This window comes from Aythya fuligula, chromosome 21, assembly GCF_009819795.1.
Source record: "Aythya fuligula isolate bAytFul2 chromosome 21, bAytFul2.pri, whole genome shotgun sequence".
Taxonomy (NCBI): Eukaryota; Metazoa; Chordata; class Aves; order Anseriformes; family Anatidae; genus Aythya; species Aythya fuligula.
The window spans coordinates 6,849,954-6,920,350 of NC_045579.1; the positions used below are offsets into that span (position 1 = coordinate 6,849,954).

General features: G+C 54.7%; 1 protein-coding gene across 1 annotated transcript; it reads right to left on the reverse strand.

Moving 5' to 3' along the window:
• Positions 1 to 17,063: 17,063 nt before the first annotated feature.
• AJAP1 (adherens junctions associated protein 1) lies at positions 17,064 to 58,812 on the reverse strand. Its single transcript, XM_032201534.1, has 6 exons — positions 58,783 to 58,812; positions 39,177 to 39,778; positions 25,753 to 25,840; positions 23,490 to 23,732; positions 22,130 to 22,260; positions 17,064 to 17,730 (listed from the first exon to the last, which is right to left on the reverse strand). Exons 1-5 carry the CDS (start codon positions 58,809 to 58,811, stop codon positions 22,188 to 22,190), a joined length of 1,035 nt encoding a protein of 344 aa, XP_032057425.1. The 5' UTR covers position 58,812; the 3' UTR covers positions 17,064 to 17,730; positions 22,130 to 22,187.
• Positions 58,813 to 70,397: the final 11,585 nt, after the last annotated feature.

Here is a 70,397-nt window from a genome sequence, read left to right on the forward strand (position 1 = left end):
AGCCTGGCAGCCTAATTCCTCCTTTTTTTTCATTCCAATCCATCACGAGCGGTTACATTCGCATCCCTCTTCCCCATGCCTGTCAGCTATTCTTTAGCTGAGCCTCGCTCCAGACTATTCTCTGATGCCTTGTTGTCCTGAAAAGTGAACATGAATTACTGCCAGCTCAAATTAGTGTCTTTCTGCACAGGGTGAACAGAAATATTACAAGCAGGGAAGGAATCTGGATCTTCAAACCTTTATATTTGGTTTAACTTATGTTAAACACCGTGTTATTGCCAGATTTCTGAGAAAGCATTTGGCAACCCAGCTGCCTTTATCTCCTCTTCAACAGGAACGCCGTTCTTCGAGGAGTAGCCGTGGAGAAAGCCTTTCTGACCGGGGGACCAGAACCACAGCACGAGCGAGGCCCTGAAGGGAGGTAAAACTTTATGCTAAGACAAGAAACAGCAAACAGCAGCCACTACAGCCTGGGTAAAGGCACTGAGCATGGCATTTTGCAGAACTGCGTGCTGCAAGACGCACACGGAGCCCGGCCTGGCCAGGGGATACTAAAGATGATCATAAAACTGGGAACCAAATAAAGAAACCCACTAACCTCCAATAACAAAACGGCCCCGGCAGCACCCTAATGATCAATAAATCGCTGCTATGGGAGCCCTGCTTCGCATCGTACAAGCGCAGTAACTTAGAAGCTGAGATATTTAAGGGAGATAGGAAACCCTATTTCATTTCTTTGCTGGCGTAAATAACTCCAACAAACCGAACTGGAAGGGGAAAACCTTTCCTCGGGGGCATTGATTGATTTTATCAGTTGTGCATTTGATTTCCCAGGCTTAGCAGCTAATTAGCACACATGATATTACTTTGAAATGCATTAGGCTGCAAACTAAGCCAACAGAAGCCAGAAACAAATACAGCCTAATCCGGATACATTTTGCCTAGTTATTTCTGAGTGCCTTCAAACCCTACAGAGGAGCATATGCATTTTATTGACCAGATAGATGTGGCTGTAATCTCTCTGGAAACGCACATTAAAGGAATTTTAAAATCTGGATTATCTCCATAAGTAGTCCTTAATGACTCTTTTGCAGCTGTTACAAAGCTTATGTAAATATTGCAAGTGAATATTTAAGGCTCTATTGGAGAGAAATTTACTGTGCTGTCCATAAAGGAACGTATATCTCCACAAATCCTACTGTATAGGTTGGCTCCCCTAAAATAAATCACTATTGCCACATTGTTAAACTCTGTTTCAGGGGTTCTCACCTTTGCAACCCTTATGCAGTGCCAAGTAAAAATTCTGGAGGCATCCTCGTGGGAGACACAAGTGTCTGAAGGCACCTACACTGAGACGCTATCAACATTCGAATCAAAGTTTAGGAATAACGTCTCAGTAGGAAGAGAAAGAAGTTAAACTAGAAAGATGTAAGAAAATGTGATAGAATTCAATAAAAATTAATATTCCAGGCTAGAAACAATATGCGTGGTATATATGCATGATTGCTATCAGCTCTTTTGTTACGAAGTTAGAGCAGCATGGCAGCAGTAACGTGCTTTCTGAGAACCTCGAACCTGCCAGAAGGAGCTGCAGACACGAGCAGCCTGCAGCAATTTCTCTCATTTCCTAAATAGAAACCCCATTTCACCCGCATTACCCTTCACCTGAAGAGCCACCTCTGCAAGGCCTGGCCACCAGACGGGCAGGGCAGGGGCACCACACACCTTCAGGACACCCCAGAGCATCTCCTCCTGCCTCAGCTCCCTGCTCCGCACCAGCAGGATCCCACTCCTCTCCTCGACCAGTTCCCCACCGCAGGCCAGAGGAATTTAATTTCGGCAGGATGTATAATAGATGGCTGCTTAAGTACTGCCTGGAGGCAGAAACCTCACTGCACTGTGCTCATCCCCCAGCGCTGCCTTCTCTCCCTTCGCATTATCAGAGGCTGTTGACAATCTATTGCAGCTATTTTCTAATAGTCTCCAAGCTCCCGAATCTCAGCAGAACCCCTCGGCACAGCCCTTACCAGCTCCCTGCAGCCAGAGGTGGCTGCTTTAACCCCCCCATGTCACAGGGCACGAGTGTTTCTAATGCTTTAATAATGTATATTATTATGTATGAAAGGAGCCCCTGCCACTTAGGCAATCAGCTGATCTTAAATGGTTAAAGTCCCTTATCTGGCCTCCCTTCATTTTTTTTTTTTATTTATTTATTTACAATGCAACGCTAAATAAACCTGTTATCTCCGCAAAGCAGCCCCACAACACCCGTGGTGAAGCACAGCCTGTTACAAATGGGTTTTTGCTCACACGGGGAGCACCGGGCACTGCTGCCCAGCTCCTGCTCCCCTCAACCTGCACCCCGAGCATCCTGCCTGGTGCTGAGCGAGGGGAGTGGGGCACCCACAGGCACACAGCATCGCAGCTCCCAGCCCTGCAGAGACCTTGGGGACCTGAGAAAGGGGTGTGGAGGGAAGGTGAGCACGGGCAGAGAGCCTGTATGCACCCTCGCCAAGCAGTCCTCCTGCAATGCCTCCAAGCGCAGCAGCAAGACAGCTTTTACCAGCGAACCTGGATAATGAGGCTGCTGAAACACACTTAGGCTTTTTAGAGTGAATTATGAGCCTATCCAGGGGAATTTCAGCTTTTCCAGTAACCCTCTGAAAGAGCGTTACAGTAACCTGAGCAAGAAGCAGTCCAAGCGTGGATGAGCTCCTCTGCATCAGGTGTGGTGGCTCCCCCCAAACAGCATGGTACAACTCTGCCTACACACATCTTCCCCGTGATTTCGGGGGAGTCCAAACCAAATGACACAGCCACAGGCCCGAGACTTCAAACAGAGGAGGAAAACAAAGATCACAACTAGCAGAATTTTATTATTTTCTTTTTTTACCTTTCAAGTTTACAAGGAAATATAGCATCAGGATCCTAGGAAGATTAAACGGAGAAAAAAAAAGTTAGTTTTCCTAAACTAATGAAGTCCTTGAGCTCTCCAGCAACAACTGCTAACAGTGGTTCTGTCTCAACAGAAGAGGCAAAAACAATTCTCCTCAACTGTAATTTTAAATATAGATTTGAGGGTCTTTCCCATAAATCATGAAGTCAGATAGAGACTGTGTGTAATGGTAACTTGTCAAATGACAAATAAAACAGATTTCAAACACCTTAAGAAACACTAATTCAGTTTGCAAGGTTGTAAGCTTCTGAGGAGACTTCAGAATATGCATGAACCTCCAGCCATTTTAAACCTTTGTCTGTGGTAACCATCTCTGTAAATCAGTAGCACCAAATCTGAAAATCACGCAGGGTTGAAGTGTTTAGGTTTTTTGTTGTCCATTTAATATAGAAAACAACAAGAGTTTGTCTGGGCAGGGATCCTCTGCAGGTTCACTCTGAGACAAATGATGTCCCACATGGGCCAGGGAACAGCTACAAGGAGCCGGAGGAGGAAAGAGCAGCGAACACCTGCCAGACAGACAGACAGGGACTGGCTGCTGGCAGGGTGCTTGTTGCAGACCCAGACAGAGCTGGCAGCAGACACAGTGCCTGCCATGCTCCTGTACATCTCAGTACCACCCCTACGTGATGAGCCATGCACACAAGAAGTGTGGGCATCCATCACTTTTATTCCTCCTGCACAGTCCTGAGACGCCTCTCGCACTGCCATAAGCTAGCACAGCACAGAGCTGCTATTGCAAATGTAAATAATAGCCTGTGCTGTTACACTCCTTTACAAAAGGCATTATTTTAATGGTTCCCTCCTTGAATCCCTTTTCCCCAGCGGACCAAAGCACTCCAGGCAGATGTGTTATTGCCACGGAAAGCAGAGCAACACCCACTGCTGCTCCAGCACTGCCAGGCTGGCTGCACCTTCAGAGCCCAGCCAGATCTCACCTGGCTGTGATCACCACTGGATTAGCCTTCGATTAGCCTTCATTTAATGTCCCCTGGAGGTGATGAGGCTCAGCCAGCATCTTGCCACCCAAGAAACCCCAAAACCTGCCTGCACATCCCCAAGGAAACCCAACCCACGCAGCCCGTGCACAGCACCACAGCCTCCTCCCCAGGCTCAGCTGCAGCACGGCCTCTCCATGGGGAGCATCTCAGTTCTCCCAAACAAACGGACAGAAAGACCATTGTCATCTCAAATGCCCTGCTCTTTTCAGTGGTTTTTAAACTTTTTATTCATCTGTAAAATTTCTAATTAACTGAGGTAACTAACCAATGTTGCATGAACTCAAACCGAGAATATTACAGTCAAATACATAATTAAAAATTTCTGCTGCGCTGGTTCCTTCCATCGGTTACGTAAGTTACCGCACAGACTGCAAATGCCACAGCCACAAACCCCATTTCGATGAGTTCCCTTCCAGTAAGTGCTGTGGCCGCCAGGCGAGGCGGCAGCAGTGCTCTGCCCCGCAGTCACTGCTCCCTCACCAGTAGCAGGGGACAAATTTGGGAGGAGAAGAACCCCCAGGTCCCTGTCCTGAGATCCCTCCAGCCCTGGCGCAGCCCCAGTTCCCCCAGTTCTCCCAGCAGGTGCTGTTGGAGGAGCTGTGCCTGGCCCTGCTGGCAGGAGGAGCTGCAGCCGCAGGGGTGCACACACTGGGCTCTCCCCTCCTTGCAATTAACCCTGGGATCATCCTGCATGCAGCCAACAGCTGCTGGAGATCCCTGCACTGGAAGGGCACCGTGAGCACTGGGCACACGGTGCACACTCTTCTGCTCACCTCCCCCTGCCCCCAGCTGCACCAAGCCCCCAGGAGCAGCTCAGGACCCCCAGAGAGCTGAAGTCTTGGGGGGCACCGTGCACCCCCAGGGCAGGGAGCTAGGGCCTGGAGGATTAAAGCCCAGCCAGGCAGTGCTGTGTCCTGCTCTGCTCCCACAGCAGGAGCCCCCCCGGCTGGCACTTATCTGCTGCAGACATGGCTCCAAAGGATGAGCAGCTCCCCAGGACCCAGCAGGGCTGAGCAGGGCAGCCCCAGCCCTTCTTCAGCCCCCAAAGCCCCCCCAGCCCTGCCAGGAGGCTGGTGCGCCCGGGCCAGCCTCCTGCTGCTCCAACCTGGGTGAGGATGGGGGGCAGCTGGGGGCTGCTGGTCCTGAGCCCTGTGAGCGGTGCGGGGATGCTTCAGGCTGCGGAGAGCTGCTGCCCTGGCCGACACGGCCCAGCTGGAATTACATCTGCCTGCTAAAGCGGCGCCGTTTTCCGTGCGGCGATTTTCCTGCTTCGCAGACCAAGCAGTGCTTGGGGCCCTGCTGGCCGTGGAAAAGCCCCTTGGTGCTAACGAGTGTGCCCGCTGCGCTCCCTGCCCAGCCCCAGCTCTGCTTCTGCACCGCCGCGCCTGGCTGCTCCCCCCAGCTCGTGTGTGCCTTGCCCGGCTTTGGCTGCATTACGTGCATTATGGTCACGCTTTTGCTTTGCTTCCCCCAGACACAGATCCTACAGCCATGGGGTACCTGTGGGGCAGTGCCCCCACTCCCGCTGGCGATGCACTTTAAACCACTGGCCGAGCCCTCAAGCAGTGAGTTTGAGCATCTGCTAAGCATGGCTGCGTGTTGGTGACTGCTGGAACTGGAACACCCCCTGCCCAGGGCGGTCGCACCTCCAGGATTAAGCCCTGGTGGGAGAGAGCTGGCTGCCAGCCCTTCCTGGCAGCAGGCGTGAGGGGGGACAGCTGCCTCTGACTCCATGCGAAATCCTCTTTAGATCAAAAGGCGTTTGACTCTGACTAATTTCAAAGCACCTTCTCGCATCCCCAGCCCAATCTCTCGGCTTCCTGGCAGAGCACTAATCCCTGCTGCTGCCGGCGGGTGCGGATCACAGGCCTGTCCCTGTCCCTGTCCCCGTCCCTGTCCCCGTCCCCAGCTGCAGCTGCACTGCAAGAGGGCACTGAGCAGAGAGAGCTTTGGGCACCCAGAGCAGCTCCTGCCACTTGAAACGGGCTGTGGACGTCTCCCCCCTCAGCTCTTGCTGCTGCTTCATCCCAGCTTCTCCCATCCCTTCCTGGTGTCAGGGCTTCACACCACGCATCCACGGCACCACAGCTCCAGGGCGCCGTGCCCGTCACAGCGCTGCGTCGGGCACTTTGCTCACGGGGAGCCTGGATGCAGGCACAGCCTCACAGGGGAGCGTTTTACAGCTCTTCACAACAAATTGTTTGAGGGTACTTTAAACTCTAGTGCTATTACCCATTATCTGTGCCTAATTTTCCGTTCCATCCCCTAACATTTCAATTTCCCCCTTCACTGATCTCCTGCTTTAATAGTTCTTCCAAACTTTGTTTAAGTTGAGAAGTGCCCATTTGGTGCAGTTCCTGCTGCCTCTCCTTCCTTTCTCCACCTCCTTTCCCCTGTCTCACATTTTCTGCTCGCAGACCATCTCTTTTTCCTTGTTTCCCTGGGAATTTCCCCGCTGGCCCTGCTGCGTGTCCCTGCATGGCCCCCTCGCAGGGAGCCCCAGCTGGACTCTGGGAATGGATTTCATGGACCTTGAGATCCGCTTTTTCTTTTCTCTTCTTCATTTTGTAGTCCTGAAACCTAGCCCAAGTTAACAATGCACTTTTCTGTCCCTAGAGTGCCTTGAGTACTGTGCTTGGACAGAAAACTGTTCAAAATCAATTCAGAGGGTTAAAATGTGGTCCAGTGGTCTCCAGAAAGCAGCGCATCCTTCTGGCCTTTTGTCCTGCTGCTTTGTTTCCTCATTAAATGTGCTGAAGACTTTTGGTTCGCTGCCACTGGTGAGTCTGCGGCGCCTGGTTGCTTCCCAGGACCCCAGAGAAAGGATGTTCCCGAGCTCCGGCGCTTGCTGCTCTGCGGGATCGAGCTGTCACCGGGCTTTGATTCCTTCCAGCAGTGTCTCACCAGGACTCGGCTGGCCCCAAAAGGCTCTCTCACGGCTCGCCAGTTTTCCCTGGCACAGTCGCCCTGGAGGCACCTCGCTGTGTCCGGCACGGCGCAGGGAAGGACGGGGCTTGTGCTGCCAGGGAGGTTCCCAAATCTCGTCCCCCTGAGCACAGCCGGCTCCTTCTCACCAGCCTGCGAGGGGATGAAGAGCTCTGCAACAGGCTCAGGAGAAGATTTCCTGGGCCCCTCCTGCCTCATCCCCGATACCCTGCTGATTCACACCTAGGCAGAGATTTTGGGTGGTCACAGCCCTGCCCTCCCCTCTGTTCGAGAAGTGGCATTGAGACTTCGGGGAATCAATTATTTGACACCAGACAGTGTTGAAACCTGCCAGCCTTGAGAGTAAAGGTGTTATTTGCATTTTAAATGTTCGCTGTGCCTCTTGTTTTCCAGCCACACGCTTCACCTGACATGCACAAGGAGTTGGAGGGAAATGGGAGCACAGCTGAGCACGCACGAGCCCAAGGAGCCAGCTCCTGCCCCTGCGGTGCATGGCTGCAGAAGAGCCCCAGTGTCTCCATTTCTCTATCCAGGAGGGCCAGATCTTGAGAAACTGCTTATTTATATACAAAGAAAAGAAGTAAGGTGCACTGCCATGTATGGATTTTTTTTTTAATATATATTTTTAATATATATTTTAAGGAGTATAAGAAAGCCACGTCTTGGTTTGCTGATAAACCATAAAATGAAACAGGTTTCCCGTGTGGGTGTGCTCACTGTGCAGCTGGTGGGACAGACAGGGCTCCTGGTGATCGGGGGCAAGCACTGGGGGATTTCTACCCCGTGTGAGCAGGGCCGGGTGCTGCGTGGGTCCTCCAGCAGGCAGCAGCATGAGCATCGGTACTCACCGACAGAGCCAAGCCGGAGGAAAGCCAACGGTGGCTCACCAGCATCATCCATTCCTGGCCAGATTTGCCTCCTGCTTTTCCAAGCCCCAGGAGAAACCAGTGCAGAAATCACAGAGTAGGCATGAAGGGAGGAGAGGCTTGCTGCGGACTGCAGGATGGTTCCCACCTGACCGGCTCGTGGGTTGATTGAAAGCAAATTGGTCAACGTGGGGCTTTTCTTTATCAGGGACTGTGATCGTGGCTAATTGCTTCAATGTACAGGTTTATGGGCTGTTACACGAATATTGCTCTTCTCATGGCTTCACAAAACCATTTAATAAATGGGTCTGGCCGCGATCCACTGGTGTGTTTATAGCTGTTGGTCTGGATGTCAGCATGGAGTCCGAAGCAAGAGGAAGGAAAATACAACTGAGATATAGATAAGGAAAAAAATAAATAAATGTCAAGCTGTGCTTTTTATAGGCTGAGGGCAAAACGCCGGGTAGCCATTTAAACTCTGAGAAACAGGAGGAGATGTGCTGGGGGGACCCCTGAGCTCGGAGGCGATGGGGGGTTTGGGAGAGGAGGCTTTGTCAGCGAGTGGTTCCCATTTTTAAGGTAAAAAGTGGGATGAGAGTCAGCCCCCGTTACTATCATGGACAGAGCAGTCCTTGGGGCTAACACAGAAATATTCCATGGCTGAACTAACGTCCTTTCACTATTGCTTGTCCCAGGGAGCTACAGCCCTGAGGCCATGGGTGGGCTGTACCCCTCGGTGCTCCCCAGGCAGTGGCACCGAGCGAGACGTTCCTACCACCCCCAGCTGAAGGACAGAGCGGGTCTCTGGCAGAGGAACAAGCTGTTCTCTGATCCCATCTGACAGGACTCAGTTGGTGCAGGAGGAGAGTGCTCAGCCCTGCCTCAGCCCTGTTTCGGGTCAATAAACGCTGCCCCGAGGGGGCACCTCTCACCCCACCCCTGGGCGCGCTTCCCTGCGCCTCTCGGCACGGGGCCAGCCCTGCCATCCCCCCCGAACCTCCCCCATCCCAGCTCCCTGCCAGTCCTCCATCCCGCCCCGTGTCAGCCCACATCCCCTCCTCTTCAAACTCTGCACAGGAAGGATGATAATAACCCCAAAGGAACTCGGGCGGCGTTTGGGTCTGACAAGGAACTAAGATAAATGTGAGTTCTCAGTTAATATCTTGCTTGCAGTGTGAACAGAGCTACAGGAACAGTGAGGATTTCATTCGGGTAAGTTTATTAAAAATATATAGACGTGTCACTCCTGGCAGAAGTGAGCAGGTCCGAGAGTCCCAGGGATCAAATCACATCAGCGTCAATAAACCCCAAGATTAGATCTAACACCAGCCTGGCATTTGAGTCCTGCTAATCATATCAGCTTGGGCTTCCCAAGCCTTCATTTTAATAACCCCGGCTGGGCACGAGCCCTGCCTTCAGACAAGAGCTGCAGCCTCCTCCCCTTCCCACCTCCATTTCTCCCCTCCCCATTTCCCTCTGGGTGAGCAGCTGGGTTTTTGGAGGGACCCCTCATCGACCTTCCCGTCCCAAAGTCCGTGGCTGCTGGTGCCTTCTGTGCCCTTCACCACTGCTATGCCTTCGGGCTCTTCCTTTTCCATGCATTTCTGCCATAATTCAGCTCTCTGCTGAGAGGCTTTGCTGCTCCAAACCGCTTATTACCACAAATTGCCTCGCAGTAATAAAACACTCTCCCCACGCTTGTTATGTTTTGGGCATGCCCGGATGTCTCTGAATGCGAGACCCAGAGCCACAGAGACCCCGGCACCATGCACACGAGCCCCTTGTCCCCTAAAAGGGCTGGGGATGGATTTTGGCTAAGCCTTGTGTGGGCTCGCCAGCCCATGCTGTAGCTGCTGACAGCTCAGGGCATTGCATAGTGCTGGGAGGAGTGGGGGCCACTTGGAGCCACCCCACCTGGGCAGGACACCCCTGCAGCACCCTGTTGCTTGCCCATGGACACCCAGGGACACCCACAGACACCCAGGGACACCCACACACATCCCACCCCTCTCCCCATCCCCTCTGCTCGAGGCAGTGTCCCTGATCCCCAGCGATGCCGTGCCCACAGGGAGGTAATGGCACTTAAAAGCGGTGTGAAACATGGAGATCTTGGCTGTGAGACCCATCAGCTCGCATGATGTACTTAAACTTTTAATAAGAAATAGCACTCAATATAGCACATTTCCAGCATTTATTGAACTGAAGTGCCTTCTACTGCTTCAGTGCTGAGCCCTGAAGCCTGTCCTGGATGATTTAAGAATGATCCATCTGGAAAATGATGCAGACAATTTGTTACATCCAGCCAGAGAGCCATAGAAACCACAATAACAAGCTTAAATGATTTCAGCCTTGCTAAATCACCCAGCCCCAGCCAATCTCCCTCAGAGCCACCGCGAGCGCACCGCAGTGGGGTCACCGCCGCCGCTCACAGCTCCTCTTCCCCAGGCTGATGCTCCTCTTGCAGCCCAGCCTGGAGCCAGCAGCCCGGCTCTGCCGCACGTCTTGCAGGGCACGAGGACAGAGGAGCCCTCTCCACTTTCCCCCCTTCTCCCTATCCTCCCTGCTGCCAAAATAAATAAACAAACAAATAAATAAATAAATCTCTGTTTGCTACTAGGAAACTGCAACCAGATTTTGAAAAGTTGCTTGGTCGGCTCCTCGTTCTGAAGGCAGCATTGTTGCATGTTGATAGTTACTACCTAGCCCTGGATAAATCAGGGATCCATTTTTCAAAATAGCATGTTGATTGATGCTTAAAATATCTCCAGTAATTACTTCGCCCCGGTATAATTATAATAATTAAACTTGGATAATGCTTAGTCCTACTTTTTAACAGAACTGTGCGCTGCGACATCAGCGCGCTTGTGTTTTGTTTTCGGTCTCATTCTGCAGCCTCACCCTGCTGCCGGGCTGAGTCAGCCCGCGGCGGTGGGCGCCGCTCCGGAGGGGGCAGCACCCAGCGGGCCCCAGCCCCGGAGCTCAGCACGGCAGCAGGATGGGTGCCCTTCGGCTGCCACGCAGAAAGCTGAGCCCCGCAGCACTGCTCCTTCATGGGGAGTGGGCATGAAGCATAAAAAGTCCCCAATAACAGCCCAGCGCCGTGCCGGCCGCTCGCTCCTGCGGCCGTATGGGCTGCCCGTGGCCATCGGAGGCTGCAGCCTGTGTGAGTGACACATGAACGTGTGGCAGCGGCTGCTCCAGCCTTTCAGCTCCTCCTTGGGCTCCAGCAGCTCCCAGCTCCCAGGCTGCACAGCTCAGCACAATATTTCTCCTTTGTTCTCTCTCACAGCAGCGAGGCTTGCAACAATTCAAGCTGGTGAGTACTTTTCCGGCTGTGATGAATAGCAGGGAAAGGAGCAAGATCCCGACACTGTATTTCTTTCCCTGAAATCCCACTTGTATTTGGAAACGAACCGAGCGCTCTGCCTGATCTATGCAGCATCAGGGCCATTCGCATTGTGTTAGCTTGTACACATCGTCACCGTGATTTAAGATGGCAATTTGGCCCTCAAATGAAGAGCATCTCGCTTTGTCCCTCCCTATTTTCCTATATATTTTCCCATAGAAGAGAGCTTTTGGGAAGAATTTCGACAGGCTGGGGACAGAAGCATCCCTGGCCCTCGCTGCCGCATGCCATTAGGCTGCTCGTTTGACGCAAAAGCCAGGAAGCTCCGCAGCACTGCGGGAAGGGCTTTGCCACCGCCTGGAACTGCAGCCAGCAGTCAGCTGTGCCGAGCCGTCCCTCTGCCTCCTCGGTTTATCCCTGCTCCAAAGACCCAGGCTGATCCGAGGCTTCTGCCCCTTTCTAGGTCAGATGGCGCTGGAAGGTGCCGTCCTCCTGTCCCTCGGCGCCTGGGGAGCAGGGGCGATGCCAGCAGGAGCGCAGCAGGGCCACCAAAGCTGTCCTGGTGCCTGCGAGCCCCGAAGAGCCCCTCTGTGCAGCTCCCCATCCACAGGCGCACCGCGTCCCGCTGCCGCCTGTCCCGCCAGACTTCTGTCTGTCTGTCTGTCTGTCTTTCTGTCTGTCGTGCCATCAGAGCGCAGCTGCGCGGCCGCGGGGCTGGCCCAGCCTGCAAGCTCGACAGCCCGAGTGTGAATTATCGCCGTCCCTATCAGCCGGGATTTGCATACAATAAATATCGTTTTAATACGCATCTGCTGGCGGCAAAAATCCATCTTTATGTAAAACATGTATCTAGGTTAAGCTATTCCATAATGCCTGCTTACCTTATTGCATAGCTGTTTATTTAAAACATCATTAGTGATGTTTAATTAACTCGCTAACTGTCCTATTAAAGTTAAATGGCTTCCCTCTTTCCAGCACTTTATCCCTTTCCCGGAGCCGCTCTGTGGACCTCCAGTGTCCAACGGGTGCCAGTGGCTCCCCCCGGCAGGGTCACTTCTGCAGGACACGCGTGTCCCCATGAACCCAAGGACCCTGCGTGGCGCTGCCTCTGCTAGGGGGTCTCAGGCCGGTGCTGAGCTGCTGGAGACCCTGAGGCACTCCTGGTGCCTCACCAGAACATTGGGCACGGCTGTACTGACAGCGTGGGGATGGGTCTGGGGTGGGCAATCTGCTGTCAGCCTCCCCAAAAAGGCCACTTGTGCAGCAGGGTGGGGAACAGCAGGTATGAGGCAGGGGCACACCAGCACGAAGCGGTGCCTGTGCAGGATGCAGTCCCGCTGCCGGCCCCATCTGTGCTGTCCATGGGGGGAGCCCCAGACCCCAAAGGCCCGCGTTCCCCCCGGGGCGCAGGGAGCGCGGAGGAACCGAGTCACGAGCCCGCCGCGCTGTTCTCATATCAGCTTTAATAGCAACATCAGAGTACTAAATATACACAGGGAAATCGGTATAGGGTCGCATTTACAGTGCTTCCAAATACACAGCTTCGAAGTACAGAGACAAATTAAAAAAACACTCCGGAGTAAAATAGTTCACCCGTGTGGAACCGCAGCCAGCCGGCGCCCCAACCCCGTGCCCTGCCCGGGCTCACGAACGGAGGAGCAGTGCCACGAGGGTTGGCTCAGGCTGCCCGGACCACGGGAGGCTTCCCAGGCTCAGCATCTGTCCGGGCAGCGTCCGTGTGCGCCAGGATGGGTCCCCGGGGACGTGCCGCCGCACACGGGTGCGTGCCGGTGTCTCGCCTCGCAGAATTTTCCCAGAAAAAAAAAGAAAGAAGTACTCGGTGATGTAAAACCGGTTACAAAGTAAAAGCTGTCTCATGTTAGAAAATGTTTTTTTTTTGTTGTTTTTTTTTTTGGCAAAATAAAAATAAACTGTAAACTTCGCTGTACATGTCCTATCAAACAAAAAAATAAACCCCTCCGAACCTAAAATAGAAGAATCTGGGTCAGGAATCTGTGCCCTTAGTGTACATTTTTTGTGCAACGTATACTTTTTCTCAAAGTAAATATTATCTCCACTCATGACACTGTTAAAAATGTACCTACAAATGCTGAGAATAATCCTTAAAAATGCGTGACAAGCATTATGAGATCTGGAGACCGAACCGGACCCACGGACGTCTGAAATGGTGAGGGATTTCTTGCTGGTTTTGAAAAATCACTTACAGATTTTATAGCTGGTTGAACGAAAATTCCAACCACATTCATCCTGAAATGGGTGGGCTGAGTTATTATATATATATTTTTCTTCTATTTTATTTTTTTTACAAAATATATAATATGTGTAGAATATCTACTATTTAACTACCATTTTAGCTGAATTACCGTCCTTTGTACCAAGCTGCCAATGGAGAAGAGGTAACCTGAAATCCGCCTTTGCAACGCTCTTTTTCATTGTTAAGCCTGTTTCTGCTGTCACTGTTCTACATTTCTGCCTACGCTGGAAACAAATTCGAGTCGCGAGAACCCTGCAGGAGCGCTTCTTCCGAACGGCTTTCCGATTAAATCCGTGATAGGTTGCCCATTTCTCTAGCTGGGAAGACAGAATGAAGGTAAACGATCAGGTCCGGAGAGATGGGCAGCTACCCGGGGCCGTGCACCAACCAGGGCTTGTTCTCCCCTCTCCTGCTCGCTGCGACCCTCGCTCCCCGTCTGCGGTGCCCCCAGCCTGACGCCCCTAAATGCCTGCCAGGGGTGTCCCTAATTCCAAATTGATGGGACCAGCGGTGTCCCCGCAGCCTGCCTGCTGCCAGGGCACAGGAGGGGCTCAGCCAGGGGCTCCCTGCCCCATGCAGAGGCCAGCAGGCGTTCCTGGCCCCTTTGGAGGGCACGCGGGGAGGGGGTTTGTTCCCATTCCCCCTGACGGGGCAGAGCCACAGCAAACCACAAGTACGCCACTGCACGGCTGGGGGGTTTTGCAGCCTTTCGGCAGCTGTGATATGTTTCTTGATAACTGCTAAGGGACTAAGAAACCCATAAAACAAACCAAAAAGAAAAGAAGCTAGCTGGAAGCTTATGGCAGAGCAAGTACCCAAACTCTTTTTCCAAGCTGCCAGACCTTGGATCAGCAAGTGAGCACGATCAGAGGATGCGGAGCACGGCGCCGCATTGGAGGGTGGAACATCTCCTGCTGCCGATGCAATGCAGCTTGGCTGGAAAACTGGCTCAGCTGCTGAATGACAACAGAAAAATCCTTTCTCAAGGCCTCATTCTCCAAATGTACACGAATCCTTCTCGTCCTAGCACAGGAGCCAGCCCCTGCTGCTCAGGCGAGCAGTTCCAGCAAACCCCACGTACCCGGCGGCACGAGCATCTGCAAAACCTCCCCCGTTATTGCTGAGTAAGCTTTGGGCCGGCGCAAGTCAACGAAACCTGGAGCAGTTACCACCAGCTCAGGACGAAGCGTTTTGTGCTGAAAGGGCAGCGGCTGAAGGAGTCCGCTCGGCGCAACAACCTGTTGCTGCAACAGCCAAAAGACCTCGGGGCAAGACGAGGTGGCCGTAAGGTGGCAAAGCTAATGGGTGAACGTGCCTGCAGGTACCATGCCTGCCTGCTTTTTCCCTCGTCTAAAAGATCTGCTCAACAGGTCCATTCCACGGAAATACAGCTCGGTGTTTTCGTTTCGGGATTGGATTTTTTTTTGGCTTTTATCAATAGCAGGGGATGAAATAAACACGGTTCATTTCTAGTTACTACAAAAAAACATCGGGATGCTAGAGTCCTGCCTTGTAAATCTCCACATCTGCAGCTCTGGTCCTTCCTTCTTTCCTTCCTTCCTTCCTTTCTTACTGGCAGTTGTTCCTTTTATTGGTGTGCTTGGCATGCATAGGGATGTGAGGATTTCTCTGATAAAGTGCAAGTGCTGTTGGTCCTTATAAATAAGGGAAGATTGTGCATCTACTTTTGTCTCCTGGTTCACCGCCGAGCAGTCTCTGGGTGGCCAGAACGTGTCCTTCTGCAACTGTGCGGAAAGCTCACGCAAGTCCTGCTGTCGGAAACCTGCCCGAGCCATCTGAGGTTGGAGTTATTTGCCTTCTCTCTCTCCCTGACACACAGACACGCGCACAGACACACAGACACACGCGTCTCCCCCCGCCCCGGGGCTCCCCCATGGGGACCAGCTCAGGGGGGGCCCCGCTCCCCGTCCCTGCCACCCCGCGGCTCCGCCTGGCCGAGCTGCTTCAGACGGCGGCTTCTCCAAATGCAGAAACACATCACGCTGCTTCAGAAGGGCCGGGAACGAGGGAGCCGAGATAGATTTTATGGTGTCAAATCGCTACCAAGATTACACTGGAATACCCACAAGAACTACGCGGTGCAGCCAGCGGATACAAAGAAAGAGAAAGATCAATGGGGAAAGCACAACACGCAACTGCAGAGCTGGAGTGGGCTGATGCCGGAGAAGTGAGACAAAGAAGGAAAATTCAAGCACTGTGATAGCAGGGAGAATTTGCACAGGCTGCACCGTTTACAGCAGTAAAACACGAAAGCCCCAATGCAGGCTGTGGGGAAGGAGTGATGCTGAAACCTCGCTGCCCCCGAGGGGCTGCCCCACTCTGTGGTGCTGGGGTCCCCCAGTGGGGCTGGGGTCTCCGTGGCCACCCGTGCCCACCTCACCCAGCGCTCAGGAGGCACCGCTGCCACAGAAGGGACGGGCTTGGGCACAGCACCAGGTCCATACAGGCAGGATGGAAACCCCATGCCTGGTGTCTGGCTGCTCCTGCCCCACACAGCCACCAGAAGTCGAGGCAGGAGGCTCTGCACCGCGGCAGGGCGGGCTCAGGATGCTCCTCCAGGTTCATCAAAGCCACAGGGAATACTGCCAGCACCTTCAGAGATGTTTGGTTCAAACCCACATGTCTGGCAAGGAAGACTTCTTCCCGGGACAGCTTCCAAAAACGAGGGGAAAACAATCCGGACCGTATAACCCCATCAGAAAAGGACAGAAAACGATACAGAAACAAGAGACTGCACGTGTGGCTATGCGCAATACCAGAAGTTCCTACTTCCTTTTTTTTTGTTTGTTTTTTTTTTTTTTTGAACTGCACACTTACAATAAGGAAATGGAGCTGGGTAATTAGCGGATGAGTAGGGATGCGTAATTGGATAATTCTAAAAAACCGTTAATATTTAGGAAGGGCGGTTTACAAAAAGAACCGGAGGACTTTGGTCTGAACTCTTCTGTCCTTTCCACTCACGTAACTCCGAAGCAGCACAAGGGGAAACCATCTCAGGGCCGGCCACAAGCAGACCACCAAGCAGAGGGCTGCACCCGCACGGACCCAAGCAGCAGGGCTGGTGCACGGCGTGAGCACCCCAGCAGGAACGGGTTTCTAGCGCAGCAGCCTGAATCTGAGCCACAAAACCCAATTTCCCTGGCAGAACGTCGCCTTTGCATCGTCTTCCCTTGGGAACCTCACTGGGGATGCTCGCTCTTGCCCCCTGCACAAAACGTGCAATTCCCTTCGGATGCTCTCAGTGACCTCCTGCCCCTGCAGACCCCGCGAGCAGGGGCCGGGCTCCCCAGCCTCACCGGCCTCCCTCCCATCTCCCTCCCAACAACGGGGCACAGCTTTACGTCACCTTCAATTCAGAAGTCACTCTCCAGGAGACAAATGACCCCTCTGACCCCTGAAATCCGTCTCCTGGGGACGGAGCACAGCACGACAGCACGGGACAGCCGAGCCCCTCGGGTGGTCCCGGGGGGGGACACGCAGCACAAGCTGCCCCCAGTGCTCGCAGCCAGCCCCGGCCCCCGCCGCGCACCCACCGCCACCACAGCCCGTCACCCGCCCGCTGCTGGAAATGTGTTCCCGAAACAAAAAGGAAAAACTCTATATATATGTATACATACATATATATGTTTATACATACACACACACATATATATATGTATATGTCTATCTATATATACACGTATAGGTTTGAAAGGCAAGCTGCCAAAGTAGAAAACATCGGTTTAACTAGGTCATAGTATGCGTGTTAAAGAAATCAGACTTTTAGCCCATGACATTTTCTTTAAAAATGAGTATTTAAGATCTTCAAAAATTGCTACAGTACAAAAAGTGTTTGTGTGTGTATATATATTTTCTCTGTGTATATATCATATGTATGTATGTATATGGACCAGAATTAACGACCCCATCAGAAGAGACGCCCCACCCCTGTCCTCTGTAGCATTTCTGTGTTACTGACTTAGCTTCTGCTTCTCGCGAAGTCTTTTGCATCAGTACATGGCACATAATGGTATTATTGGCACAGGTTCAGAATCGTAGTCCGTATCCCAAGCTCCAGATGCTCAGTCCTGCTCCTTTCAGTTTTTCTCGGTTTCCTCTTCCTTCACGGGATTCTTCGCTCGCACATTTTTTACTCTTCTCCAAAAAAAATGCGCTCTTTGAAAAATGCAGTTACCTATAGGCGTGTTCATTTTTATAAAAATATATTTGGCCCATAGAACGCTGCTCTTTGAGTCTCCTACTGGTAAACAGAAATGGTAGGTACAGGTAACCCATTATTTTTTAATTTTTTTTTTTTTTACAGGTTCACCAATGGAATCCTGTTAAGGATGAAAAGAAAAATAAAGAGTGAGTCAGAACAGGGAAACGCATCCCAACTGGCATCAATTCTTTTATGCTTTTTTACCCATTTTTACCCGTACACAAACCACTGCTATCAACCACAAGCCCTCCCACCCAGCAGTGTCCACCCTCACGCGATGGCCCGGGTGTCCCCTGGCAGGTGACAGTCCCTGGCCCCCCAAACTTCCCCCGGTTCCTGACAATCCTTTGGGACCAGCCTGCTCCTCCTGCCGCCCCGGGGCAGCCCCAGCTTGGCACTGCTCTCCTCTCATCATTTCCAAGGGCAGCCTGCGAATTAGGATGCAGCTTCCTACACGCAGGGGGTACGGAGGAAGCTTCTGGTGAACAGTGGGAGTGACTAAGAGGCTTAGGTGTGCCTTACTGCACACTTTTATCTCCCCAGTGTGTTTTCCAAAGCGTAATTTATTGCTGATAATTCTCAAATTCTGGAGCTTTTCATACTCGGGCTAAGAGCATCGAGTGCTCTGGCAGATGAGAAGGCGATGATGAGCACTAACAAGATTTTCTAAAGTTAAATGCCCTAAAGAAATCAATAGAGAATTGGTTAAGCATCAAAACCAGAAAGCCTATTGAAGTTCCTCTTAAGCTATTTATTTGCCATCTTCTGACAGATCTCTCCCTACGTAATCTTTAAACCTTTATGTGAAGACAATTACTCCCCATCATTAGTGTGGCCATTTGCTTTATGTGTATGTGACTCCACGTATATCGCTGCGCTGCGTTACAGCTGAGCACGATGTGATGGCTACGTGCGAGCTCTACGTGCAGCCCCGTGCACGCTGGAAGCGCTGCCCATAGCATGCTCCCAACATACTGGCCCTCACCAGCACTACGACCTCTGACTAGCTGGCGATAGGCATCCAGAAATGCAATATATTTTCTGTTCAAGGGTTTTTCTTCAACGCTATTTTTAAGCGAAATGCCCAGCGCACACCCTCTCAATGCAAACACTGAACTAATTAGCTAGGCAGATTTTACAGAATCCTTAATCTCTTGTACCAGGGCTGTGCTGGGAATGGTGTTATTTCTCAGAAGACAAGCCTGGATTTTTTATGATGACTCATTATCTGTTAATGTTAATACAAACCATTTGCTGTTGTTAGGCAGAATGGGGACATCGCAGCAGCTGCTTGCCATGTTCAAAGCTCAGAATTACCATACAATACTGTAAATTTGGACTGTTTTCTGAAAAAGCTAGGGTCAGATCAATGTTATAATACCGGTAACATTTCAAAATCTCACAGGACCACTTCTCTAATACTGATGCTGAACATGTACGTAGTGCTGGATGAATACTATTTAATGCATGCATTGCAGGATGTAAAATTTATATTGTATTCCAAATAGCCTCTTTGTGCAAAGTAGGTCAGCGCTTGATCAACCTTACAGATTTTTGTATAATCTCATTCCATGGGGTTTTTCAGTCAAAGAGAGTGGGATTAAGGACAAGAATAATGCGAAATACCAAACTTGATTTCAGAAAGCCCAGGCCAGAGCAAAATCCAACCAAAGCAGCTCCGCTGCTGCGGTTCCTGGCCGAAGCCCCAAGCCTATGTGTGTCCCCAGACCCCACGGCTGGAGGGGGCTTGAGCTGTGCCCCTGGCAAAGGCCAGTGCTGAGCTCCTCAGCAGCCTCTGCCACCTTTTTCCTTTGGGTCTGCAAAACCTTTGCCCTGGATCCCAAGTGCCAGGAGCCACCCCAGGCTGCCCCGAGGGCTGCAGGGACGGCATCGGGCTGTGCTGCTCCTGCCTCATCTCCATTGGCACCTAGCCTGGTGAGGGCACAGGCGTTTCTGCTTCTTCTGCCTCTACGTTCTTAACCCTTCACTCAGCTGCCTGGCACAAATGCTTTAATTGACCACTTCACTGTTCTCAGAAAACAGCCTTGGGCCACGCCACTGCATCTGTTTGCCAGGCTGCCGGGAACGGGCAAAGCCCCCTGCTTTAACTGCAGGAACAGTTGGCGTGCTGCCTTCTGCATAGGTGTGACACTCATCTACGAGAGAGTGCTCCAGAGGGGGTTGATGGCAGGCAGATGAAATCTGCTGGAAAACTCCAGCAGCTGTTCACTGTGCTGGGAACTCTGCTCTTCAGAGGGCCACCGCCAAGGCAGGGACCACTCCGGTGTCACGTAAGCCCTGAGAACATCTCATATTGGCAGGGGATGAACTTGACCTAAGGAAATAAAATCAACATCTGCTTGCGATGTAACCAGATGAGTGTCACCGGGTTTCCTTACAAAATCCCCGTGCTACCTGCAGCTCTCTGAACTGGAGCCCGTTGCACGGTGCCACCCTGCGCACCCTGACCCTGCAGAGACCAAGAGGTGTGCACCTGTAAAGTCTCTGTTAAACTCAAAACAGCCTCCCAGTGCTCATCTATTTAAAATTTCTGCATGTTCTCTCAGCTCCTGCCATCCTGCCATCCTTTTCCCTGGCCACGTAATCTGTCTTGTGCCTCGAGCTCTGAGTCTACACGTTCGGTAGTACTAATTTGCTTATTAGAGAGCTAAGAGCTGTGAAGTGCCATCAATTAATACTTGTAAAGTACTCCGAGCCTTTCCAAGGGAAGACGTTTCCAGCACCAAGGCTGGTGTGGCTTCTAAACCCCATGGACTGCACGGTGCCCTGCTCAGGGGCTGCCTCGTGGCCCTCCTTCCCCTGCAAACACGGCAAGGAATGGGTGGGAAACAAAGCTGGGACCAACCTGCAGCCTTCCACCTCTGCTGAGGTGCGTCTGTCAGTCACCTGCAGGCAGCTTTGCTGGCTTGCTTTGTAAGCCAGCCAGGAAAACGTTCCCACCTCCAGAGGAGATGCAGCCTGAAGCAGCTGAGAGCTGCCAAGCACCTTTTCCAGCACCCTCTGCTCCAGGAACGAGAGCTGTTAAGGCGTCCCCAGCTCTCCCTGCCCGTGCCTGCCTGGTGTCAGCACAGCGAGACCACGACAGGGGACAACCTACACGCTGAGCTTCCTCTCCACCATCAGCTACGCCATCTGCTCTCAGGTTTTACCTTGCACAGTGACTTGGGAAAAAAGAAATTTTGGTCTACGACACGTCCTGGGCAGGAGGTGCAGGCACACGCTGGGACATGGAGCTGTCCTGGTGCATGCACACCTGCACAGGGGTGTGCGCACACAGAGAAGGGTTTTTGGACTAATCTCATTTTGTTAATTATTACTGAAACCAAACAGAACTTTATAAGTAATTGGAGCACTATTACAGAGCTAATGATCCAGGTAAAATTTGGATAGATTTTTCCAGAGCATGTCGATACGTGTTTCATGGATTCCATGAAAACAGGTCAATGAGAATTTCAAGGATTTAATAATGGGCCGGCTTTAGACTATTTAAAGAAATCTATTGAAATGATCGAGGACTCGTTCTTTGGCACAGAATTACACAGGACCTTGAAAACCAGTGGTGGGGATTGCCCGTTTCCTACAGTGGGCGAGTCGCTCTCCTTCAGGCACCTGAGCTGCTGCTGACATTTACGTGTGATTGGGTTGGGTTTTGTTTTGCTTTTTTGTAAAGCAAGGGACAGACTTCACAATCTACAAAGCTTAGGGTGTAAAGGCGTAGTAGGCTACTGCTGTTTGCTTTTTAAGCGTGTGCCTGCACGTGCTGTTGAAGACAGTGCAGAATCTGTCCCCAAAGTGTCCTGCAGCTGATCCTTGCTCACCAGCACAAGCTCTCTGGCCAGGTACCTTCGCACTTTGTCTCCTCCAGACAGTGGCCACACAGAACCAGAGAAATAATGATAGAACACTGATCGATGGGGAGTAAGAGCCTGTCCTAATTGAAGAGGAAAAGCTCTCTGGGCTTCCCCCCAGAAGGCTCCCTCCGTGCCCTGCCCCTGCCTCCTGCCCAGCCAGGTGCGCGCCTCACCTGGGCTGCCCAGACACAGCCACGAGCACAGCAGAGACCATTAACTTTTTATTCCCTTTCATTCTAATCTAATTATCTCTCTGTGTTCAGTAGCCGAGTGTAATGTTAAACAGGCTATTCCGAATAAGCTCCAGCCAGGGAAGACTGGAAATTTCATTTCCACGGAATCTGTGGTTCATTACAGCGGGGACTTGGGACAGACCGCTTAATGGACCCGAGCGCGTGGCTCGAGCTGGCACGGCTGCCCCCAGCCTCATCCCATGGCACACGGTGAAGCCTGATTGCTTTTCCTGCCACTGCTGTCAGCAGCGCCACCTTCACCAGAACAACAAGGAGGTGAAAACAGCCCAAGCTAACTAAAACAACACAAAAAGCAAACAACAAAAAAAGAAAAAAAAAATCTGCTGGAGTGGTTTTTGAGAGCGACTTCTACCGAAGGCACCGCGCAGGGGCTGCTCGGAGTGGTACCTACCAGGAAACAGCCACACGGCGTCTGCCCTGCCCCGGGAAGTAAAACAGGCTTCGGCCAGTCAGCAGGAGATTTCAAACCATTTCTCAGACACAAAGGCCACAGGAATAAGATGCCGATCAGAAGACGAGGGTCTGCAGCGAGCAGAAAAATGGGCTTGCGCGTGCTGGTGCATAACACGAGCAAGCCGCAGAGGCCTGCTGCACAAATCAGCTTTTCAGAGCAAGAACAAACCTCTGGAGCAATGCTTTCGGGGGGGCTTATTGGCCTTGGAAACCGGGGTGGTGCAAAGCAGAGAAAGAAGCAGAAAAGGATGGCCTGCAAAGTCATGTTTCTCCCTGAGAACAAGCACCTTGTAGAGCAGCCAAGCCATGTCCCTATGGGGGCAGCCCCATTTCCCCAGGTGGCCGTGATGCCTGTGCCACTTGCAGGGCTGTGCATCACCTCCACGGGGCTGCAGGGAGCGTGCCCAGGCCAACAAAACCACACAGAAAGCATTGCCTTGAGGCACACAAGCAACGAACCCTCCCCAGCAGCACGCAGACGGGTGGGGAAGCAGAGCACCGTGCCCCCCACCATCCATTCACACACACACGGGTTCAACGAAATGGTTTGAAAATCAGGCACGTTCTCTGCCTTCCAGCATCAGAGGAGACAATACGCACGCAGACCATGGTTAGAAGGGTGCCTGGTAAGTTGCTGCCTTCCAGGCTTGTGTCCCTCATGCAGCTGGACCCCGGCTGTGGGCAGCAGCCCAGCCGCAGAGCACGCAGGACCCGAGCACCTCATCAAGTTGCTCATCTCCTCCTCACAAGCCTCCCACGGCTCCCTCCAGCTTTGCCAGCAGAGATGGGGGCACTGCACGGAGCAGCCAAAGGCACCACTGCAGCAGAGCGAGCCCAGCCCTGGGGAAGGGTCCCCCCGGTCCCCCCTCCTGCAGCGAGGGGCACGCAGAGCCACGGCTCACCGGTCTCGCACCTCGCTGTCAGCTCCCATTATGCCCCCTTGTTAATGTATCATTATTTCGTGCCAGACAAATGGTTCATTCGGTTCTCGCAGCCTGCTCCTTCATTAATCACACCGCTCATTCACAGCCGAGCAGCTCTTTAGGTGCCACTTAGAGGACAGCACAAATTCCGCGAGATGGATCTGAGGAACATTTACTTGCCGGAGGCAGGGAGCTGAGAAGCGTGCGGTGTAAATGCCGTCGGGGCTGGATGAGAGGTGCTCAGGGTAAGGGCAGCTGACACCACAAGGACGGGGCACAGCAGGAGAGCTGAGCAGGACCGGGGCAGCCTTCCCCACCCGAGCACAGGGACCCCAGTGCCGGAGGTGCACGGGAACGCGACGGGCATCCCCTCACCTGTTTCCATTGTACGTCGCTTTGTAATCTCCGGGTGAGTGCAATGCCTCCTCCGTGTACACGGGCACCGGCGTCCTGACACACTCGTGGGAGCACTGCAGCGTTTCGTTGTAGGCTGTGAATATGTCCAGGCTGCTGGGCACGCGGGCGGGGGTGAAGTCGGTCAGGTTCTGGCAGCTCTCCTCCTGCTGATTGATTTTGCGTTGGTGGCTGTTGCGCCGCGTGGTCCCGCTCTGCGCGCAGCTGGGGCGGCGAGGAGAGGAAGAGAAAACACGACACAAAACACGGCGCTGACGCTTGGAAGAAGAACTCGCGTTATCGGCCATTAATTATACATCATTTGATATTAGATTACAATGCAGGCGCTTTGGAAAGATCAGCCGCAATCAAGCAGTCATTTCGCTTTATTTATTTATTTTTTTTTTTAACGAGCAAATTTAAATTTTAAATATAAGCTTTTAACTACCAGAAGAATTACTTAGCGAGTCACACGTTTGTATCTGCGGGAAATGAAAGCCTTATTTTAAAATGAAAAAAAAAAAAAAAAAAAAAGCAGATGAGAACAATTAAGTTAAACCCCTTCTATTTGGGAGGCATCAAAAGGCTTTAATTATTGGGATAAATGACTCCAGAAATGTGTCTGACACCCAGAGCTATTCTTCCCCAGCAGGGCCGGGTGAGCACCCTGGGCACGGCTGGTGGCCAAATGGCTACTGGGGGCCAAAAGCCCGGGGGAGAGCGGGTGGAACCGCTCACACACGAGGGGTTCCTGGTACATTTGCAGCAGGAGCAGCAGCACCCAAAGCACACACCCTGCATTCAGCCGGCACCCACCCGCCCTGCCCAAGGGGGGCACGCAGCACCCCGCGGGAGGTGCAGCCGGCGTCCCACTTGGTGCCAGTGACTGATCTGGGTCAGCCCTGCCAGCTCACAGCGTGCTGCTCCCCAGCCCTCACTGCTCTGCCTCTCACACACGGGGAGCCCAACCTGCACGAGGGAACCAGGCTCGTGCTGGGAAATGCCAGAGCAGAGCTCATGGGGTGCCGGTTTTCTGCCGGTGCCACAGCTGACTGCGGGCTGAGCTTGCCTGCATGCATTCCCCAGCAGGTGCCCAATTCACTCACTGCAAACAAATTCTGCTCGTCACCCACACCAATCAAAATTTTCCCCCTCTCCTTTTTGGCTTCAGCATTCGGCTGCTTGAGCTGTCCCACCAAGCTGTGGCTGGCCAAGCCACGGTACCTGGGCACACAATGACCTCCTTGGGTCTGCCTGGCAGCACCTGTGCCAGCCCTTTTTCCTCCACAGCACTTCAAATAGCTTTGCCTCCCAGTAAGCAAACAGGCTTTTAATCAACCCGTTTTTCTAACTCACTTCCAGGCTCAGGGGCTGATTTCCCGTGGTGCCCACAGGGAGCACCGGGCTCCCGTGGGCAGTGGGGAGCACACCACAGCGGGGCTGGGGGTGGCAGTGGGAGAAACCCAAGGGCAGAGACCCCAGGGCTGCCCGGGCCAGCAGCACCACGCTGCAGCTCTCCTCGTGGTCCCAGAGGTGCAGCAGCACTATTACACCCAGCAAGACTGACCTCAAAGTAGGCCAGTTTCTCTGGGAAAATAGGTAAAGTCACGAGTGCCTGAAGCGAAAAGCTAACCTATTTTACCAGACGCGCAGCCATGTTAAGGGAATAAATGAGAGCAAATTAAGCTAGAGGAGCACACGAACACTCCAGGGGATGGACACACTTAGATCTGGCACCATCCAAGGTGCTGGGATGAAGCATTTCAGCCCTGGAGCCACAGGAGAGGCTGGAGAACAGAAGCGCAGCCTGCGGAGCCATGCGGGCACACTGAGGAGCAGGGCAACTCTCGCCACCTGCTGCCATAGAAGGCAGGGTTTTGACGTCACCAGATGACATCACTGCAGGGATCTGGCACTAGTCAGTCACCGAGCAGTGACACACACATGTCCCTGTGTGAATTCAGGCCCCTTGATCCTCACCACCCACTCATATCAGACCACAGACTTGGAGAAAGAGGTGGGGTGTTCACCCAAAGCCACCCGGGCGCAGGGGGCAGGCAGGGGGTGCTGGGGACCCTTGGGGCAGTTTCCATGTAAAAACCACTTTATCCTGAGACGCCTTTCACAGCCCATCTTGGCTGCTGTGTGCTCCCAGCAGGGAAGGCTCCCGGTGTTGCAGCCCTCGCCCCTGACCACCCCATCCAGCAGCACCACCCCATCCGAGCTCACCACCGAGAGGCCTTACCAGTTTTTTAAGACAAGAGTTGTTATCAGAGCAGCTATGACCATGATGAGGGACACTGTAATAGTGATTATCTGATGGACCGCCAGACCTGCAAAGAAAAAAAAAAAAAAAGAAATATCAGAGAGAGCGAAGATGGGAACCCAAGGGGCTGCAGGGTAACACCGAGCAGAACCCACAGCCTTATGAGATGTGCTCAACCCAGCCCAGTCCCCCCAGCTCCAGCAGGAGGAAAACAAAAGCTCCCACTGTGTGCACACCTCCGAGATACTCCCACGAGCCCCAGGGTGCCCCATCACATCCCCTGCCCTCATCCTCCCAAAGCCCTTCCCCAGCACGGAGCTGGTGAGCAGCCCGCAGGCAGCGCAGCTCCTGCAATTCTCCCTCCCGCATTACATTAAATAATCTTTAAACCAGGCTTCTCCTTTTCTATCCTCTCAAGTATGTTCCTTGTCAGCATGAATTAGGCACGAAGAACGGAAGAAATGTAAAGACGCATACCCTCTGGGATGGAACGGGAAACTTGAGCGCAGCCTTGCAGTGGGTGCAGGATTAACCAGAGATAATAATTACAGTACTAACTGCGGCTCACTTAAGAAGGTCGGATGGGCTCATTTTCTCCTAATTCACCTTACACAGGGTATAATTTTGGCTCGTGTATCATTCCTAATGAGCAGTTTGGAAACAAAAGCATCTCAATGTACAGTATGTTTGTGATTTTGTGCTGCTTTACAGTCACAATTTCGTAATGAAATGATTTTCCTGGCTGCAGCCCAAGGATGTGCTATTTTTCACAAACAGATGTTGCAGCTCCTGATGGATGATGTTTTTTAATAAATAAATAAATGTTAGCATGACAGGAAAATGAGCAGTTTTATATATTTATGTCTATATATAGATACAGATATGTATCCGTACAATACATACGTAGTGTTCCTGGCTCGTGTGGGTGTGCGTGGCAAGGAAATTGCTTCTTCCCATGCAAGAGCATGACAAACCCCAGCTAGCTGCCTGCAGGCAAAGCTGGTGGAGCCAGGGAGAGCCCACAGAGCCACCTTGACGTGCCCAGCCCCACCAACATTGTGCCGGGAGGTGGTGGCACAGTGGCCAGCAGCTCTCCGGAGCCAGCTCAGTGCTGCATCTGCAGCACCAGCAGCCGTATGCACCACATCTGGGTGCTGCTCTGCTGCCTTCTCGCAGAGAATAACAGTTTGGGCTCCCTTCGGATTTGTTATCTTGCCTTCCCCCTGCTCACCCACACACCAGGCGTTTCACATCCCTACTGATAAGACCTGTCAATGCAGAGAAGCCGCTCGAGTCCAGCCCGGCTCCCAGGGCAGAGCTGCCACCCCCCAGGGGCATGCAGGTGCCCAAAGCCTCCTCAGCCCCCACAGCGCTGAAGAACTGCCAATTCCCCAAAGCCCAGGGGCAGTGGACCCCCTCCAGCCCACAGCACAGACACACCAGCCAGGAGCGACACCTTTTCAGGGAGCTGCAGCAAATCAAACACGCAGAGATGTGAGCCTTGACAGTTTAATACAATAAAGCCAAGGTCACCTTTGGCCAGCCTGATTCACCAAGCAGCTGGTGCCAGCAATGGCTCGCGGCAAGGTTCCTGCTTCCCACGGTGCCAGGAGCACATCTGAAGCCGCAGCCCACGGCACAGGCAGAGCGCTCACCTCCCCGGAGAGCCCTGGGGATGGCCCAGCCAGAGCTCCTTGCTCTGAAAGCAAAGTGCTTCAAGGCAACCCCAGATTTCCTCTGAATGCTGCTCGTGAGCAAGGCTCGTCTTTGGCAGGAAACCTATCCACTGCTGCAGCCCAGCATGGAAGAGGCTCCTGGGTCCAGATGGGAGGGAAGCGTTGTCTTCCTGCCCTAGGACTCGTGTTAGTGCATCTAACATGGACTGCAAGCTGCAGCCCTGAGTCCTCCCTCCAGCCTGCAAGCCAGCTGCCAAAGGCCAAACCCAGCACAGGAGCCTCTGGGGCTTCAAATAAGGCCCCCGATCCACCCCAGCTGCCTTCCAGCTGGCCTGAACCCACGCAGGCCCAGCCTGCCCCTCGCTACATTCATACAAGGCACCCGGGCACCCTGCTCCTGCTGCCCCGTAGTCATTCCCCTTTGGCAAGCACAGAGGGGCTTTGTCCCCAGGGGTTCAGGATGCCAGGGATGCACTGGTCCCATGGTCAGGTGCAGTTATTCCAACGCACTGGGCACTCCTCTGTGCTCCCATGACACAGCAATGAAATTATAAGTGGAAAAAAGTCCAGAGGAGGGTGGATCGGCACATTATAAATCAATCCGTGGCTTTTTCCTTGTGATAGCTGTGTTGTTGCAGTTGGCAATGAGGTCAGGTCCTGCAGACAGACGTAACGTGGTGGCTCCTGCACCTTAACCTGTTCTGGCTGCCGTCGTCTGATGATGCTCAATACAAAGTGAGGGTGCGATGGACAGAATCACCCATGCCCCTGACTGGGAGACAGGCCTGAAGGGGGACAGAAGGGCATCCTTCAGACAGAGGGGTTCACCAGCACAGCGATGCCCTGGGCTTCTTGTGCCCATGTCATTTCCCTCACAGCTGTGGCACCAGGGTTTGGGGGGCACCTTTGGCACTCCTCAGGGGTTGGCTCTCCTCCTTGCCTCTGTCTTGTCAGTGGCAGAAACACCAGATGCCAGGATTTTAGTCATGAGCTAAGAGTTGCTAGTGTAAAGAACAGTAAAAACAAGAACAAAACAATAAAAATCCCTCCAAATAAAACAGAAGTGTTTCTGGAAGGAGACGCACGCAGCATCTTCTGGTGCTCACTCTGCTTTGCCAGAGGATGCGACGTGGGGGAGTTTGGGAGAGGAGCCTGAGCAACAAGCAGAAATCCTAGCTGATTCACTCCCCCGAGCAGGCAGAACCCCCGGCAGTGGCTCATCAAAACGCAGGGAGAGGCAGAATATTGGGAAAAACACGTCCTTTGGGGTCTTCCTCTGCCCCCTGCCCCACGAGCTGCTCTGCGCTCCCTCCCTGGGGACGCAGCGGGTGGCTGCCTGCCAGCGTCCCGGCGGAGCCGGAGCAGGAGGGATGAGTCAGGGTTATTTTTCTCCCTCAACTCAAGCACCTATTTTGCAAATGACCCATTTCCTTCATTTACTCCCAATTACACTTCAATTGGTTCAAACAAACTGTGACAAGGTTCCTCTGGAGAACACTTGGCAGCGGCAGCTGCCGAAACAAAAGCGAGGGGCGTGCGGAGCGGAGGGCGCGCACCCACCATGCGGCCAGAGCATCCCGGCTGAGCATCCCGCTGCTCCCCAGATGGGAGAGGTGTCTTGAGGGGCACAGGGCAGCCGTGCCTCCCGCAGCCAGCCTGCCCTGTGCTGTGCCGTGCCAGTGTCCCGCGCGTGCCGAGGTCAGGAGCAGCAGCGAGCCCGGCAGCGGCGGCACAACCGCCAGCCGCACCGCTCGCAGCGGTCTTGGAGCAGCTCCCAGTGGGACACCGCCGGGAAAGATAAAAGGAAAGGCTCTAAAAATAAAGTCAAGCCAGCCCAGTGCCCGATTCCTTTGAAAACAAGCAGCTTCGGAAAGCAGACCTTCGCAGAGACGGGAGCCGAGGAAGAGGCGGCAGGGGCGCGGGAGAGCCCACGATGCAATTAAAGCTCCGCTTACATAACCCGAAACACGCAGGCAGAACAGATTGCAGGTGGCAGAGCTCTGGGAAGGATGGCATCTCTTCTGAGCAGGACACATGGATTTTAAGAAGAGCTGGATAATTTTAGACTCCGGCACATACATAAGTTGCCATATGTACTAGTATGGTTCCTTTGCATTGCATATTAATTCTGCACCCAAGTCTAGGAGGATTTCAAGGGGATGGGAAATGTTTTTCCCAAGAGCGTTAACCACAGCAGAGCTAGAGGCTGGGGACGGGACCTGACAGGTAACTGAGATGATTTCTTGGGAAGCCCTACAGCGATACCCACTAGAATAAGGACTAATTTGTCTCTGTTCTTACTTAGCAAATATATCAAATCCTTTCCTCCGGGCCTTCAAGGAAATATATAGAACTGCACAAAGCAAAATCGATCAGGACTATCCAATCTGCAAGATAAGGTGTTAACGGATGGGGCGTTCTGGGATGCGGGAACATCCCGTAAGGGACAGCACCTGAGGGAGTGCGGCAAGATGACAGAGAGAGAAGGCTACGAAGAGCAGAGCATTATTTTAAATACAGCCGTAGGAACCCGACCCGTCTGGAGGAAAGGGACCTGGAGAATAAAATCGATAGCTCATAAAGCAAAATTACCCTTCCGCCTTCAGCGCAGGCAGCCTGTGATGTGCACAGCCCTGAGTGCATAACTCAGCTCAAGGACTGGGCCCCTAAAGCCCCGAGCTGCCGGGGCAGCGGTGGGACCGAGCTGGAAGCAGCAACACCAGGCGGGGGCAGATTTATTTGCTCCCCCTGTGGCGTGGCTCTGGCTGCTGCTGCTGATCCCACGGGAAGCAGCAGCAAGGCAGAATCCTTCCCCACGTCAGTGAGGATTTGCACAGCCAGGAGCCACGAGCTGCCTCGCTCTCCCCTTGCTCTGCTTTGTCTTCTGGAGGAAAATCATCCTGACTTCTTTACACAGGGACCTTCACTCCCTGGGTCCTTCAGCCAAACCCGTCACTTCGCATCTCTGCGGGCAAAACCCCAGCAGCAGTGGGGGACAGCAGGATGCTGCTGCATGTGCCACCCTTTGCTCCTCATGCACTGCTCTGCTTCCTTCCTCTGAGTGCCTAGAAATGCCCAGGGACATCCCCAACAGGGGCTTTGGGCTTGGAGAGCTTTGTCCAGGGCCGGGCATGTCCCAGGGCCAGCACCCGTGTGCGCAAGGACATGTATCCCACGTCCAGAGCCTGCTGAGGCTGCTTCTTCTCAATGGAAAACTGTCTCCTCCTTCACCATCACACTTCCACACTTTGTTTCAACACAAAATACATTTGCATGCTGATTTGCTCAGATTTTTTATTTTTTTTTAATTTCTTACTAAAAATCCTCCCATTTTTTTAGGGTTTTTCTGTTACTTCCTCCTTTACAACCAATAAAAAATGAGAGAAAAAAACAAATTTTCCTGAGGAAAGCCAGGCAAACCTGCTGCTCCCCCCCTGCTGCTCCCCCCGCAAGGAGGTTTTTCCTAGGGGAGCGTAAACTTTTGGCACATTCACGGAGCATCTGGTGACCGCGGGGTCCCAGCGCACGGAGGTGAGCTTTGGGTGGGTGCTGCCAGCACCCAGCTCAGCCCCGCTGAAGTCCCCTTTTCCTGGCAAAAGTAAGGCTGAAAACATTTTAAACCACACAGGGCTGCCACCACCTCATTACAGAAGCAGGTGGTCATTTAATGCCACGCTGATACCCGGAGCAGCAGCCAGGTTATTGCTGGGTCCCGGCACGGCGTCGCCGCTCGGGTGCAGCCAGCTGCAGCTGCACGGAGCAGAGACCTCCTCCCGGCACGGGGACTGCAAGCACTTCACTGTTACAAGGCTTTTACTAGTAAATTTGACGCAGTGACCATTTAACTCGAGGGTAATTACAGGAGAAGTATTTAATGGAATTGAAAGTGTGTCCAAACCCCCGTGCTTCTGCTAGTGCAGCAGAATTTAATGTGTCGCATGCCAGGAGGGAAAGCTCTTCAAAGGCGCTCTTTGAACCCTTGGAAATGCTGAAATATGGCTGGGATTTTCCATTCGCACACCGTCCTGCTGAGCACTGCTCTCACCTGGGACTGCTCCCCCCATGAAGCACCAGGCTGGCATTTCCAGGTCCCAGCCCAGCCCGCTGCCCGACTCACAGCTAGGGCTGCCCCACCACGGAGCTGCCCCAGCCCCAGATGCTCAGATCTGGCACCAGAGAAATCTCTTCAGGAGACATCTCAGTGTTAGGTTCCTCATTTTGGAGAACAGGACACACAAACTTATGGAAACCCACCTCTGGCACCCACACAGGCAGCAGCCGAGGGACTCGCCTGTTCAGACGCAGGACAGGAGGCATGCATCAAACTGGAAAATGGGATTTTGAGTTCCCAAAATCAAGGGGAAAAAAAAACCAATCTTCTCAAAGCAGGCAAATGCTTGGACACTTTTTGCTGCTAAAGTGTTGCTAGGACATTTTTTTTTTTTTTTTTGTATGTTAAAGACCATATATTTGCTACCAAGATGAAAGTGCTGAATTTTGGCCTTTCTGTCCACCTTTTGAAACAGCTCCTGGACAGCTCTGCATCAACAGAATTAATTCCACGAGAAAATCCATTCGAGACTAATGTGTCGCTACTGCAGGAGTGTGCAATGGCAGCGAACAGGAGATATAAGCTCTTAATTAAAAACAAAGAGAACCTCTATCCCCCAAGGCCTTTATTTCAACAACACTGGTTAGGGAGACCATATTTTTCATTTTCCCAATAAAAACAGCTACGAGCCGCAGCTCTTTGAAGACCCTCATCAAGGCCTCTAAGCTGCATGAAATTAAAAAAAGAGGAAACAGCTTCATTTTGTTTTGCAGCGTATAATCTTGAGTTACCGTTGGCGGCAGAAAAACAACAGCTGCTCCGACTACCTGCTCCATCTCAGCCAGGAGAGCTGCAATTAAGCACCTAAGTGCCTTCCTGCACACACGCCCGCTGATTGCCTCCCCGAACTCCGCCGCTTGCTCCTTCTCCCCCACCCTAACCCTAATTACGACCCTGAGCCCCTGCTCTCCCCCAGCAACTCGTGGGTGACTCTTGGTGAGATGCTGGCTGGGGGCAGGAGCCCTGAGGAGCCCCCGGGCTCTGCCGGCACAGGGGGAGCAAGGGAGGAGCGGGGGGCACCGAGGGGCTGCCGGAGGTGGGCGCAGGGCACGGCGTGAATGGCACAAGGTGAGCTGGGGAGGGAAGAGCTTGATTGCAGCCCGCAATTAGACACACGAGGTCAGGCCCTGCTGCCTCTCATTCATCAATCAGAGCATCACCTCCGGTCAGGGAGAGGCCATCAGAAACAGGCAGCAAAAAGGAACCGGCTCAGGAGAGCAGCCGAAGAACTTAAAAAGAGGGAAACGATGAAAATGCAGTCGGAGTTGGTGCCTGCGGGAATTATTCCCCAGCCAAAATAACCTCCTAAGTCATTTCCACAGCAAGTTACCGTGAAAGCATCAAAACCCGTGCAGAAGCCAGAAAGCCCGTGTCATTGCCCTGCTGCTGCTCTGCCCGCATTCAGCTCGGAGCAGAAGCACATCAGGCAGCCGGTCACGCTGCATCCTCCAGCCTGACCAGCAGCCTGGAACCCGCTGCCTTAAATAACCAAGAAAGCAGAGGATTTCTCGCCGTTGGCCTGGAAACTATCGATGGTGCTTGGCCTGGTTCCTCGCCTGAGTCCTAGCAGGCTGAGTCTGGCCAGAAGCCGGAGCCTGCAGCCACGCCACGGCAGAAGGGAGGCAGCAGGCACGTGGTCCCCGCTCCAGGGTGGCCAAGGTTTGGGCACCAGACCCCTGGGGATAGCAGTGGGCCAGGCAAAACCACTCATCACGTGCCCGGGGTCACCTCCACGCACCCCCCCAGCATCCCTGCCCGCTGTGCGGCCCTGCCTCCAAGTCCCCAGGGCTCCACAACAGCCCAGGTTAACGCCTGGTCCCTTATTCCACTTCTGAGAAACTTTATGGCTCCGCTATCCAGCCCTCGTGACCGTCACGGAGAGTTTGGGGAGAACTGGCTTGGTTTTAGAGGCATGACGGCTCCCCCAGCCCCCTGAAAGCACACACCACAGCGTGCCACGCGGGGATGTGCCCCAGATCAGCCCCGCCGAGCTGCTGGCTTTGTCCTTCTCACCTCAGTGACAGAAGTAATAGGGCTGCAGCATTAATGCTCCCAAGACGCATGCTGCTCCTGATCCCCAGAAGTCTCATCTAGCCTGTAAAAATGCCTTTGGATAGAAAAATTCAATGGGGAGAGTGGCGTGACCGTTCCGTAGCAATGGCAGCCACAAATAGCCTTTTCCCAGGGGGGATCAGCGTGATTTTGCCATAATTCTACCCACGGTGCTGCTTAATAGCTTTTAAGAAAAATAATCTCCAATAAACGAGAGGGCTGACCCGGTGTGCTGGGAAACGTCCTTGGCTCGGCTCCTGCTGACACCTCAGCCTCTCGCAGAGCAGAGCAGAGCCTGGGGATGCTGCGCTGTGCCCCCAGCCCTGCCGGGGAGCCTCCAGGGCCAGGGCTGCAAAGCCACCCCCATCAGCTCCAAAACCCCGCCGAGGGAGCACCAATAATCCCCGAGTTAAAGCGCGGCTCTTCAGCAACCAAAAGCTACAGCTCCTGGAGACCTCCTGGCATTTTGAGTGGGACCGTGGAAAGGAGCAGAACATCCTGCTGCTGCTCGGAAATGCCCGTGCCAAGAAAGAAGATCCTGGAGGCTTACGCTAAAGGCACGGGGACTTATCTGCTCAGGTGTTACAGCCAGTATCACTAAGCAATAAATATTTCTGAGAGCAGGAGAGGAGCATTTCTGGCTCATTTAGCCACACGTGGGGGAAGGCACACAAGCACGCCCAACATCTGCTAATCCCGGGGAAAACAGCAGCCCCTGCTCCCTCGTCAGAGAAGGCTCAGCTTTTTTTTTTTTTCAGGTCCTCCACCCTTAAGGAAAACCATGCTGTTGTGCAGCTGATGCCCGGCCTTAAGAAGCCTCCTTAGGAAACCTCGCAGGACAAGCACCAGCCCCGACTCTTGTGCCTCACCGGTGCCCCTCGGTGCGGCACCGTGGGCCCCCGGCTGTGCCAGCGAGGGGACACAGACCCCAGGCTGGTGGGGACACGGTGGCCCTGCACTCGCTGCTGGGTGGGACACACATTGACCGTGCCTCTGCGGTAACAGGGGAAGAGATGGATTTTCCTCATTTTTCTCTTTCCATGGCACTGCCCGGCCCTGCCGCTGGGCACCGGCCCCAATGAGTCCTCCTGCAGGCGTGGTGGTCGGGCTGCCCGACAAAACGCGCATTGCCTCCAGCTCAATAGAAGCTATTTTAGGTTTAGAGGAGAGATTTCAGTTGAAAGCTTGATAATCCTGCGGAATTGATGGGTTTCCCATCCAGTCCTCAGGACGGGAAGGGAGGAGAAGCCCATCCTTGCCAGTCCCCGGCCCCAAATGCAAGGCCAGGAGAGGGGAAGGGATGCAGCCCCCCCCCAGCACATCCCAGCCTGTGCTGGCTCTGCAGCTCTGTCCTGAGGCCTGTCAGCCCATGCCTGCTCAGCCGTACCTCATTAACTGCACACAGACAAACAGATGGAGCTTGTGGGAGTGCCAGGCGGCACGGGTGGGGGCTGCGCTGAGGTCCCTGCCTTGCCCAACCCGTGCAGCCTGGCCAGAGCCCCCTACCATGGCCGTGAGACAGCTTTGGGAGCGATGCCTCCAAAGAGACCAAGCCCAAACTGATCAATATTCAGCCGTTCTGTGCTGCCTCGGGCTCCTCTTCTGCATGGCGAGATGTGGGGGTCACACAAACAGCCCCCTCTGCCTGTGGGCACCTCTCCGGGCAGGAGCCCACCACCTGGGGTGCCAGTGACACGGTGGGGCAGGGCCAGGACCAGGGGACACCGGCACACCAGCTGCAGGTGCTCGCTCAGCGAACGCCCCCCACCCCAGCCCCTCCATCGCTGCCCCTGCAGGGCCGAGCCCGCGGCGGCTCCCGACGCCTTTGCGGGCGGATCAAAGCAGCAGCTCCCCCCCGGCCGCCCAGGGTTTTCTTTTAAACGCATTTTATCTTTAATTAATTCCTTTGAAGCCTTTCGCACGCGCTATCTTGTCGCATCCAGCGCCCCCTCTCCCGTCCCCTCTGTTTGAAGGCAGGGTCACCTCCCGGCAGGGAGGCACCCGTCTCCGCGCCATCATTTATCCACGCTGCGCTCCCAGCAGCGTGCAGGGAGGGGGTGCTGGGGGCAGATGCCAGCTCAGCACCGCTGCCGGTGCTCTGGATGCCCACGCAGCCCCACGCCACCCCACGACCCCGGCCATGCCCCAGGGGGTGCCCACTGGCACCAACACCAGCTCGGTTAGGAGCACGCCGCGTGCAGCGCACGGTGCCAAATTCACGGCGCACCGGCCATCAAACAGCCATTAAGAGCAGCAGACGGCACATAAAGCCTCCTGCCTTATAAAGCACTTAAAGGTTTAATTAAAGATGGCTTTATTCTAATAATACCGAAAGGAAGGCCTCAGACAACTCCGCGAGCGCAATTCATGCTTAAACTTTGACAGCCCCTGATTCACGCTTTTCCTTTTCTTTTTTTGGCTGAGCCAGTAGGAAGAGCAGATCCTCGCTCCTGCGGAGGCCAGCAGCCCGCAGACAGCACCGCGCTGCCGCGGCGACAAAAGCTCTGTTACAACCTTTGCCTCCCGCAGCACGATGGAATTTTAATTATTTCGCTCCTTACATGCTCCATCGTAAAATGAATATGACAGCCCCCGAAAAAGGAAGCGCATTTTTGAAAACCATAAGCATAAACTACGCATGGGTGAACATATTGAGTCCCCATCTGACTGCCATCAGCACTCTTGCCAGGCGCTGAGCAGACATAGGTGGCACAGGGATAAACACACCTGATTTTCAGTTTACTTGCTACAAAAAAAAGCAAAAAAATCTTGCACGATAACACCCACCACAAACAGAGCCGCGCTTTACCTCCTTTTTTTCTTTTTTGGACATCAGCAGCAATCACTTGTCTATCTTTTCTCCTCCTAAGCAGGATTTTCGCTATTCCACTGAAATTTTTAGGCTTGTTTTTCTGCCGGTGAGTCACATAAAGATTGTTTCTTATTATTTTTTTCTCTCTTCTTAACCAAGAAGGAGTGGGGCGAGAGGAAAACCTGAGCAGGATTGCTGTAATTGCTTGCCTAACCAAATGCCACTACGTTTGCTGAAGTGTGGGAAGCGGTGCTGTGATGGGAGCCGAGCGTGCAGGTCCCCACCAGGCCCCCACAAGGCCCCCCCCAGGTCCCCACCAGGTCCCCTGCCCTCGTCGGCCCTGCCAGCAGGGCTCTGGGCCTCCTGGCCACGCACAGGGTGGATGGAAGGCACAGCGATGGCTGTGCCCATGTGAGGAATGGCTTCTCCTACCATCTAAAATCATTTCTGGAGAGAATTAACATTCCCTTCCCAGTCACTTTGTTGACTCACGTCCCCATCCTCAGCCGTCATCCCACACCAAGGGAAGGAGAAAGCTTTTGTCCCCCAAAGCGCGGCGGCTCCCTGTGGGTGCGCGCAGGGAGGGCAGCAGGGGGAAAGGCAGTGCTTCCACCAGTGCCACGGCAGCTGATCCGCTCCGACTGCATACGAAACCACACAGGACAGCAGCGAGGGTGCTGCTGGTGGGCTGGGAGCTGGTGGGAGCCCCTCTGAAGGTGCTGGCCTGGGGGAGGCTGAAGCCCCACAGCCTCCGAGCGCGGTGCCTCCGCACCTTGCCTTCCCGTACCGCCGGTGGTGCCACTGCTCTGGGCTGCAGGACGGCGATTTGTGATGTTCACTGAGGCACATCAAGAGTACAAACAAGTTACCTAATCCTAATTTGTAGCCATATGTTTTTCCAGGCAGAGAACAAACACTTCCAGCCGCTAGAGCTTATGTAACGGAGAGGAGCAGGGCTCGCACGACGCATGGGCTTCCACGTGCGCGCCGCCAGCAACGTGGCCAGTGCTTCGGGGTGCTGCTGGCCACTTCCCTGCCACGGTGAAGGGCCAGGTGGGACCCTGGTTCTGCCGACATGCTGCTCCCAACCTCCTGCTGCTCCCTCCTGCCATTTCGTGCTCAAAGGGAAGCATGGAGCAGCGGGATCCTGGCAGGAGCCACCACCCTGCAGCCAGGCTGGCCACGGGGTGGTAGCTGGCAGCAGTACAGGCTTTAAGAGGTTAAATGCCTTTTTCCTTGGTGTCCTGCCTGCCCCAGCAGCAGTCCTGGTGGAGCTTTTGGTCGTCTTCTCACATGCAGCCGCAGCACAAGAGTTTCTTCCTCATCCTGAGCCTTGGTGCCTGGTGATGGAGTTTTCCCCCCGAGGAGCTCACCAGGGCTGCTCGCTCTGACGAAGCAGCTTCCTCGCTGGGATTTGATGTACAGCAAGAAAGGGCTCTGTGCTCACCTCCAAGACCTCACTGGGTGCTTAGCACGGATAATGGCAACAAAAGCAAATTCGGAGCTCAGGCACTTTTCAATTTAGGGCGGATAGGCTGAGATAAGAAGGTCCCTTAGCCCGGGAAAGGAGTTTATTGTATCCACCACTCAGGGGAAAGATCATTAACAAAAGCTCTGATCCTGGAAAAGCCCCGATGGGAGCTCAGAGCGGCAGTGGGAGCCCCCAGGGAGCTCCCCACTCATCGGGGCCGTGCTGGAGGCTGCAATCGGGGCCGGGCGATGCCGCAGCACGGGGCCGTGAGGCTCAGCATCCCGCCAGGGACCTCAGGCTGCCAGCGGTTTGTGCTGGGAATTATCGATGTTCCACAGCTAATTCATCCAGCTGATTCTATCTCTACTTATTTATTCATTTATTAGCAAAAAGATGCGTGTGGGTTGGGCGATTTTTCACCACCACAAATAACTTCAGATTAGGAACAACATTCTGGTTGGTTTTCCCCTTTCTCCCAAGCAGGGCGTGCTAGATAAATTCATCAGGATTACGATTAGATCGTAAAATTCCTTTTCGTTTTGACTAGAAAATCACCGTGGGCTAAAAGCGGTCAATGCACAGTGAATATATTCTGTAAACTGTACAACAGTATCCCACAGTTTAATACTGGTAATAACAAATATAATTTGAAATAAATGGGAACCTGCTTCCTCATCCATGTCCATGCAGCAAATAGTGCTGGTGGAACGCATTACAGTAACTGAGTGCTGCACTAAATTTGATTACGGAAGATGGTTTGTGGATGTGTACTGATAATAGGAAGAATACAGCAAGCTGCTAGAAAATGTCTCAGATAAAAGTGATGAATCAGAGCTTCCATTTGTTTCCCGAGCGCTCATTTGAAATCGCTCATCTCGGAGTCGGGCAGCGTTTCCGCAGTGGCAGCCCGTGCCACGACACCCCCGTGCCTGGCTCTGGATCTGCCATCCCCTGTGAGACTTTGCCATGCACCAGGGCTCGGTCGTGCTGCTCAGCACTGCATCCAGACCCCAGTATTGCCCCCACTACCCAGGGCTGTTTCAGGATGGATCCAGAGCAGAGCGCAGCACCCAAGCCATGATGCACCCCAAGCCTCTGGCACATGCAGAGGAGCCAGGACAGATGGACAAACCACCCCAACTGGCCAGAAAAACCACCCCAATCGGCCAGAGAACACTGTTGATCCCTCTCCGTGGTCAGGCATCCCCCGGCACCATGGCACAGCACGGCACACCCCTCCCCATGGAACAGCGGGTGCTCTGCTCGGTCCCCGGACAGTACCTGAGGTGTCTCCCAGGCCACGGGGCGGGCGGGCGTCCTTGCCTCCGCTGCTGTGGCCGGCGGCTGGCTCAGCGGTGCTGGGGCGGCCGGGGCTGCCTCGGGGCACCTCGCCACCGGGCGTGGGAGCCGGGCTGCTGGGGGGCGGCGCGGCGGCAGCAGTGGTGGCGGCAGCGGTGGTGGCAGCGGTGGTGGTGGTAGTGGCGGCGGTGGTGGTGGCGGCGGTGGTGGTGGTGAAGGCGCCGGGCAGCGTGCTGCTCTCCAGGGAGTCCTCCTCGCCCGTGGGGCCCCAAACGATGACCTCGGGCAGCGCCGTGGGCCGCCCGTCCCGGGGGGCGAAGCCGCGGCCCCGCAGCTGCCTCCTGGCGCGGGGAAGGGGAACGGGGGGTGGCCGGCGGGAGCGGGGGGCGCAGGGCCAGGGGGGGACGGGGCGCCGCGGCTCCTCGGTGCCGCCCATGCCCCACAGCGCGCCACGGGGCAGTCTGTGCCGGTGCGCCGGCCGCGGCGAGAGCCGGACCCCGACGGGCTCACAGCTGGCGAGGTCCATGGCGAGGTGGAACATGGCTATCAACATCCAAGCATGGCTTCCTAGCGGGCAACCTGACCTGCGGACAGACAGTGGAGCGTGTTAGAGAGAGGAAGAGCACGGCGGGCACAACAGATGGCTTTCCGCAACCCCCTTCCCAAGGTGGGGAGCGAAACCCTGCAGCCCAGCCATGTCCAACCTGGTGACACTTCCCAGTCCCATCAGCACTGCGAGGGGACACTGCCACCCCCTCGTGCTCCAGGCAGCGCTCTCCCAACAGCAATGCGGGATGCCCCAGTCACCCGCTCCCCTTCTCACTGCCAAAGCGGGATGGCTCAGATCCCAAGAGCTACGCAAAAGGCACAGCCGCAGCAGGGAGAGCAGCCATGGATGGACGTCCTTCCATCCCCGACGCTGAGCAGCCATCGAGCTGGCCCAGGGGACGTTTCCGCCCCTCATTTCAGGGGTTTGAGGTGCGCAAGAGGCTCAGGTGAGGCGGGAGGAGGTGGAGGATATGTGTGTGCACCGCAGCCTGCATTTGATTGCACAGAGCTCAGGAACCCACTGGCACGAGCAGCAGCCGCGCCGCGCCGGCACCGAGCGCCGGATGCGATCTCGCCTCGTGCGAGCCCACGGCAGGCGGCGGCGGTGCTAACCAGTCAATGAGTTAGTGAGGGAGAGCGCACGAACGCTCGCTTCTGCGTGTGTAACCCACTTCTTATTAATCAGGTCGCCGTGACTCAAAAGGAGCAGCGATTCCCCGGGCGCGGGGAGGGCTGGGTGTGCGCCTGCCGGGCGGGATGCGCCCGCGCTGCTCCTTCCCCTGGCGAAGCCCCCGGCGCGGCAGGGAACGACAGGCAGCCCGCTTCGCTGCGCTCCTCGTGGATAAACGGAATCGCTGGAAATCGCGCTGAACTGTCAGCAGGTTAATTATTTTAAATTTTGCTTTGATGTAAAGTGCCACCATTATTTCATGTCAAACCTCTCTTTCCTTCTCGGTTATATCTTACCGTGAGAAGCGCTGCTCTAGCTCGTGCCTTCCCCTGTGATGCTATTTCACGTGAAGCGCAGTGTTTCACGGAAGGAAAACGCCTGAGATATGCAGGGCTTTTTGCTTTTTCAGAAAATAAAATAAACTAATAGGCCAAAGCCCAAAAATCTTTACTCTGTTTTATTCGGCTTTTGCACAAGAAAGACTTTTGTCGAACTCAGCAGGAGTTAATGAGAGCTTTATATGGCTAAATAGACTAATCCTCCACAGCACTGTACCCCGTAAAGTCATTGATAGCACTACAAAATGTGCATCTGGTTGACAGAAGAATTGTATACTCCCTCCGTGCGTGAGCAAATGAAGCCAGTGGAGATGACCTGGATACTCTGAGGCGCAGTCTTTTTCTGCTCAAAGCATTTTTCTTTTTTCTTCCTAATTGGCTATTTTTTCAGAGCATAACAGCATTTATTTTGGGGAGGAAAAAGGCGATGCACGGAGAGAGCGCAGAAGGAGAAAGGGAAGAGCCAGCAACAAACAACATAAACCAAAATAGTTCAGGCTGGGGGAGGAAAAATTTCAAGATGTTAAAAAAAAAGGCACACAAAATACATTGTTGGTGCGTTTTTTTAGAGGCCAGCTGGGCCGGGTGCAGCGCCCCACCCAGGCAGCACCATCCCCCCAGGCACGGCTGCGCTGGGGGCACCGAGATCTCTTTGCTCCTGCTGAAACTGCCTCTGCCTTGGGTTCTGCGTGGGGGTTCTCACCCTGAGCTAGCTCCGTGGCCCTGTCCCCGGTGAGATTTTGGGAGTCAAGCCACACGCTAACCCACGGGGCAGAAGTAATCGGATTTGGGCACAAAGAACGTCCCCACGTGCTGCGCGCCGGCAGCTCCGCGGGCAAAGCCGGTGAGCAGCCAGGAGGTCGGGCTTCCTGAGAGAGCATCACACGTGGGATCACCTTAGCAATATTCACAGCCCTGCTGCCACCCCAGCCAGGCTCAATTTCAGCCTCCGCCTAGCTCCTGAAGCGAAATTTCTCCTTGTGAGGAAGGAGGGGTGCCAGGCACCTCCCCAGCACCAGGCGCACCCCGAGCAGCGCGCCCACAGCACCCATGCGCGCACATGCACACACCAAAACCTCTCCGCTGCCGGGCTGCTCCTCCAGGAGAAAGCAGTGCAAATGATGCACTTTTATTAATAGCCACTGAATGAGGAGAAGGAAAATGAAACCAGCCCAAACTCGGTTGTCGCTGAATCCCAGCTGTTGTCTTTTAGCTTCTCAAAGACAAAATACCGGTCCTCAGTACTTGGGATTGGCAGCTCCCAGAGGAAAGCAGATTTTTCCCCTCATCCCATTTCCTCCTGCTTGCTCATGACATTCTCAAGTCGCAGCAGCGGTGGCACAGCCCCAGCACTCCGCGGCACCACGGCTGGCTCTGGCCAGCCCTCAGCTCGTGGGGCTTGGCTCCAGCGCGGGCTGTGCCCGAGCACCCCGGGGCTGCTCCCTGCAGCGTGGGGAGGACGCAGGGAAGATGCAGCACACGGCCTCTGCCTCTGAGTGGGTCACGCAGAAACCCCACACCCAAGCACGATGCCACCAGGTGATGCCCAAAGGCGGGGGTGTCCCTCGCTCCTGGCATCGCTCCCCAGGCTTGGTCTGGCCCCCAAGCCTCTGGTGATGGGCAGGGACATCCAGGGCTCCTTTGGGGCAGCATGAGGCTGTCCCCGGCAGCACCCCAAGGGTGGTGGGGTCACCTGCCTGCCGCAGCCCTTGGGGCGATGCCAGCCATGGCCTCGGCTGCCTGCCGGCTGGCACGGCCCCAGGCATGGCTCCTGGGGGGGGGCTGCCAATCCGGTCAGCTCACAGCAATCGTGTGTGGCACGCGATCTTCTGAGGGCTTTGCAACGACGGAGGAGAGAAAGTGTCCTTCAGCACAAACAGCAGCGAGTGGGAGTCGGCGTCGTCCAGGCAACGCAGCGCGGTGTGCGCAGAGCGGCGCTGGGGATGCGGCAGCGAGTGGTCCCATGGCTCCAGTGGGAGCAGCCCCCGTCCCCCGACCAGGCTGGGGGCTGCAGCTCGCTCCCCCCATATCCCCCAGCCCCAACCCAGCCTCCTGCCAGCGCTGAAGGTGACAGAAGTGTCCCATGGGGCAGCCCGGGGACACATCCACCTCAGAGTCCTGTCTGGCCCTGGTAACGGGGTGTCCAAAGCCTGGGTGATCCTGCAGGAGCCCGATGCTCCCAGGATGCTGCCCCCAGGGATCCCCTGTGCTCACCCACCCCAAGCCGGGTGTAAGCCCCCGCTTGGCTCTCAGGAGCCGCGAGCAGAAAGTCGCTGCTGGTCGCAGGCGGCTGAGAGCAACTCGCTGCTGGCGCAGCTATTCCGAGGCACGGCCCTCGGAGGACTTACGATCTTTGCTGATGCATCAAATGGCACAAATCCTCCTCCGACTGCACGCCCTGCATCTCGCCAGGCGGAAAGCAGAGGGCAGAGGAACAATAACTGCTCGCAGCACCCGCAGGAACTGACTGCTATGTGTGCTGACGGCTGCGGCACCACGACCTGCACAGGGACCGGCGGGGTCCCTTACACCGCTCACCGCATCCTCGGGAGCCCGGGGCTTTGACTATCCACAACCCCCTCCCTCACCCTCTACGATTTTCCTCATTGCAAAGAAAGTAGGGAAAAGCGTGGGCGATTTTCTCCTTTCCCTTCTTGGAGGTGAATGAGAGCGTTATCCTGAAACGTCCTTCAAACTCCAGGGAAAGTTCAACAAAACTTGGCAAGGCAGTTCGGCAAAGAAAAGAGCAGCGGAGAGATTTGAAACCACAGAATCCCTTCTTTGCCTCCTCGCCCGGGAGCCTTTGTTTCCCTGCACCACAAATCCGCTCCCGTGGCTTAATGGATGGTGAGCAGGCCGTATTTTCACGCAGTAAGAGAAACTCCTACAAATATTTACACGCGCTTAACGGCGAGTACAGGAGCGGCTGACTGAATTCAATGAAACCGCTCCGATAATTACAGTGATTGCACGCGGGGCCTGCGGGGACCATTGACCACCACCGCAGCACCCAGCCGAGCTCTGCCCCCGCAGACCCGCTGGGGGCCCCGCAGCTTCAGGAAGAGAAGGGGAGAAGGAGGCAGGCGTTCCCGTGCTTTGTAATTAGTTGTGAAATTACTGGTGTCGGTACGTCGGAGGCAAAACTTGGGTTAAACACTCCAACGATTACATGCCTGTTATGCGGATTTTAATTAGGTTTCCTTGCAGCTCGGCAGCGCAGGAGGTGTGGTGGGGGGGTCCTGGGGGAGGTGGGCTCCATGGGCACATGGGAAAGCACGGGGGCTTTCTGAGCCCTCATCCCCAGGGCATTGATGGCACTGGGATGAGCAGAAGGAGGCGAGGTGCCGGTTTCTCCTGAGCATCGTGCCCAGCAGACGACCACCCACAAGCTTGGAGGGGCAAGGGGGTGCGAGCCCCTCTGGGACACGCAGGATTTCATCCCGGCACGCTCCTCTCCATGCAGCATCCCCGTTTCCAGAAGGGCGATTCTCCCCCACAGCCCCCAAATCAGCCCCGCACCGCCCCAGCAGCCCAGAGGACAGGTTCTCCAGAGCAAGTGAAATGGGACCGTTAGCCAGAGCTTAATTTCCTGGCAGAAAGAAAAACACACAAATATTTAGTCATTTGTTTTCCTTCCCTTTTCCCCTGCTCTTTTAGAAAGGGACAACTCAGACGCCAACAACAAACACTGAGATTAAATCCCTCAGCTGGGGGCACAGCAACGAGGGGGAGAAACCAGCAGGTTCTGCACTTTGAGCTGAGCTCAGGACAGCCTCACTCCCACATTGCAGACCCCAGCCCCAAGCACTGCAGCCCAGGCATCACCCAGAGCATCCAGACGAGCCTCACCGCTCTGCTTTTGGACCTGGGGCTGGTGCCAGGTTTGGGGACGTTTTGGGGCACCTGGGCTCCTGCCCCCACCAGGGAAGTTTGTTCCTTCCCGGCTGGCTGTCTCCCAGCCCAGCCTGGCAGAAGAGCCCAAATCCCGTGCTTGTGGGGATTTTCTCTCTTTAACCTCCAACGACTTTGCTGAGCACCTTGGGAGCAGAGTTTGGCTCCGTTTTCAAGGTGATGGCGCTACCGGCGCGCAAGGTGCTGAGAGCATTCCTTACAGCCCTACTGCCTGCCCTGCGTGATGCTTTCTCCCCAGCACGAAAATCCCTTTGTAAATCCTCTCAGATGCAGCCATTTGCTTTGAAGGGCAGGGGAGCTGGCACTTCAGAGGCAGATTAATTCGACGGGGCACGGGGCTCTGATCTCGCTGCGCCCTCGTGCTGGGAACGTTGTGCCGGGGACGCTGGGGAGCCTCCTCCTGGGGCTCTTCCCATCAGCTCCTGCCCGTGGGGCACGCCAAGGCTGTCCCCAGCCCCTTCTGAAGCTTCATTTACAGCCAGAAGTGCTGAGCATTTTGTGAATTGAGCACACGCAAGAGAAGTGCTTTGCTCATTCGTATTCCCAGAGTGTGGACGAACCTCAAGCCCAGCACCTCTCTGTCCTGCCATTGCCACCTCTGTTCCCAGGCCTCCCTCACAAACACCTGAAATAGGGGGCTGGCAGACCCGGTCCCAAACTCCCCTCGAGCCCCTTCCCAGCTGTGAAAGCCAAACTGCTGCTGCTCAGAGACCCGCAGGGACACCTCTCCCCAGGGACTGCTGGCGTGCAGAGGCCGAGGCTCTCAGAACACCTTTACATGTGCCCAGCCCATATGGGTGCCGAGCATTAATTACTTTGATGTTTCCAAACCAGTACAGTGCAGGGAGGGGTGAGGTGCTGCTTTCTGGATGACGAAGCTGTACGCAGCAGCACAGCAGTCTGCAAACACGATTTGGAGTTTGGACAGCAATGTGTGTGAAAAGCAAGGCACATAAAGGAAGATGAGAGCAGGCAGGATAACCAGAGTAACCCCTCCTTTCTGTGCCCTCTGTGCACGTTATTTTGTATTTCTATCTGCAGAGACAGCCTGGCACGAGCACCCCAAGGGCAGAGAGGGCTGCAGCAGCACGAGGCCCAGCGATGTGATGGGGTGCACTGCCTCAGGCCTGGGGGACAGGGTGCCCGGGCACCCCTATAGCTTGGTGCCACCTTGACCTTGCCATTTCTCATTCCTGCTGGCTGTGGGGTGTCAGCACTGCCCCTGGTGACAGCCGGGTCTTTCCCAAGAAGCTGCCATTGGGGCACAGGGTGGGGGCTGTGGTTGTGCTGTCCCAAAGCCCCTGAAGCCCAGCGCTGCGGGGAGGCTGCTTCAGAAATCAGCCGCTGCCAGCTCCTGGTGCCAATCACGGTGTGGGAGGGGAAGGCAGGGAGAGCCAGCACGGCTGGTGAACAGGAGGAGGAACACGATGGGAAGGGAAAACATCTCGTACTGCTCCAAGGCGAAATGTTTTTAGGCTGTATCCATTCCCTTGCCCTTTCTCTTCAGGTGCCACCTGACATCCTTGGGTCCTGCAGCAAGGGCACAGCCACACAGGGACAAAACCCCTCTGCGGGTCTGCAGCTCCCGGGCATGCTGGGGACATCCTGGTCCCACTGACCCTCCGGGGACAGGGACACCTGCACTGCTGGTCCCGCGGGGTGGGAGATAGGTTAATCCAGCAGCTGCAAACCCAGGCTACGTGCTGCACGCCTGGAAATCCCTGAATTTGGTCATCTGTCAAAGCAATTAACTAGGATCAGGGCCACAGAGTGGCTTTGACAAATTGCAAAATACAAATTGTCAGCAGCTTGCAAGCCATTTGCAAATAACCCATTTCACTGAAGCCTCAAAAGACTCACTCAAGTGTGAATCTATAGGGCAGCAAGGCAGAGGTGCTGATTTGCATCCCTTTCATAAGGTACTTGTTTTCTCTCCAAAAACGGCCCCTTTCTCCCATGACTGTGGAGACACTTCACAGGCAGCCGTAAATGCAGAATAGGCTGATTTTTAATGCAGAATTATACAAATGGAACCATTCTTCCATTTCATGCCTCATGTTAGGTAATGTATTGGTGTTGCACAGGGAATCAAGGTTATGTCCTTGTTTTGATGATTTACGAACTGAGCATTTTACATCTCCAAACAGCAAGCACTACAGAGACAAAAATATTCCCACGACCGCCGGGAGGATGAGCAGGAGATGTGACAGGGTGATGCTGGCTCGTCCCAGGCAAGGTGCAGCACCCTCGCGACACGGACCCGGGTGCCTGGCTCCAGGAGGAGTCTTTGCCAGCACAGCTCTGCATCCCACATGGGTGTTCAGGTCCCCACACATTACAGGAATGTTTAGAAGTCCCTGGTTTTACGTGGAAACAATGCTGCTTTATCTCGGAGGGGGACATCCCTGGCTCTGTGCGCGATGCTCCCTGCAGCGCGCCGACTGTCCTTTGTCGGGGAGCTACGGCTCCAAGCCATTGCCATGGAAATAGAGGAGTGCCATTGCACTCTGGGGCTGAACAGCCCCTCGGATGGGCTGGGGGGAGGAAAGCAGCAAATTCCCATGCGTGGGCAGATGGCAAGACACGTGTGGGCTCAGCACCATCAGGGCTCCACTGAGTGCCTGCACCCAGCACCAACAGGAGCAGCCCCCTGCCCCGCTGCGCTCCTGGGCAAAGCCTGGACATCGCTGTGAACCCAGCCCTGCCCAGCCTGGCCGAGCTGGGAACGCGTTGTCTGGAGCCCCAAATCCCTCCAAGTTAATTACAAATTTAGGAAAACATAGCTGCCAAGGTCTTTAAAGCTGGGCCTGGGAATTAAGGCACGGGAGCTGACATACAGTAGCACCTAGGTAAATTAAACGTGCCACATCACTACCTATTCATATTACAGAACTGAGCTTCAGGATTACATACTAATAAAAGTGGCATTTAAAACAATTCCTAAGTTCCTTCCCTCTCCCCTCTCCCCACAAGTAATTAAACTGACAACACTTCATGCGATGGAAGAGAGGGGATTTATTACAGAAGAAAATTAGCAGGGGGTGAAGCACACCGAATTCCCACCGCCAGGCTCTCGCAGCCAGGCAGACAGCACGTGCCTGCTGGAAACGGGGCAGGACTGGAGAAGGAGCAGCCCTGGTGCTTGGGTGTGCGTGCCCCCAAGGAGCGATGTGTGTGCAGGGCAAAGGCTGCATGCCCCCGGCGGTGCCAGGACACCCAGGGGAGCCTCAGGCACCCAACCATGCAGGGGAACAGCAGCATGCCCCAAACCCAGGCCTGCGTGGGTTTCAACCCCCATTTTCAAACATTTCGATGCATGCTGACAAGATGCAGGGTGCCCTGTACCCAGCACTGGGGGGCAGGAGCGCAGCCGGCACGGGGAGCCCCCAGCAGGGCTGGCACGGGGGTAGCAAACACCACCAAAGATCCCCGGCAGAGCCTGACTGGCTCTGACAAGGACACAGCAGCTGTTATAGGCTGTTCTACCCGGCCGTGTGGGATTATTTCAGATAGGATTTGAAAAGCACTGGGGGCGGGCGGGGGAGAAGCCCGGGAAGCCAGCATGTGCCTTCAGGCAGAGAAACGTCTTCAGCAAGTTTCCGTGTAAAACCTGAGCTCCGCTATTCACCTGCTGCTGCTCTGACAAGCATCCTGCCAGCTGACAGAAAACAACCGACACGCAGGCTGCCGGCCCTGGCGAGAGGCAGAGGCCACGGCTTCAGCTGGCAAACACCACGAGGCCAGGAGAGGGGCTCCCACGGAGCCCCCCAAGGAGCTGCTCTGCTCCGAGCAGCTCGGAGCATCGGTGCTGAGGTCATGGGCACTGAGACCTAACCCCAGCAGGACCTGGCACTGCCCCGTGTGTGCTGCTACAGCAGCAAGGAGCAGGCTTGCGTGAAGCCAGGAGAAGCAGAGCCTGGAGGCGAGCTGCGCACGACCTCGCCTGCTTCAGCATCCCTTGGTACCCGCTCCGCAGGTGTGGATGCAGCAGCAGCTCAGGTGCCGGGGAGCGTCCAGCCCAGCAGATAAAGCACAGGGAAAGGTCCCTGGCTGCTGCCGGCCCTTGGAAGGTGCACGTACAGCAACGAGGGAACAAACTGGCACAGGCAGCGCCCGGGATCTGCAACCCGCAAACTCTGCCAGCGCCTCTGCCAACGCTGCCTCAAACACTGCGCGCATTTAGCGCGGCGGGGCCGGACAGTAGGGCATTTCATCAAACTGTCTGCAGTAACACTCGCCGTCTGTCCCGCCTGGACAAAGGGGTGCTGTGAGAGCTGCCTTTCAAGCTAAAACCTGCACCTGTCTCCCATTTATTTCACTCTCCCCCCAGGATTTTGCACCAGCGCTGGCTATCAGGCAGAGGCAAGAGCTCCAGCTCAGACACAACCTGCTGGAAAGTTTCTCCCAATGCCACCTCCAAACCCACCCAAAATCCTGTAGAAGAGTCACAGGCTCAAGCCTGATTCTTCAGGAAAAATACAAATCCATAAAACCAAGGAAATTAGCTCTTCTTTATTGTGCCTTCCCATCTCACACTGCTTGTACTCCCGTGTCCAGATCCAGCCTTGGGTAACCCAAGGGCAGGACTTCTCCCCTTAGCCCCAGCTTGGTGCTGGGGTGCCCAGCACTGGGCTGGCCCACGTGGCCCCACGTCACCGCTCCTCAGTTACAAAATGGTGCTGCCAAAAGGAAGGGATGGCGACACGTGTACGAGAGCAGTAAACCCGGCGGCTTAGAGATTATCCCTAATGTTGTGAAGAATAAATAAGGACAGCAGAGTTCAGCTGCGGGCCCGGCCCACCGGACCAGACCCCGGCACGGGGAGGAGCGCGAGAGCCCAGAGCCCCCCATGCCCCAGGGCCATGCTCCTCCAGCCCCCAGAGCTGCCAGGACGGGTCCATCAGCTTCACATGGGAATGTGCATTTTCCCCCCAGCCATAGATGAAGAATGAGGTCATTCCCTGCTTCATTCACGAGTTTTCTTCCTTTTCCACACGTTTCTCCCCTGCAGAATCGATCCACGAACAAAGCAGTTTATCCAGGGAGCGATCAGGCCTTTTAGTCCAACAAAATAAAGGCATCGGCGTGGAAAATCCGGACGTAAACCCTGAGCCCTGCGGGGGAGGCAGGAGCTGGGGTTTCCCCGGTGGCAGGAGGTGGCTCTGAGCTGACCCCACAAACTCTGCAGCAATCCCCAACCCACGGGGCTGGGGCAGCAGTGCTGGGAGGATTCCCTCTCCTCCAGCCCACTCCAACAGAGGTGCAGGGATTTCAGGAGACGGCGATGCCTTCAACCTACCCCATGCCCTCCAGATCCTGCTATGAACCACTTCTTATGGCACTTTTTACTAGCACTTTCTGCCCCATCAACAGCCACAGCCCCTGGTCCCGACGTGCTCTCTCTGGCCCTGCAGCTCAGGACATCTCAATGCAGCCCCTAGGGCAGCGAGCGGCTGCTTTTGGGGCCGGGCAGGGGCCAACACCAGGCTGCAGGGAACCCCGGCTCCCCCGCTAAATAACCGAGCACTTATCTTGTTTTCTAAATTAATGTGCTCAGGCGTGTCATTACAGCGTACGCAGGAAACACTTTGATCTCAAAAAAAAATAAGATAAGTTAGCTCAGTATGCATTAAGTAGCGGCTTAACGAGTTTTAAAACAAAATAATTAAAATGGGTTCATTATACTGTTGTAACACAATACGACTTCACAGGAATGGCGCATCCGAGTTCACAGCTCTGCCTGCCGAGATATCCCAAATAAAGGCAAACATTATCACTGTGAAAAATACCCAAGGAACGGATATCTGCCAGCAGGATTTGTCGGGAAGATCTCCCTGGGTGTCCCACTTCCCCCAGGAAGCCTGAACTGGGCTGCACAGCCAATGCAGTGCTCTATTTAATGGGGTTGCTCTCGATTTACACCGCTGTATCCAAGAGCCAACCCTGGCTTTCTTCATGGGAACTCCCAGGTGGCCCCGCGAGCCCACGGATGCTCAGTCTATCACGAAAGCCCAGCGGTTGTATGAGCAAATGAACAAAGGGAAAGTGTAAAGAATTCTGAAAGATCCAATAACTGCTACAGCAATGGAGAAGATGAGAGAAATCAAACCGCTAAAAGCAGACAGACAGATAGCTTTTATGGAGCAAGAAATACAATAAAAAATGGAAGAAGCAAAGCACGCTTTGAAAGTATCAAACGTCAATACACAGGCTGGGAGAAAGCAAGAGCAGGATCCCAGTGCTCAGCCCCACCGGGGCTGTCCTGCTCCGGGCACGGGGGCCGGCACTGTGGGAGCAGGCTCGTGGCTGGACCTGCTCAGTGGAGAAAAGAGAACGGGCTGAAAAGACGGAGAAAAAGCAAAACCAAAATAGAAAGCAAGGAAATAGAAATAGAAAGCGAGAATGAAATCCAGGGCAAAGACTTTTGATCCTTTCATACAGAGGTTTAAATCCCCTTTTAGCACCAAACAATTGCTTTTTCCACGGAGGAGAGCAGTGCTCCCTGCCACGGCCACCTCGGTGCGCGCACAGCACCTGGCGGAGCAGCAGCAGGAGCAGCAGCAGGAGCAGGAGCGCGATCCTGCAGGATAAAGGTGAACATGAGTCACCAGCGGCACTTCTCCAGCGAGCGCCGAGGAAACACTGCGCTGTTTGTGGGCACACACCCTCCGGAGGCTAATTGCCAGTGAGTCAGATATCACTGTGCTTTGCATCTCATTAAAAAAAAAAAAAAAAAAATCCCCTTTGCAAGAGAGATTAAACTTTCCAAAGCATTATCTCCAGAGGAGATGAAGATCCCAGCCAGGCAGATCAGCAATGACAAGGAGACTTTTCTCACCCCTTGCTGCTGTCTGTAACCCTCTGCGATGCACTCCATCTCCTGTGGCATCTCGGCTTTCTGCAGAAGAGCAGAAAGGTGGCCCCTGCCCGTGCCCACCCCAGGTCACCCAGAAACCCCCTGTTTGCTGCATACAGTGCTGCTGATGTCCTTGTGGGAGCAGGATAGAAACTCCAGCAGAAACACTTCTCTTCATTAAAAAAAAAAAAAAAAAAAAAAAAAAAGAGAAAAAAGATGAAACTCATCCCTCAGCATCAACACTCAGAAGAGCAACCTCGGCCAAAAGTTATTCACACCTGAAGACAGAGAGGATTAATTAGCAGCGTGCAGCGACAGCCTGAGCTGGTGCCAGCACATCCGTGTGCCAGCAGCCCTGCGTGCTGGGCTGGGACCACCAAGGGACCACGTCCCCCCCGGGGGGCTGCAAGGTCCCATCCTGCACAGGGCATCCTGGGCACAGCGCCCGCAAGGAACCGCCTGCAAGAAGCGGCTCCATCCTCTGCCATCAAAATGAGCAGCACTTACTTTGCCAGTGAACATGTCACTTTGACACAGCGAGTTCTGCATATTTCGCTTGAGAGGATGCGAAAGGAGTAGAGAGCCTCTTACAGAACCAGGAAACAAGATGATGAATAACGTCCCTGCTCTTCCCAGAGAAAACTTAATAAGGAAGCGTACGGAAGGCAACTACTTGTGGGGAACGAGTTTATTCTTCTTGGAAGCTCTTTTGAAAATCACGCACGCCAACGTCTGGGATTGTAATGCTCTCTTTGTTTAATGCAAAGCCACTCCAGGCTCGGCTGGAGCTCGAGACGCGCCGAGCTGCTCCTCCGAGGCCCCTCTGCAGGGGAAGGAGCAGAGCCTGGCGAGGGTCAAGGCACAAGTGGGAACACGGCCACGTGCTGCTGGTCCCCAGCATCAATCACCGACGTTTCATTGGGTACTTAAGTGGATGTCCTAATCCACGGCAATTAACTAACGCTTCATTACTGCAGACGGAGCAAAGAGATGCTACCGCAGCCCCAGGAGCGCGGCTGGGGTCACGCACAGGACCACAGCAATTAGGGAAACAAACCCCAGGGGGACACAATGCGAGCTGTGGGCTCGGCTGTGGGGCCAGCACCGGGGCCAGCCCAGCCCCGGGGGACCCCACACTTCCCCCCCAGCCTGGCTGCTTCCATGATCCAAGCAAAACTCGCTCCAGTGCCAACATAAATCTGCACTGCTTGCTCTCAAGAGCCCTGAGTGTCGTCTTGCAAGCGACAATCCATCAGCTCTCCCCCACCGCCCAACAATAGCTTTATGTACAGCTCGGAAGCCACCATTATGCTATTCACATTCCCTATTTATGGAGCTGTAAAGCACTGCTGAGCATTTATCATGGAGATCTCCGCCCGAACATCCTGGGGTGTCGCAGAAAGGGACGCACAGTCAGCCTGATTGCTGAAAGACTGTACCCAAACTGCAAACCCACACTCCTGCCTGAACCAAGTGCAGGCACCAGCAGGGGCTCTGCTGCTCTGGGCCATGTCCCGAGGCAGCCTCTCACCTCCACCACCCGGGGACCCGTGCCAGCAGGCTCCTTCCCCGTGCTCCCACGTCAGGGCACACGCACTCTGCCTGCTCTGGTTGTTCCCTCTCAAAGGTCCCCGCCTGTGTTTCTCCTGCAGGTCACACTCCCTTTGCAGAACCATGTTACCGCTCCCTGACTACATGTTGTTCTCGAAGCAGCTTTTACTCAGCCTTTATTTGGAGCGATAAACTCGGAGCTCCGTGGGATTTGCAACGCTGCCGCCCCCGTTCAGCAGAAGGAAGGCTCCCCGCGCCCCACGTGCTGCCACCCGCGGCAGCAGCGCCTTGTCCCCTGCCACCCCAGCCTGGAGCTAGGGGCAGGTCCACGGCAGGGGCTCTGCTCCCTTCGCTGCCAGCCCTTTGCTTTGTTAGGAAAGGGCAAATTGTTCTCATTACCCGCTCCAGCCAGGGTCCCCCTGACACAGCTCCAAGGAATGACCCCGACTCCCCAGGGCTCAGCGAACGGCTGAGCGCTGCCAGAGTCACCGTGAGGACCCACGCTGGCAGTGCCGCTTGCCAGGATGCCCCAGCAGCTACGGGAGCACAAATACAGCTCTGGGGCCATGGCACCGTCTGTGGGAAACCAGAGATGCGAGCAAGACCTTTGGAGGGAACTCAAGCACGAGGCGTTGCATGCTGTGCCTCCCCCCATACGTTATTTCCCAGTCACGTTGAGACATTTCCCACATCAGAGCTGGAAGCAGCGACTCCTGTGAGCGACGAGCTTCATTTCATGTTTCCTCGCTGCAGTCCATGTACCTTCTCCCCCGCAGCTAGCGAAGGCGGAGGGCGCAGGGCCGTGCTCCTCGGGGCCAGGCGGTGCCTGGAGGGTGCTTATTTCCATGCAACTGCGCATCCATCTCCAGCCAAGCCAGATTTCTTCTCCTTTTATTGCTGTTGCTTGGTACCAGAAAGGCTGAATCACTCAGCAGCGCTGAGGAAGCGCCGGAGAAGTGCCGCATCCTCCTGCGCTCGGGGTTAGTGCCGGAGGCCTCCACCTCCCCCTGCGCTCCGACAGCCGCTCCAAACAGCCCCATCCGCGGGATGAAGCTCCAAAAATGAAGACGTGCAGGGGGCGAGGGTCTCCAGCAGTGGTGGCTGGAGGGGAGTTGCTGGTAGAACACGGCCACGGGGCTGGGACACACGGGCAGGACGTGGTGACGGTCACTGCCCCAGCACCGGAGCAGGGTGCCAAAGCCCCACTCGCCATGAACCTCCCCGGGAGGCTCCTGTGCCAACACCCAAGCCCCAGCGCTTGCCTCCCCCCAGCAGACTCCAGGCAGAGATGTCCCAGCTCCACGCTGAGAGGAGGCTTCGGTACGGCCTCGACGGGAGGCAGAGGCTGGGGAAGTAAATCGGTGAAGTAGCAGCGGTTCAGTGCCAGGAAAAACCTCATTTCACGAGGAATCCTCCCAAAACCAAATTAATGTCGAAGGATAAAGGTAGGTAAACCTCCCGCAGTTAAGTTCAGGCCACAGAGGCTCAGTTTAAATCTCCCAGCAGTTCTGATTTAATCAATGCGTTTCGAAGAGAAATTAGATGAAGTACGTCTCCACCACGGGAAATTAGGTGAGCTAGCCGAGTCTGGAGGCGCAGGTCCCGGTAAGAAGAGCCACAGGAAACGTTCCCATCCGCCCTAATTCCACTGTGCGAGAGGCAGTTCGGGTCTGGAGCTGTGTGGTATTCCAGGGAAGGATTCATCCCCATGGAGAGCAGGCATCGGGGTGGGGGCCAAGCAGCAGCACCCAGAGGAGACCCCCGGGTGGGTGCCGGGCCACAAAGCCCCCTCCCAGCATCACTGCCCAGCTTGGGGAAGAAGGGACAAAGGAAGAAGGGATGTGAAAGCACCGAAGAGATGAGGTCTGCCCTGGGTCACTTCCCATCCTCCCCTGATGCTGCCCAATGCGCTTGGCAGCTCGGAGGTCCCCCGACAGAAGTTTCTGGTCCCAAACTCGAACCACATCGGGCCCGAGGCTCCCCCATTGTGGAGCAACAGCCGGCAATGCGGCACAGCTCCCGCACCCCCAGCTCAGCGTATCGATGCCTTCCTCTGTCCTCCCAGCGCTGCCCCTATCAGCTCTATTCAGAGGCTCAAGCATGCACACATTTTCATAGCGCATCGCAGACCTGTCCGAGGTCACACAGTTTATTCACACCCTACAGAGCTGTGGCACAGCGGCTCCCGCTGCTTGCTGCCGCCCTGCACGCCGGCATCAATACAAATAACCCGTGCTGGGAGGCCTCTCGGATCAGCACGAGAGGAAGCAAGGTAAGCACAAGGTTATCAGGCCACCTGGCGAGCCGGCCCGCACCTCGCTCCACTTTCTGTTTACGCCTTGAAGAGGAGAAGGGCTCCGCTCCTCGCTGCCAGCAGATGACGGTTACATAAAGCGCGCCCCGAGCCGCGGCGCTCAGATGCCGCGAGCAGATGGGCAGCCAGTTCACACATCCCATGGACCCGTATGACAAACGAAGGCATGATCGGCGCTGACGCGGGCGCTGCCTCCCAGGAGGCTGCTGGGGACCGGGGACAGCAGTGATGCCCCCACCAACCCCCCCGGGGCTGTCGCTGTGCCCTCGGAGGGCAGCAGTGCCCCGAGAGCCGCTCGTGCGCCGAGGCTGCTCGGCGTGGGCACGGCTCCTTTTCCTCCTCGGTGAAATTGCTGCCGGCTCGGAGGTACGAACCGCGGCATAAAAGCGCAGTTTATTCGAGCATTATGGTGGCCATTAAGTGTCATAGCCGGCGACACTAGATGAATTCCTGTGGCAATCAATTCGCCCGGGAACAGCCAGCTCAGCCCCTGCGTGGATGCGGGATGAGTAAGGGCTCCTCAGCGGAGGCCATTAACTCCCACTGCTTACTGCTCTCATTACTCCCCAGACTGCAAGCCTTGCATCTTTGACGAGCGGCTGAATCTACATTTGACAGCATGAACTTGATGAGCGAAATTCATGGGAAATATTTGCCTTGGCAGGAGCTATCGGGCCCATAAAGTTTCCTCGGCGCACACGCGCAGGAACGTATGCTTTTAATGAGCCGCTTTGTACAATCAAACAAACTGCAAGCAGGATTTTTACCCTCACTGCAAATCACTGCGGAGCTAAATGCCATAAGAATCGGGGCATAATGTTTAAAACAGGATATTGGTGGCTACGGGAGGGGAGTCACCAGGCAGAGCTAGCAGACAGCACAGCACAGGGAGCCGTCACTCCGGCACACGTGCAGACGTATGCGCTGACACAGGCACACGCACACACACGGCTGCAGGTGCACGCTCGGTGCCGGCAGCCCCTGACACAGCCCCGACCCCACAGCCCCACGGGGAACTCGCAGAAGCTTCGAGGGGCAGCGCTGCAAAACCACCCAGCTCCTCGCTGCTCTCCCACCCAACCGGGGGAGCTGAAAGTTCCCCTATGAGGTTTGTAGGTGCTGCTTTCCTCAGCTTAGGGTAGCTCAGCTTGTTTGTAGGGTCATGATATCGCCACTGCCCCGGGGCAAAAGGAAGCAGGCTTGGAAGGAGCCCTGGGGCAGGAGCACAGGCACCACCTCCCCGTGCATCCAGCAACTGGAGGCAGAGACTGCATGGGGTGAAACGGGCACCGGAAAGGTCTGCTGCTTCTCTCAGAGCTATTTTTCTGGTAGTCTTCAAGAAAATGAGGGGAAATGACATGGGAAATGTCAGAAATAAAGCCAGAAGCAATTAGAGTTAGAGGGAAGCGAGAGCAGCAGGCAAGGTTAGCAGGAAAGTTATCTCTTATTAAAAATGAAACGCAGAGGGACTGCAAGCTGATGAGGTGGTACAGAGGACAGGCTGGCAGAGAGGATCCAGGGTATGCAGCGAAGAAATTCGTGAGGCAATTCGAGGAGAGAAGCGACCGGAAGGCTCCCATTTTCCTTGCTAAACTCCTCACAAAATAAAAAAGCAGAGGGCGTCCTCTGTTTCTAAGATTACAGCCTTCTGCTGGCTCCAGCCTCGGGAAGCAGCCCTCCAGCTCCGCCGGTCTTTTCATCTTCCACCAAATACATCCAAACTGGGAGGCACCCTGAAAAATGTTTCAGGTGCTTCGCCCAGGAGTAATTCCTAAGGTCACGGCACCACTGCAGGCTCCGCGGAGGCTCCGTCCTTCCCCCGGCACAGCACAGCCTTGCCAGGCAGACGTCTCCGGTGGCAGTGCAGAGCTGCTGGCTCGCCCGGGCCATCAGAGCACGGCCACAGGGACAAGGCCAGGGCCATGGGCAGCTCGCTCAGCTTGCTGTGCCCACCTGGAACGTGCCGCATGGTTGTCAGTCCCCGGGTCTGTGTGCGACTGCCCTGACACATCAGAGATAAACCCGAAAGCCACCGAAGACAAAACCCGAGGGCCTCCTGCAGTTCTTCAGCATGGAAGAAAATCTCAGCTCAAGTTTCACCTTCCTTAATCCGACGCTCGAGCCAAGCCACAAAGCCTCCAGCGACTCCGGCGGGCCGTGGAGAAGTGCCCTTCACATCACCCATGTCCCGACGGCCGCTCCGCAGCACTCAGGGCACCCTGCCCCGCCGGGAGCAGGACTCGTGCCAGTGTCTGCCACGAGCACCTCGGAGCGGGGAGCAGAGCAGCGAGAGGCGGAGAGGGCTGATGGGCTCCCCTAGTTGCTGCTCGGGGTAGGGCTGCCGCCGGTGCTCACATCCATCCGTCCGCTCATCCCGCAGCCGTGCAGCCCTCTGCGTCCCGCTCCCCGGGGAGCGGCCGTGCGGCCCGATTCTCGTTTTCCTTGTGGTGGGGCCGCTCGCCATGGGACCCCCCTCTGCAGCACGACCCTCTGCACATCCAGAAAGCACAACGCCGTGTGTGAGCCGCTCTCGCGCTCCACAGACGCAGGAGAGGGTCATGGCAGACGGCACTGTCTGACCCGTGCCCCACATCAAGCGCCTAATTGTTCAAAATAGGACTTTAAAAATACAGAATTGGGTTGGGGAGAGAGGAACGTGGTGCACATCGCACAGCAGCATAGTTTTCCGTACCATCTTACTCGTTTGGCACACCGACGCCTTAAACATATCCCACTGAAACCGGTCAAAATAAACAAAAATAGGCATTCCTGCAGCTTTAAGGGCAGACACGCAGAGAGCGGGCAGGGGCCGGGTAACTAGTGTTCTCCAAACACAATACCCCGAAAATAACAAGATTTCAGCTCAGATGACTTCGCAGCGGTAATGAAAATGTGTTACATAACACTTTGCCTCTGTCTCCTCTGCTTTGCAATTCTCGATTAATCTACAAAACACATCCAGCTGTCTGTCTGCGTGCGCACTCTACATGCCCGGGGCGCCCTGCCCGCCCCTCCCGGCCCCTTCCCCCAAAACGCACCTGCCCGGCCGGCCGGGGGGCCCGGCCCGAGAGCTGCCTTTCCCCGGGAGCGTGCAGCGAACAACAGGCGAAGAAAACCCGATCGCGCATCCCAGCCGCCGGGGCGGCCGCGCGGGGCTCGGGGAGGCGGCGGGCGCCTCTCCACCTCTCCCGGGATGAAGGCGCTCGGCTTGCGGCGCTCCCGGCTGCAAGTCGCCGGGCTGCATCGCTCCGTGCCTGCTCCGCCACCCTCCGGAGCAACTTCAGCCTCCAACTCCTCCAGCCCCGCACCGCTCCCGTTCCGCTCCGCTCCGCACCCGCTCGGTGCAGCCCCGCGGGCGGCTGCCCCCGGCCCCCAACCGCGGCCCCCCGGCCCCCTACCTGCTTCCCGGGAGCCGGCGTATCCACATGGTCACGTCTCCCGGCCCGGCCCGGCCCGGCGGGGCTCACCGCCTCAGCTCTCCATCCGTGCGCGCCGCCCCGCGCCCGCGGCGGCGCTCAGCGGCGGGGCAGGCGGCGCCCAGCGGCTGGGGCATGCCCGGGGGCCGCCCCAAGGCCGCGCAGCCCCCGGCGGAGGGGAGGGAGGGCGGCGCTCGGTGCTCGTGCCCCCAAGCCCCCGGGGCGCTCAGCACCGGCGGGGCAGCAGCGCGCCCGCGGAGGCTGCGCGCCCCATGGGCGGCGGGGGAGGCGCGGGGCTCCGGCGGGCGCGGTGCGGTGCGGCTCGGCTTGGCACGGCTCGGAGATGCTCGGCACGGCTCGGAACAGCACAGCACGGTTCAGCACGGTTCAGCACGGCTCGGCACGGCTCCGCGCGCCCGCGTGTGTGCGCGCGCGCCCGCGGGGCGGGGGCGAGGGGGGGGCCGCGGCTTTGGGAAGTTGCGCGGGGAGGAGGCGGGGGCGGAGCGCGGCCCCTGCGCGCCGCGGAGCCGCCGGTGCGGGCTGTGCCCGGGGACGGAGCCGCCGCCGCCGCCGCCCGCGGACGGGTCCCGGCCGCCCCCTCCTCTCCATCCCGCCCCCGGCCCCGTTGCCTGCGCACGGAGGTGGCGAAACGCCCCGGCCCCGCTGAGCCTCCGCGGACCCCGAGCGGGTCGGGTGGATGCGCCCGGCCCCCGCGGGGGCGGCTGGGGGCGGCTCGGGGGCACCCCGGGGTGCGGGGACCTTCCCGGAGCGCGCAGGGGGCGCGGGGCGCTCGGCGCTCCCGGAGCCCCCGGGGAGCTGCGGGCGGAGCGGGCTCGGCGCGGCCCCGGGCGGCTCCTGGCGGCCGCCGCAGCTCGGTCCTGCGCCCAAAGTTTGGGCTGCTCCTCCCGAGCCGCCGGAGAACGCCCCGCCAGCGGCAGCCCCGGCGGCCAGCGGCGTCCCGCCGAGCTCCCCTGGGGCTCCCGAGCCGGGACTTGCAGCAGCCGCCGGAGCTCCGCCAGCCGCGAGTTCAGGCTTTTTTTTTTCTTTCCCTTTTTTTTTTTTTTTTTTTTTTTTTCGTGCTCATTTCACGACAATAGGACACGCGCGGATGTGTCAGGAAAGGCTCTGGTTATTTTAGGAGGTGTTTCATCATAGCCCGGTATGTTTTCTGCTTCCAGAGGGTGCTGACAGTAAGGAACGGAATTATTCCTATAGCTAGGATACCGAAAGGAAAGCATCTCTTTGGGGGAGGCAGAAAAAAATAAGCTGCCTTGGATGTTTGCTGTTCAATCGCTGTAATAAATTTTTGCATGAATTTGGCAATGGATTCCACAAAGCTGCCCCGGCTACAGGTGAGAAACAGGATTGCGTTTTGCCGAGTCAGAGTCAATTCCCTTGCAGGAACAAACCTTCAATGCTCCTCACTGGCAGTGCATGGTGCCAGCGAGGAAAAGGCATTTAAACAGCCACAACTCACTTTGTACAAAGCACTCACGCCAAAAGCAAGGTTAAAGAGAAATGAACGTCTCTCCAAAGCCTTTCTGAGTCTCGAGATTTTTCTGGCTCCATATAATCCTGTTCTAGAAACACAAATAGCTTCCTTTAAGCAAGCAAGCCAGATTAAAGGTCACTGTTGTCCTTATGACACCTAACAAGTCCCTGCTCGTTACGTGTGCTCCCAGTGGATCAGCCGCAGCTGCCTCTGCAAGTGCTGTAGCTCAGCATCCAAATCCCCACATTATTTTGGGTTGGATTCCTGGTCAGAGGGAACCTATTCTGGGGAGGATGAACTCTCAGGAGCTGGCCTGAGGAATAGCTTGCCCTGTCAGATTTCAGCTCACAGAGAGGTCTGTTCCCCCAGCAAACACAGCGGAGCCAGGTGTGCAGAGCTGCCCTAAAGCTGGGGTTTGCTTTGTTTTCCTCCAAGCACACTTTGGAGCTGCTTGGGCAGAGGCACACGAAGGTGCTGACTCACCTGGTGGAGCTATGGGGTCGATGGCAGCTATAGGGCAGGGTACGAATCCCACAAACTGGAGCTCATCCCTGCCCAAACTTCTCATCCCCCCGCAGCCTGCAGGGGGGGAGCCACGAGACACAGCGGTCCTCGTTACATGCAAACCCAGGATTTGGTACATGATGAACTTCATCACTGCAAATTAGCACAGCAAAAACAGCTATCAAAGCACAGCATCCACCAGGGCACAGTCTTTCTGGAGGCTGTGTGTAGCGACTTGAAAGAGAAACCTCAGCTCTAGTGCAAGCCCAGTGACTTTATCATCCATTAAACCTGGCCAACTAACATGAAAGATCTTTATAGAGAGGAAGGGAAGAAGGGGCAATTTTCAGTCTCATAAGAGTCTGTTCTGGAGCCTGAGAGATACTGGAGTGCAGTTAAGTAGAAGACAATCAATTAAGACTTAAATAAACCCAAGTGAGCAAACATTAATGAGAGCTATCTTGTATCTGAAACAAATCCTCTTAACTCATCCCCACTTAAAAAAATATTGTTTCCCCATTTGTGCCAGGCGCATGGAGCTGGCGTGCCAATTGCACGCTCGTGGGCCCCTCCTGGGGCAGAGCCACGGGCAGGGGGCTCAGGGCCCAGCGGCACAGGGCAGGCTTGGGAAAAGGGGCAAGAAGCCATCAGCCTGTATTTATATGGCTGTATGGTATTTATAAACCTTAATATATACGTTAGACTTGTAAACATTAATGAGGCAAGCAAACCTTGGTAGGGAAAGGAGCCATGCCCTACACAACAGCTTTCTCTGGCCCCCTCTCTCTTCTAGAGCTTCTTCCCTCTACCCTGCATCCAAATGGCACCAGCCCCAAGTTCCCAATGGTTTTAAGCCAGAAAAGAAGAGATATCAAAAGAGTTGAGGCTTTCAACAGCACCAAGGCAAGCATGCACACAAAGCATTTCTAAATAGGATGTTATTTGGGCTCAGGGCTGGGTTGAGGTGTTTGAAATGCAAACCTCGTGGGGAGAGGTACCTGGGCAGAGCCGGGCGCTGGGCCCTGCCGGCGCTGCTCCCCGGGGAGCTGCAGCTGCCCGCACCTCGGGCCAGGCAACACGTGAGGCACTCGGTTCTGCGCCTTCTTAAAATAACAAGCACACAATTTTTAGCGGAGCTTTAAAAGGCAGATTGATGCCAATTGACAATCTTGGCCCTATTTGTCTGGCTCATTTATTCAGCAGCACTGCTGGGGTTGCCTAGCAGTGAATGGATCGGGAGCCGGAGAGAGGCTGCGCGAGGGAGCAGCCCACTTCGGGAGCAGGAAGTGTGAATTATCCCACAATTAAAGTAGGAGGGAAGGAAGTCATTAGCGAATTCATTTGTCTAACTTGTTCTTCTTCGAGTCATCTCACCAAGAGAGGCAAGTTCCTAATGGCTGGAGCCAAGCTCCGAGCGCTGCCAGGCACCGGCTGCGGCTCACAGATGTGCTCCCAGCCCCGGGGGCTGCGGGGGAAAAGGGGTTCCCCTGCAGCAACTGCAAGCCCCAGGCTTCCCCTGGCAGCACCCAGGGTACCCCCACCCACCATGAGCTCTCACAGCTGGGGGCACCTCTGGGTCCTGGTAACGTCCCTGGGCGAAGCCGCCGGGTGCACCGCGCTGTCCTGGTCCTGTTCTTAAGGAGAAATCAGTTAATCTGCCTGGGAGGGGAAAAAAAGGATGCTGGCCTGGCTACAGTTGCCAAGAAGGAGTGAAAATTGTCTCTTCATAGGAATAGGTTGTTGTTACCCATTTCCCTTTCATATGGAAAAAACCTAAGTGTTACTTAGAGATTGTGAAGAAGAGAGGACTATAATGGGATTTTTGCCTCCTCCTATGATTGTACTTTGATTTTTCAGACCTGTGTTAACAGGGAATAGTGTTCTGGAAAGAAAGCACCTAGCAGATTTTACAGCCTGAGCAGCTCTTAAGGCACTCTGAGATGTGGATTCACTAAGAAAGCCTCCTGAGGTCTCAGGCTCCTCTGGGGTGCTGATGGCACTGCGGGAGGCACAGCCCCGGGGCTGCTCTCCAGGGCTGGGAAGCTGTGAAAGAGCTGGGGAGAATTTAGGGGGGCACTTCTGCCTGCTGCCCATCCTCCGAGCTGAACAAAGCCATCAGAAGCCCCTGTAACATGGGTGTTCTTAGAGCTAACAAGGAAATAAACTATTTTTGCTTTTAAGTAGCTATAAGCTTTTCTATTTTTTTGATGTTTAGCAACAACACTGAGGTGCTTTATAGTTCTAATTTCAGATGCTTGCTTAAAAACCTATGGGCCCTGGTGGGATTTAGGGGTGGGGTAGCATGGCTCTCAGCTAGCCTCTACCTGGGGTGGGGTGGGATAGGATGGGCAATTTCTCTTCTGAGAAATCCCATCTCCTTGGCTTGGTTAGAAGGTTACACCGACTGTGGGTTCTCTGTGGGTTCCCCAGGCCTGAGAGGGAGCTCGGCGAGGCGCAGTGATGTGCAGCGAGGCGCAGTGATGTGCAGCGGGGAGCAGCGAGGCACAGCAAGGCGCCTCTCCCCCATGGCACCACTGGTGGTGTGCGGCAGGAGGGGCTCTGCAGGGCACAGAGAAAGAGAGGGACATCAGCAAATGTGCTTGGCACAACCTGAGAGCGTGGGCTACCAGGTCTGTGACTTTCCATTGCGGGTTTCTCCATCACTTACTGTCATGTCTGCAGCTGGTTCCTTCCCAGGACCCTCATTTGTACCTGGTGCTTACCTTTGTGGTGGCAAACTGCACAGACGTCCCACAGCTCCTTGTGCAAAGCCTTTGTCCTAAGGGCAGAGATGTGGAGCTGAGCCAGGCTCACCCGCAGCTCTGGTGCCCAGTGTCCCCGGCTGATGAACTTTTCAGGCCCTGCATTACTGAGCATTGCATGCATGGCAATAAAATTATAAACACTTAGATTCATAAACGTTGTGTGCTTCTTAAAGCCTACAAGCATCTTTAGCAAGGCTGTTACAGATTTCTCTTGCTCTGGCTATATTTGTCTCATAAATCTCAGTGATGTTGACAATTGGGCATGGTTTAATTTTGCAAATCTGAGAAATGATCGGGCCAATTTAGTTCACATTTAAACCATTTATGTTCACATGCTGGAAAGCCTTTTTTCTTTGCTGCTCCTTGCCTAGGGCCCTTATTATCTGCTGGTGCTATTTATCAATGCGCAGCAGGTATATTACACTACGGTCTCTTTCGTAAAGTGATACGAAATAATCATTCCTGTTCCTCCTCTGCTCAGGAAGAAAAGTGAGCCCGACTCTCATGCATGTCAGTATTCCTGAACTGCGGGATTTTTATATTACTGCAGGATAAGTGATTTAACTCAATAAGCTTTCCTCATAAACGGCAATAGTTTTATAAAATGAAAGGAGGCGCACGTAAATTAACACAGCATTGCCATTCAGCTCCGTCACTCCAAACTCCAGACACCTGCAGACGATGCCAGGGAGCCCCGTGCCCAGCGCCACCCGGGCCCCCCCTTCCCCAGGTCCTCCTGCCTTGAGCATGTGCCCGAGCCCCCCAGCCAGCCCCTGAAACACATGCAGTGAATGAGCAGTCTTTAGGAACAGCCCCAGCCTCCGAAAAAAGCCCCACTCCTCCTCACAAGCACATAGCAGCTCCTTATCCCCTCTTCTCAATGCAGGTTTGTCTGTGCGGCGGAGGGATGAGCAGACCTCTTGTGCCATGTAATGACACAAACGCACGGATTTGTGCTGTACACTGGGGCCTGCTGCTGGTTCACAGTCTGAGCAGGGTGCTTCCTCCTCTGGCTTATAATTCAATGCCCGGTGAAGTGCTCTGAGCTCTCTGCCTGCCTGAGAAGCACTACAGGAGGCGAACAGTCCAAGGGCATTTCCCACAGAGGTCACGAAGGAAGAAAACCACACGGAGCTGGGCATCAAAGGGGAGCAAATCCTGCAGGCTGCGGGCTGGTGTCCCTGCCCAGCGGGAAAGCACGAGCTGTGCCTTCATCCCAGGAGCTGGGATTGGATCTCAGGAAGGAGAGACAGAGGTGAAAGGTGGGCATGGGGGCAGCCGGCAGCACGGGGCACTGTGGTCAGGGGATGAGGAAACCCACCCTGCTCATCCCTAACCCTCCAGGACTGTCGAGCACAGAGAATGGGGTGATTTAGCTCCCTGCCTTTCCTCAAGCACACTGAATGTGTTTTTTGTTTGGCTTTCTCCTCCCCCAGGGACCGAGCTTAATATTACCTTCCCATTAATTTATATGGGAACATTTCCAAATAGTAAACTTCCAATAAATTAGTAATGCTGATCTATAAAAGGGAAAAAAAATGGTTTGTTGCAAGTTTATAGCCACGAGGAAAAGCCATGAAACAGAGGCCTCCTTAGCACAGCGTGCTCGGGGATGCTGGATGCCCAGGCTGCAGCCGCTCCTTTCCCCGGCCACCCTGGGGCAAGCAGCCCACTGGTGGCACATCACCGCCAGCTCCTCAAGTGCTTTTCTCCCCTGCAAGACGGCTGTTGTTATTCTCTAGTTCACCGGGCCAGCTGTTATTTCGGTGTGAATATGTAGTATCTGCAGGGAACTGGGCTTACCTGCTGGCCGCAAGGGCTTTCAGCATCCTTTACCTCTGCCCGGGATAAAATGTGATGGAAGAGAGTTTGTCTCATCGCAGGCTGCCATTTCCCCTATCACTTACAAACCTCTTTTGCAGAAATAGGTTCACAGGACGGACACAGGAGGTTGCTGCAGGGACACACACAGGGACAGCGAGAGGTGACCACATCCCCCTCCTGGAATTACACTCCGAAAGCCCGTGGCTCCTTCCCGGAGCTGGAACAGAGGCACGCCTGTGTGCAGGCTTTGCCTCTAGCAGCCACTTTAAGTATAAGTGGAGCTGATTGATAATTTTCCCACCAAAGAAAACCGAAATGAAATAAATAGCTTTTGACACCTGCGGAAGCGCCGCTCCCCCGCTGCTCTGGGTCGCAGCGCGGCACCGGTGCAGCTGCTGCCAGGTGTCAGCTCCGCTCCTGCTGGTAATAGACTCGGCGAGGTGGGGACAGGAATCTCACTCCTTCTGCACGGGGCTCCACGTCTTCATTTTTCTGCGTGTTTGACACAAGGTTCAGGATCTGTTCATCACTTGACATCAGCGTTACAGGGTGTTTGTCAATCCGTACATCACCGGGAGACTTCTTGCAGCAGAAGCAACAACTTGATGGAGAGAAGATATTGAAGCAAACTGGTCGTGAAATCTGCAATTTACATGTCGAGGGAAAACCTCAGCACGGGCTTCGCCGTCCAGCTGAGTCTCCTCTTACCCAGCAGCAAGACATAATTCCCTGCAACTGCTGGGACGTAAACAAAATTACCTTTCATGTTTCACCCATTCTGTGTCTGCGTTTCCATCCTTACCATGAAGGAATTGGTGGAGCCCCCAGCCTGCTCCTGGCCCTGCACCTTGGGACAGGATCCTTCAAGCACCTCTCCCCCTGCTCCTCTCTTCCCCAGCCACAGAGGTCGGCCACCCGGGGATGTGGAAGGAAACTTTTATCTGCTGTCAAGGCCCCTGATGACACAGAGAAGAATCTGCCTTCTATTTTTTTTCTTTCCTTTTCTTCTTAGTGTGCTCCCCCCAATATCTCTTTGTCAGAGCCAGACAAGGAAAAAAAAAAAAAAAAAAAAAAAAAAAAAAAAGAACAAAAAGATTCAAAGAGACCAAACCAAAGGCGATGAAAAATGAACAAGAAGACAATTCAGCCTGGGGAGTACAAACAAACTATCTGGAGCAAATAGTTTATTTTAAGGTGCTAACAAATTTGCTCCAGAGGCCTGTGGAAAAAAGTCAGGTACCATACAGCAATCCTTTCCCTTATTTATAGAATAATTACCATGATTTATTAGCTGTGATCAGAAGTGTATTTATGGCGTGGAAGTTTTCAGCCATATTTCAAGTAATTCACCTCCTTGCAGAACTCCCTGTTGCTGTCATCACAGCTCCACTTTTTCTTTCCCTTGAAACCTGCTTGCACCACAATTTATAGCTTTGTTTGTGTGAAAAGCAGGTGTCTTGCTCCAGAGAACAAAGGCAAAACAAGAGCTCAAGGATAACCCAGCAGCTGCCAGGACAGCGGTGCTGCGCATTGTCTGCAGGGTGCTGGCACCCGCACAGCCCCCTGCCCGCCACCCCTCCTGTCTGTAGCCATACCCATGGCTTATTATTATTTTTTATTTTTTTCATCTTGCTGGCACAGATCGGGAGGGGACCAGCAGCACCCAGCCCTCAGAGACACAAGCTCTGCCTTGCTGTCTCCAAAACAGGCAGAAAAAAACCTCTTCTTTATCTCCTATTAGTCCTTTAATACATCTTTGTCCTCTCTCTGCTCTGCGCAGTTTGATAAATATCTCAATTTTCAGCACACAGAGGCAGAAAACGCTCTCAGAATAATACCGAACCTAGCAAGTTTGGGAGAATCCCACAAAAGTTTGGCCCCTGCCCTAACCACAGCTCCTTTTTCTGCAGCACCTGAGGTTGTTTCCCAGGCAAGAGGTGCCTGTGCCTCAGGTGTCTGTCTCTTCGTGTTACTTCCAGATGGAGCTGCAGAGTTTTATTTAGAACATTTCTCTGCTCTCACCTTGTCTTTTTTTTTTTTTTTTTTTTTTTTTTTTAATCTCACAATAAAAGTAACTTGTTATTTCCACTTTGTTTCACGCCACACTCATTCAGCCCTCTGGTACCGTGGGGCTGGCAAGCTGGAGACCAAGTGATCACTTGATCACTTGAATACCTAGGGAAAATGTGATCTTGAAGTTCTGAGGTCCTTACAAGGGAAAGAAGTTTGATGCTGCTGGAAATATGAGCTGCTGCAGCTGAGACCCCACTGCAAACAAATTGATTCTCATCAACTCTTATTTGCTTGCCTACACGGTCTTAAGGCTGGCTTATTACACAGGTATCCCCTCCTGCCGTCTGACTTCTCCACGCTTGTCTCCTGTTAAGGTTCTGCCATAAACCATCTAGGAAGCTCTAATTCTCTGCCTTTAGGAGGAGATTGCATTTCACCAGCAGAAACGCTGGATTTTATTACGAAGCTGCATCACGAGGCTCACAGGAGAGGCGGAACCCTCTCCTCCTGCCCCCACCAAGCACCCTGCTGTCTGTGGGCTTTCTCCATAGCCCAAGAGGTCTCGTTCAGGGACCAGGTATTTGGGGAAGGAACAGGGAGGGAATCGGCTGCTCAGCCCTGCTCCGGTGCAGGAAGCGGCCTCCAGGAGCCTTTCCCTTGTGCCCTGTTAAAGCAACTTGTTTATCACATGTCCAAGATTGAGCACAAAGTCTGACACTAATAGGATTAATGACTGGAGCACAGAAACAGCTCCATTACGTTTTGGGAATGAGACGTATCTGGGAGCAGCCAGGATATAATTTGGTTCATTTGTTAAAATAACATGTATAAAAAAAGAGTCTAAAGCAAGCCCATTCAAGGGACCTGGGGAAGACAAATAAGAACGATGGCCCTTGTCCCTGATTGTATTTGTTTTCATTAAGTGGGTGGAAGAGACCTAATGGAAGAAGAGAGCTTGATCATCGAGTAACCTTGTTGTCTAGAAAAGTCAGAAGCTTTCAAACGGGAGTTAGCAAAACAGCTCAAAAAAACAAAAACAGGCCCAAAACCTAAACTTCCAAGTCCCTCAGCTTCTCGTCCGTGCTCACGAGTCCCCAGTTCCACTCTAAGCCATCCCCAGAGGCCATCTCCCTGCCATGTAAATGCCTCCCCCAAAAGCTGCTCCTCGCCTACGGACGCAGGGCTCCTGCAGCGGGGAAGGGAGCAGCTGTGGTGAGCTGCCTAAAGGGCAAGGACCTGGGAGAAAGGTTTCCTTCCTCTGTTTACTTTAACTCTTTGAGGTTTGTTCTGTGTGGTCCCAAGGCACACAAATTAAGGGGTTTTATGCAGTAAAATAATTTGGAAGTGTATGACTTCAGCCTAATATTCTCTGGAAACCTTTCCTAGCCATCCAGCTTTCCGTCTGTTTTCCCAGAAGCAAAACCTCACCATCACATCCCTGAGCTAAACATCTCTTTCCAGCCCTCACCCCATCTAAAAAAGCCCTTTACCACATACTAACCAGACCCACAGACACTGACAAAAGGAGCCCGTGGGTGCCCAGCAGCCCCCTGCCCTGGGGTCTCCACCTGGAGCTCGGAGCTGTGCCGGCTGTGGGCAGCGCCTGCCCCCCCCGTCCCACTGTCTCCTCTTGCTGGGACACTTTTGCTGAAGCTCCTCAGCTCTTCCTCCAAATCGTCTTGGTGATAAAGACATCGGGACCCGTTTAATGACTTTTAGAGACAGGTTAAGCAATGCCCGACCCTTTTGCCACCTAATTAGGAGTTCTCTTCCCTAATGCTTTGCAAGGTCACGTCTCCTCTCCCCATCTCTCATTATTACCTTGTGCTTTACGTATTCTTTGCCTAGCCCAGCTTAGCCCCCCACTGCTTTCTTAGCCGCAGCTCCTAATCACCCCTATCATCCCTACATGCGTACACGGAGGACGGATAAAGCAAATTAGAGCCACCCAAAGCACGCGTGCTGAAGGCTGCCAGCAGGAATTTAATCAAGGCAGGCACCAGGGAGGGGGAGATGCTTTCCCTGTGGCATGGGCAGGATGGGTGCTGAGCGGCCGGGGGCTGCCTGCAGCACAGGAGGCAGATCTGTGGTGGGCACCACATGTGGGGCAGGGGGTGATGGGGCACAGGGTGATGGGGCACAGGCAGGGACCCCACTGCCTGCTTGTCCCACCTGTGCCACTGCTTTTCTCCGCAGGAAAACCACCAAGAAACATCCCCTTTTTCCCTTATCCTTTGTTTCTGGGCTGCCAGAGCCCAGCTGGCCCCGAGCACTTTGTTACTGCCACCGTTCCTCCTGCCCTCATGGGACCGGTCCCATTAATCACGGGTGCCAGCAGGTAACGAGACCAGCGCCTGCTGCTGCACAGCTCCCTGCCTCCCCCTGCCTCTCCCCTTTCTCCTGTAGGGTTTAGACGTGTTGCTGTGAGCCATCGGTGCTGCAGCCTGGTGGGATGACCCCCCCCAGAAGCAGCTCACAGGCAGCCTGGGACCCGCTACTGGGGGCCCGTGTGCCATCCCCAGCACAACAGGAGCCACCAACCCTGCCACAGCCCTTTCCCATCGCTGCACAGGTCGCCTTCTCCAAGGAAAGCAAACCCACAAGTCAAGGTTCCTTCAGCATCCCCAGCAGTGCCCATCCCATGGCAGCTCACTCCGGGACCTGTCCTCCCCCCGCAGCAATGCACAGGTTACGCACGGCACAACGAGACGGAGCCTCGTCTTCTCCTCTGCCATCTAGTTCCTCTGATACCTGATTTTTTTTTTTGATAAGCTCCTTGTTCTCAGGCATACAGTACAAAACTATTTTTCTTGCGCTGAGCAGACAAGATGTTGAAATGTTTTTTTTCCCTGTGATAACTGGAAGTGGAAGAAATCCTCCCCATGATTCTTGTCAAGTCAGGGGATCTCTTTGTAGTTCAGTGAATTATTTCATACCTGATGTTAATTTAAATACAAACAAACAGAGATGAATGCGCTCAATACAAGAATCATTTCCAG

Bases quoted from the DNA above. Each gene is read 5' to 3' on its own strand.
- AJAP1 (XM_032201534.1), bottom strand. From the start codon at position 58,811: ATGTGGATACGCCGGCTCCCGGGAAGCAG. The intron at 39,779-58,782 runs GTAGGGGGCCGG...GTCTGTCCGCAG, and splicing joins CGCCGGCTCCCGGGAAGCAG to GTCAGGTTGCCCGCTAGGAA. The intron at 22,261-23,489 runs GTGAGGGGATGC...TGCTCGCTGCAG, and splicing joins GCGACGTACAATGGAAACAG to ACCCTCGTCTTCTGATCGGC.